This window comes from Magnolia sinica, chromosome 6 (genome assembly GCF_029962835.1).
Source record: "Magnolia sinica isolate HGM2019 chromosome 6, MsV1, whole genome shotgun sequence".
NCBI classification, from domain to species: domain Eukaryota; kingdom Viridiplantae; phylum Streptophyta; class Magnoliopsida; order Magnoliales; family Magnoliaceae; genus Magnolia; species Magnolia sinica.
This window is the reverse complement of record NC_080578.1, coordinates 2,422,631-2,494,719: the sequence shown is the minus strand read 5'-3', so window position 1 is coordinate 2,494,719 and position 72,089 is coordinate 2,422,631. Positions and strand designations below refer to the sequence as shown.

General features: G+C 40.6%; 4 protein-coding genes across 6 annotated transcripts; 3 read left to right on the top strand and 1 right to left on the bottom strand.

The window, feature by feature from the left end:
- Positions 1 to 3,285: 3,285 nt before the first annotated feature.
- LOC131247934 (urea-proton symporter DUR3) lies at positions 3,286 to 11,078 on the top strand. Of its 2 annotated transcripts, XM_058247904.1 has the most exons (9): positions 3,286 to 3,515; positions 5,648 to 5,755; positions 5,851 to 5,946; positions 6,036 to 6,118; positions 6,786 to 7,006; positions 7,438 to 7,700; positions 7,994 to 8,232; positions 8,726 to 9,375; positions 10,617 to 11,078. In XM_058247904.1, exons 1-9 carry the CDS (start codon positions 3,330 to 3,332, stop codon positions 10,910 to 10,912), a joined length of 2,142 nt encoding a protein of 713 aa, XP_058103887.1. In that variant the 5' UTR covers positions 3,286 to 3,329; the 3' UTR covers positions 10,913 to 11,078. The 2 variants fall into 2 exon arrangements, with proteins under 2 accessions (XP_058103887.1, XP_058103888.1); XM_058247905.1 differs by lacking the exon at positions 3,286 to 3,515 and having other exon boundaries at positions 5,706 to 5,755; positions 5,851 to 5,921.
- A 1,798-nt stretch (positions 11,079 to 12,876) lies between these two features.
- LOC131249825 (3-ketoacyl-CoA synthase 7-like) lies at positions 12,877 to 14,330 on the top strand. The gene has a single exon (XM_058250577.1). It carries the CDS (start codon positions 12,960 to 12,962, stop codon positions 14,328 to 14,330), a length of 1,371 nt encoding a protein of 456 aa, XP_058106560.1. The 5' UTR covers positions 12,877 to 12,959.
- A 24,520-nt stretch (positions 14,331 to 38,850) lies between these two features.
- Positions 38,851 to 43,185, top strand: LOC131247932 (uncharacterized). Of its 2 annotated transcripts, none has more exons than XM_058247903.1 (4): positions 38,851 to 39,672; positions 40,312 to 40,367; positions 40,453 to 40,642; positions 42,796 to 43,185. In XM_058247903.1, the coding sequence occupies exons 1-4, from the start codon at positions 38,869 to 38,871 to the stop codon at positions 43,147 to 43,149; spliced, it is 1,404 nt and encodes a 467-aa protein (XP_058103886.1). In that variant the 5' UTR covers positions 38,851 to 38,868; the 3' UTR covers positions 43,150 to 43,185. The 2 variants fall into 2 exon arrangements, with proteins under 2 accessions (XP_058103886.1, XP_058103885.1); XM_058247902.1 differs by having other exon boundaries at positions 40,450 to 40,642.
- Positions 43,186 to 50,242: 7,057 nt separating this feature from the next.
- On the bottom strand, positions 50,243 to 55,851 carry LOC131247931 (acyl-CoA-binding protein). The gene is made up of 4 exons (XM_058247901.1): positions 55,765 to 55,851; positions 51,407 to 51,524; positions 50,718 to 50,780; positions 50,243 to 50,451 (listed from the first exon to the last, which is right to left on the bottom strand). The coding sequence occupies exons 1-4, from the start codon at positions 55,774 to 55,776 to the stop codon at positions 50,375 to 50,377; spliced, it is 270 nt and encodes an 89-aa protein (XP_058103884.1). The 5' UTR covers positions 55,777 to 55,851; the 3' UTR covers positions 50,243 to 50,374.
- Positions 55,852 to 72,089: the final 16,238 nt, after the last annotated feature.

Genomic DNA, 72,089 nt, shown 5'->3' with positions numbered 1-72,089 from the left:
TGCTGACCGAACCGAGCTGAGCTGGCCAGTTAGGCTTGAGGACAGAGCCGAGCTAAGTTTGAGCTGGGATCAGCTAGTGGCCGAGCCAAGTCGAGCGGAGGCCAACTCGACTCAGTTTGACTCAGTGTACACTCCTAGTGGAGATGTATTAAAGGTCTCTAGCAAAGTATGCTTGAAAGTCATTTACTATGGTAACATGGCCCAATCCAATCCCACCACGATGGGTCACCAAGGGATATCCCTAATAACCTCATATTGCAGTTAGAGATGAGGGCCATGCAAAACATATTTGAAAATTGTTCAATTAAGTCCAAAATCAATCGGCCCATCTATAATAAATTTAGTTGTGTGAGGTCACCATGACTAACTTGCTAGGTGATCAGCATCGGTTAGATCATGTAAATCCCCCACCCCATAAAGACAACCTAGGTTCGGCTCACCATGATGTTTATGAGAAATATGCTCAGTCCACCTATTTACCATTACATGTAAGGATACTAGCTAAAAATAAGGGAAATCTAAAACTCAAGTGGATTAACAAAATTAGAAAAAGCAAGGAGGATATGTATGTTGTTGAAATCTTCCCTTGGTCTACTAGTGATGCTTATATGCCATCCAAACTGCTCATTAGGTCATTGACACTAGTATGAATTGAAGGAAAAATACAAAACCTAATCTAAAACTTTAGTAGCACCATTAATGTTTGAGCCGTGGGCATCCTTACCATTCTATATTGTGTGATCCACTTAAGCTTTGGATCTACCTCATTTTTAAGCTCATGTTAGGGCAAAATAGTTGGATAGGGTGGATTTCTCACAAACATTGTAGTGAGCCCCACCTAGCTTTTGATTGCAGGAACAGAAATCCATGTACGAGTTAACTAAGACATGGATTGACTACAACCCCATGTTGCAGGAAGTTCCTTACATTTAAAAGCTAGGTGGGGCCCACCATGATATTTGTGAAAAATTCACTCCTATATCCATTTTATTGTGAGGCACATCTAAAACTCAAGTAGGCTGCACAACATGAGAAAGTGGGTAGAGAAATGCCTACATAGAAAGCTCCTTGGACTTCACCATTGAACCATACATAAGGCCATCCCTGCGAGGATAAATTGATCACACCAAAATACAAGCTTGATCCAAAACTTCTTTTGGCCCATGAATGCTTCAACCATGGGCATTCAATCTTTACTCTTTCTTGCCACGTAGCTTACGTGAGATTTGTATCTACCTTAATTTTAGGTTCATGTCCTTACATTAAAATAATAATAATAATAATAATAAATAAAAATAAAAATGAATGGATAGTAAGTTTCATATAGACATGATAATGGGTCCCACCTAGCTTCTAACCACGTAAACTTTCTTGTACACGGTGTTGTACACACTCCACGTCCCGTTAACTAGAATGCACTAGTTATCATTGCCACTAAAAGCTCCTATGCTCCGGTAGAATTTGATATTTTATTCACATGCATTAAAAAATCATAACTAAATAATATAGTGAAATTTGATTGGGCCACTTGCCACCATCAAGGATGACGCTGCTGAAAAATATTAAGTTGAATAGATACTCAACTGAACCCTATCTTTGACACTGGCACAAGGCCCCATGCAATCCTGGGCCACATAGGTAAGCAAGCAACCTACCCACTGAATGTCCCTAGTGAGCTGATCTGGTTGTATTAACCAGGGCATCCAGCCTACTTAAAACCTAAAGCATGTTTGAAAAATATTAGGTGGAGAATGTACAATAATGGCCCACAGATTGAACTCTGCCCTATTTGGTTAGTTGGGCCGAGTCACCTGATAATTCAGGTTTAGTGACATGATTGGAAGGTAGGTGGGGCAGACTGTGATGTTTGTGAGAATTCGATTCCACATGTTGCAATCTCATGTTAGGACACGATCTAAAAAATGAAGCCGGTTCAAAATTCGTATGGGTCACACCAAAGGAAAGTGTGGGGACGGAAATACCAACCATTGAAACCTTTTTGGGGTCTAACGTAATTGTTTATATGCCATCTAAACTGCTCGTAATGTCATTCTCAAGAAAAACTTTTTAAAAAAAACAAAAACAAAAACAAAAACAAAAATCTGATCCAAAACTTGTGGCCCTGCAAATGTTTAAAGAGTAAGCATTCAATCCCAATATTTGCTGTTGTGTGGTCTACTTGAGTTTTGGATCTGCCTCATTTTTTAACACATCTACTAATATGATCAGGAAAAATAAATGGACAGCGTTGATTTCTAACAAACCTCACGGTGGCCCCACCCAGCTTCCGACCGTCGGGGATCTCAGACAATCCGCGTCCGTCCGGGTTAAGCAGAAATCAGTGACGCACGTGAATATTCTTCCTCGACCAAGACTTTGGGAGCTATTATTTCCACTTAAAGTTTTGATACTCTGTCAGATGCTGGCGTTTTATACACATGCATCGAAAATTGTTAACTACCGTAGATATAAAATTCAAACCTTCGATTTCATACGCCACGACTTAATGCTTCTAAAACGATAATGCACTGAAAAAATGTCCTAAATGGCAGATTCGTTGAGATCTGATGGACGATTAATAATCAGCTTAAATTGAACAAACAAATGTCCATTAATCAGTGTCTAGGATAGAAAAATCAATCTTATTTAAGATTTGCCATCTATATGGATCATACACCAGGATTTGGGTGGTTTTATTTTAGCTATATAGGTGCCACGTGTATGATTCTGAGTGCGTGTGTATGAACCATCATGCTCTTCTTACGTATATCCAATAACTCTCGCTGATTGCCAGCACAGATACTCTCCGAGATCCCGTCACATAGTTTGACTTGCATTCCATTGACCTACCATCGGAGAGGTTTGCTAATTCCGCGCGTGTGGATGTGAATTGCCGTCATATCCACACGCAGGCGCATGTGTGATTATTTGAAATCTGTGTTAGATCTGAGCTTTCCATCAGGTGAGATACAAACTTAGATCGTCTATGATAGAAATCAGGCAATTTCATAACTCATCATGGCCACAGCACTTCAAAACAAATGAACGGATAAAACAAAGAAATTTCAGACCGTCAATTTCTTTTGTACATTATGACAAAGATAAAGAGTAAAATCGTAGTAATTTTTAGGAATAAGATATAAGAATTATTTCCAGCCTTATGAAAAGCTCAGATTTCAAACACGTGTTTCTTATCTGCAGGCGTGCCAGCGTATGGATGTGAAACAAACCTCAGCTGTCGAACCTGTCGCTTACCTCTCCGCCTCTCATACTGAACTTCTTGGCAGAGAGGATCTATCCAGGAAAAGCGTAGGACATCCCCCTCCACCATGGCATCTTCATCCCCATCGTGTCCGCCGTTTGGATACTCAGGCGAGTATTATTCGATATTAGAGGGAGGAAAGTGCGTGAGACAGAGCAGTTTCTTCCAGGGAAAACCGGTTCTCAATCAGGGAGTCGGGTATTCTGTTATTCTGGGCTTCGGCGCCTTCTTCGCTGTCTTCACCTCCTTTCTGGTCTGTATATTTCCTGCTCTATGCTCCTTCTCGTAGTGAAAAACGTATTGACTTTGTACTAGTGGGCCCCATGTTCGAGTAATCTAGACCGTAGATATGATTCGGCGGCGTTTTTACCAAGAATCTCCTATAGGTTTAAATGCTTTCATGGTCAGATGAATCCAGAGCATGCATATGATGGAAGCCACCTGGGATAGCCCATCCAGGCTGATCTATAAATCCTGACCGTCTGATTTTGGGGCTTCAAATAGACTGAATAAAACACTGGTAATGGTTTATATTCGAGTGGGACAAGTCCGTTAATCAGATGGGCAGGGCTGTTGAGTAGATTGTCTATCTGTTCTTTCGTATCCCTGATAGGGACACAACAGATGGACGGTCCGGATTCACAGATAATGCACTCACTTCTACTCTGGTGACTCGCGATGAACCAATATCAGATAGCATCTCAGTCTGGGTACTTTAATACTCTGTCCGAATGTGATGGATGATATGCATACATATAAAAATTACTTATAAATTGTATAATTGGCATGTTAGTTATTCAAATTAAACCATCTAAATTATGGATCTCATTTTAGATGTATCATGAACCAAAAATTGCACTTAATTAGATAATCTGAATAACAGATTGGGGGAGATGTATTGAATGGTTAAAAATCGAAAAAAAAAAAAATCCAATGGTCTAATTTCAATAAAAAATTGTCCGTGAATTAGAGGAGCATCAGCAATCAGTTATATTGTAGAGTCTGCTTGCTTAGGGGCCCACCGTGACGTGCGTAGACATCTATTCTACGCACTGGCACGCTCTGTCCATGGAATGGGATGCCCCCAAAAATCAGCCCAATCTAGAACTCAGGTGGGCCACATCATCAGGAGGAGTGTAAAATGCCAACTAAATCACCAGGTCTTGCCTAAGTTTAGGAATGGACTAATGTTCGAGCTGCCCCCTTCATTCACATGGGACACACAATGGATGGATTGGAGAGCATATAAAGAATAGGGTGGGCCCCACACAAAACCAACATTGGGTATGCCCTCTCTACTGTCCCCAATGGTATGGCCCACTTGAGTTATGGATTGGGCTGATTTTTGGGTTCTCGGCCTAAAAGGGCGGCCACCTAATGAATGGTTTGGATTTCATAGCACATTATAGTGAGGCCCATAGAGGCCTGTCATCATTGCTGATCATTCTCCCCTCTTAATCTAGGCCACATGGAAGCATTATCAGATCCGATTGTGATTTTAAGGGCCTGTTTGGATACCATCAAATAAGTTACTTTTTCTACTTACAGCATAGATAAGTAACTTATTTGAGATAAGTAAGTTTGTTTTAAGATCAATTATAAGTAACTTTTTTAATTAAAGGTATGGGGCATTACAATCTTAAGTTACTTAAGATAAGTTGCTTATGCCTCAAGTAGCTTATCTTGGTTTTTACTTATTAAGCTGAAGTGATTAAATATCTTTAAGCAAAAAAAGTTACTAATAATTGATCTTAAACCAAACCTACTAATCTCAAATGAGTTACTTATATACTGTTGTAAGTAGAAAAAGTAACTTATTTGGTAGTATCCAAACATGCCCTTAATCACTTCAGCTTAATAAGTAGTAACCAAGATAAGCTACTTAAGGCATAAGTAGCTTAGATAACTTACAATCCAAATGCCCCTTAAACAACCCAATTGGAATTTCCTTAGCATTCATATGGAGAGTCCAGGCCCCAAAATGTAATCACAGTAGTTGAAATAGAGTTGAAAGGGATGTAACTGAGAGATTTGAGGGCCATTTTCTTGTATAAAATCTATGGTAATGATGATGGTTGTTTCATACTATCTTCACAAGCATGGTCGAAGCACTTCTGGAAGTAGGAGCTCGATTCTTTTCCCGGATAGAAAATGGTTGAGCTGCCTGGTTACCACCACAAGAATTCCAACTGCTAAACATCATTCACATTTGCCATTTCATCTTTGATTAAACTGAATATTTGCAATTCAATTCACTTGTGCATCCAAACACTTCCTAATTATGGAACTTAACATGGGTTTTATGTTCTTAGACTAATCTTCATTGTGTTTTCTTACTGATATATAATTCCCCATCTCCTTACTGAATATTTAATCTGACATTAGGTATGGTTAGAGAAGCGGTACGTCGGATCTCGTCACACATCCGAGTGGTTCAACACTGCAGGCAGAAATGTCAAAACAGGACTCATTGCTAGTGTCATTGTATCCCAGGTAATGAATTCCTGCTGCTCGATTTCCCAAACCCGTTTTTTGTAAAAATTTATATTGGAATCTGCTAAATTACTTTTCGGTGTCCGGCATTGAAGTGGACTTGGGCTGCAACAATCTTGCAAAGCTCCAATGTTGCATGGGAGTATGGCATTAGTGGTCCTTTCTGGTACGCAAGTGGCGCTACAATCCAGGTTTCTTGATTTCTCTACATAGAGTTGCATTTTCTTTGGGTGTATTGCTTTGAAACATGCTTCTCAGAAATGACAATGTTAACTTACAGGTGCTTCTGTTTGGCGTTATGGCAATTGAAATCAAAAGGAAAGCTCCCCATGCTCATACCGTTTGCGAAATTGTCAAAGCTCGGTATGTTACATTTGCACACGTTGTTCTAAACTCACTGGATCGACTCACTCAGCGAGACTTCTAGCTGAGTTGCTGGGAAACTCAGTCCTGGGTTTGACTTGAATCGAATCACTTAGTGAGTTATAGTGTGAATATTAATAAAATGTAAATGGGAAGAGAGGGAATAGAACCCACAACCTCTACCTGAAAGATGAACTTTTAAGTCAAGTCCAGCGAAGCCTTCAAGTCAATCCAACCTGGCTGAACATTGAGTCAAATTTTCAGGTTTTCGAACTATGCTTGCCTGTTCTTTTAAGAATTCTTTAAAGCCTATGTTTGGATGCTCATGAGAACAGAATCATGATAACCAATTTCATTCAAGAAGAATAAGAAGAAGAAAACTTGAAAGAATTTGTATTTGCATTTCAAAAAATTCATAATCTGTAGGTAGCTCTTTAATGGCAGTTTCATTCATTTCAATTCCAGCTTGTAAGTAGTGTTGTCGGGTCTTCCAACTTGTAAGTAGTGTGATTGCAATCCGAAGCCTACTCCCCTGATGAGAATACTAACAAGCGTACCTACAAATGTCCATTTCCACTTCACTGAACTAATTACTGCAATCCGGTTTGGCGGTGCATCCAAACATGGCCTTACTTGACCAATGGAATTGTCATCTGATTTCCCACAGATGGGGGACTGTTGCACACATCGTCTTCCTTGGATTCTGCTTCTTGACAAATATTATTGTAACTGCCATGCTACTCCTTGGTGGTTCTGCTGTTGTAAATGCACTCACTGGAGTGAATATCTACGCTGCAAGCTTTCTAATACCCCTCGGCGTGATAGTCTATACTTTAGCTGGGGGACTGAAAGCCACCTTCTTGGCAAGCTACATACATTCAGTAATTGGTATGCAATCTGAACTCTGTTTAAGCTCTTTTAGTCCCTGAAATAGGCCGAATTTCATGCACCAAACGCCATTTGGTGTTACTGAAAATCCAGTCAGACACCCAAAATAAGATTGTGATGATAATAATCTCATTTGAACTAATTTTTGTCCACAGGAGCATTTAATACATCCTACCATCCATATTTTGTAGGATGTGCTAAATGGCCCCACCTCAGCCAAACTAGCCCTTAGGGTCCGTTTGCTTGCACCAAAAATCATGAAATTTCAGGTTTAATCAGTCACTTTGGTGCAAAATTTCATGATATTTCATGAAACTTGGTGCAACCAAACACACCCTTAATCATGATAACTTGCTTATAACGTTTTGCGCGGATTTGATTCTATCCTTTTGGTGCTTCCTAACCTTTAGTCCTGATTTATGCAAGTGCAGTGCATGTGGTTTTGGTCATTTTCATCTATCTAGTTTATACCGGAAGTAGTGAACTTGGTAGTCCAAGAGTCGTGTATAATCGTCTTTTGGGTGTCGCAAGCAAATCAAGAATATGCCATGAACCGTTATCACACAATGACCAAGCCTGCGGTCCTGTAAGCGGCAACTTCAAAGGCTCCTACTTAACAATGCTGAGTTCCGGTGGCCTTGTTTTTGGAATCATCAACATCATCGGCAATTTCGGGACCGTCTTTGTGGACAATGTAAGATTTAGTGTTGTGACAACTTGTTTTTGCGGCTGCATTTGGATGCTCAGTTGAATTGGATTGCAATTGCAAGAATTCGATTCAATTCAATAAAGTGGAAGCTAACTCCATTCCACTCCTAATGAGATAATAGCGCCTCCAAATATCAATTAAAATAATTTCGGATCAAACTTGATTTCACAATTCGGTCCAACTGAACATCCAAACATGCCATTTCTGGTTCAGCAATTAACATCCCAGACTCTTTAGCAAACATTAAAAATCCTCCATGCTCATTGGTCATGATGCAGGGGTATTGGGTCAGTGCCATAGCCGCACGGCCTTCATCGACTCACAAGGGCTACTTGCTGGGTGGGCTTGTTTGGTTTGCGGTGCCGTTCTCACTGGCAACATCATTAGGTCTAGGCGCACTCGCTCTTGATCTTCCAATAACAGCAAGTGAAGCTAGCCATGGACTAGTTCCACCTGCTACAGCTATAGCTTTGATGGGAAAAGGCGGGTCTATTCTCCTTCTCACCATGCTGTTCATGTGAGTCCCATTTCCTCCCTTCATGTTGTGTCTTTTTGCCAGCATGTTGTCAATGATTTTCATATTGGTTTAGATTGATAAGTTCCAACAAGTTGCAAATGCTCAGATAGTTGTTTGGGCTGTGTGTGGATGTTTCAATTGAACTGTCCATAATGGACTAGTTCTGAATTGAAATTGCTATCGTGCAGTGTGAAATTTATGGAATTGCAATACGGATTTAATTAGGATTAAGATAGTTGTGCCACCACCCTGGTCATTTCATTCATAGCAGATTGAGATGAATTATAATGAGATTCAATTGAGCATCCAAACACACACTATGTTCGATTTTCATACTTACAAATCAAGCTAATGTGCACATTGGGTGAGGTTTCACTTATTATGGAAAGAAGCAGATATCTCACAAACAAAATCTGTTCATCTGAATTTGCGAAAATCCGAGTTCGAAAGATTTCAAATTTCCTCTTTCATGCTAGTCTTTTTGCTGTTGCAGGGCGGTGACATCCGCTGGCTCCTCAGAGCTAATAGCAGTTTCCTCCTTGTGCACATATGACATCTACCGGACATACATCAATCCAGACGCGACTGGGAAGCAGATTCTCAAAGTCTCAAGAGCGGTCGTCCTAGGCTTCGGATGCTTCATGGGCGTGCTTGCAGTGATACTGAACAAGGCCGGAGTTTCATTGGGTTGGATGTATCTAGCCACGGGAGTTCTCATTGGTTCCGCTGTTATTCCCATTGCTTTCATGCTTCTGTGGCGGAAGGCGAATTCAATCGGCGCGATTCTTGGGATGATTATCGGATGTGTTTTTGGGATAATCACGTGGCTATCCGTGACGAAAGTAGAATATGGAAGGATCAATCTCGATACAACGGGACGGAATGCACCAATGCTCGCTGGCAATCTAGTATCCACATTGACTGGTGGGCTTGTTCATGCCATCTGCAGCTTTCTGTGGCCCCAGAATTACGATTGGGTGACAACCAAACAGTTAACGATGGTTGAGAAGGAGAAGACAGAGCTACCTGCTGAAGAATTCAAAGAGGAGAAGCTGATGAGAGCTAAAGCTTGGATAGTGAAATGGGGTGTTGGGTTTACTGCAGTTATTGTGATTTTATGGCCACTCCTCTCTTTACCAGCAGGTAAATTCGGTCACACTATTTTATAATTTCTTCCCACAGTACATGAATGCTCCACGAGTCTGATACAACTCAACCGAGTCGACTCGAACTTGGTTGGATCCAATCCAATATACACTGATGCTGCTTCTTAAAACCCTTTGTAGACTCGGTCGATACGCTGAGTCGACTCGGGTGACTCGTCCGGCCCATAATTTATAGCGGCAAGTGGGGCTCATGGCAATCCAAACTGTTGGTATGTAATGGATGGTGGTGGATGGTCCCTGTTTCAAACAATTTATAGATTTGAATATCCTAGCCACTGATATTGAGAATTATATGATATGTGGCCCACATCTGGGAAATTTTTGGGGCCTGCTACATCCTAGATGCGAATCATCCCAACAATGGTTTGGATTACCAAACCATGAACCCCATCTGGCAAAATTGAAATTTGGAGGCGACTCAGCCCAATTTGGCCTAAGTCTCTTAAAAACATATCATAATGGCCCTACCGGGTTTTTGCATTCATTTTCTAAAGACAGGATTTATGAGCTCCTAGTCCTTGCGAGTGGGGCCCATGGTTTGGTGATCCAGACCGTTTATCTGATGGGAATGGGATGGCCCTAAATTCCCAGATTGGAATTTCCTCAACTTACCGTCACGGTGGTTACTCCAGACTATCACAGTACATTTAAATCAACCGTCTTATCTTTTGGCCGCTTCTTGAACAGTTAGGACATTTCACTCTGGGAGATTTTTGGGCCATCCTCATCATCAGTGTGGCACATCAGATGCTGATCTGTAAAGCTGATCCATGAGTCCAACTTGAATGGTCAAGATGCATTGGTTGCTTAAGTTCAGTTAGACTGTCCTATCTATCGATCTGAACTGTCCATTAGGTCCGGGCTAACAAATGGATAGTTTAAATTGTAGATTGGACCTATTTTATGTAAATGATCTTGACCATCCTAATTAATGACCATTGCTCAAATGATTTATATTGTCATATTGGTGTTATGCTTGCGTGGTGGACCACGAAATGTCGCTGAACCTAATGAATGGTCTAGATCAATGGAGTGGAAGTCCAAGGCCCCAGTGCAACCAAATGCAACAAGGAGCACTATAACTTCTAAGTGCTCTGAGTTCACCGAAGCATTTCTCGTTTTGAAATTCCATGCACTTTGGGCCTTGTAAATTGCTAATACATGGGATTATCATAAATCTCCTGTGTTGATTGCTTCTTTTTGTATTCCCTTGTGTAGGCGAATTCAGTATCGGATACTTCACATTTTGGACCGTCATTGCTATATCATGGGGCACGGTTGGATCGGCTGTGATCATCGCTTTACCATTAATAGAAAGCTGGGAAACCATCCAAAGCATCTTTCTCGGCATGTTTACGAATGACAGACTTATGCAGAAGATAGATGAAATGAATTCAAGGTTAGGTGCAATCATGTCGGCAATGCCAGAGGCAGAGCGGATATACTTGTTAGAGAAAGAGAAGGCCAAGAAACAAGATTTGCTAGAACGAAAAAGTACCAGCATTTCGGTGTAAATATAATCAGCTTCTGAGTTCAAAGTCTTCTTCTTCTTTTTTTTCCAGCTTTTATCTTTGCAAATTAGGGTCATTTTCAAGTGTATGATTTAAATCTGATTAAGGGTCATGAGCTAATGTATAGGATCTTAAACCCGTTTCTAGTAGCTAGTCATCTTTCATCGGTGTGTGTCTTGATGGCTTCTGATCCTTGCCTTGGTCTACATTGTAGACGTGTGTTTAAATCCTTTCATGTTTCTCTGAAACTATGCATGGAAACTTTTTTTTTCCTTTTTTTTTTAAAAAAGAAGAAGAAGAAGAAAAGAGTAGAGACTCATCACTTGATTGGGTCAACTCAGATCGAGTCAACTTGACAAAACTCAATAAAACTAGACAAGAATTGACTCGGCAAAATTCGAATTGACTCACCAAGAATACGGTATTTATAGATTTGAAATATTAGTTGTTAATGCTAAAATCTAGTTATCCTCGTTAGCTCACATTCCACTTGCAAATTTAATGGAGAACAAGAGAAATACCGTCTCCTCTGCTGTGAGCCGCTGAGTATATACAATTTAATTGAGGTACAAGAAAATACAATGGGGGCATCGGTTAAGGCTGAGAGCTCTCTGATGCTTAATTCAAGCGTATGTACTCACGATAATCGTAATAGAATCAGAGTATTTGTGTGTACCTTTTACCCATAGCAGGGATGTATTTATAGGCTTTATAGACTGTATGCGTATCTGAGTTGATTTACCAGAGGGATCCATCTTGGAGTCGGACTCTAATTCAACGTGATTTTCGGCGGAGATCTCGGGAGGTAATCCCACGCACTTATCTACCTCATACATTTGTTTAGTTCCATTTTACCTATAACATTAGTTATTACCTAATCTCAATATTCAAGACTTAGAAAAGAAAAGGAAAAAGTAAAAAAACTCATCCAAGTTTGTTGTTTTCAAGTTTTAAAACAATACCCTCTAAATGGGAAGAGATACTGCTCTAAATCAAATTACAGAAAGGCTACATTTCACAAGTTTTTCAGTTTATGATAAAATTCGAATTTAGTCATCCAATCATCTTGGGTGGTTGGAAGATTTCAACATGCATTCTCCAACATGCACCTTGTTGGTTTGTTCATCCATCTTCACCGTCCAATATATAGTACCTCTCTTGGGTAAGGCCATTTCCAATATTTATACACATTGGATGCCCCTAAACTTCTGATCCATGGACTTTTTGTGGGCGGCCATTTATCAAACAGTATAATAACCAGCTGGTGTGAGTTTCCAGTAGTGAGCCATTCAAGAGATGCCCCACCAGTGCAATGGTCCAGATTTGATATACATTTGACCCTTTGAGGCATGTGATCATCTACCCAGACAATTAAACCATTGTTCTCTATCAGTCATGTTGTTCAGAAGCCAAGGACCATTCGACGGGTCACATTTAGGAATCATCCTCTCAACATGACTGTTAGAGAACCAGCATTTCAAAATAGCACCTAGAGGATGAACGGTTCCGATGGTCCAACCATCTCCACATATGGGCCCCATGGACCGACATCCTTAGTCACGTGGTAGGCAAGGTACCTTGAGAGAACTCATTTATACCGTAATCGTCAACAACGCTACGTAAAACACCTGACCTCTATGTGGTCCACCGTACTTCATATGTAAATCCGCTCCGTCCATCAGGTGATAAACTTTATTTGAACCGTACAAACAAAATATCATTCACATATAAAACTCATATCAGCGACGATTATGGAAACAATGTAAAATTCCTCCTAATCTCTAACCTCAGGTGTGGATCGCTTGAGTTTGGAATCATACTAGTTTTTGGATATTTTCACATCATACTCTGCCAGACTATAAAAATTTCTCTCGCAGACCATCTCCAATCTCTCTCAACTGTAATTGAATTCCAAAAACTTTTCTTTCTTCTCATGCATTTCCCATGATTTCAACACTAGCAAATAAAAACACCCAACCTTAATTCAAAACCACCAACCTCTCATACTATCAATTCATAACCAATCTTCTTATTCTTCCTCCTCTTAATCATGGCCCACTTCCTTCTACAACATCTGAGTAATCTCACACCGTTAATTCAATCCACCACCCACTCCCATTTCTTAATCTTAATTATCGTAATCATAACCGTTTTGCACATCATATCAAGAAGAAGCTGTCCCATCTACCTATTGGATTTCGCCTGCTACCGTCCGCCCAACTACTACAGGCTGCCCATATCCATGTTCTTGGAACACACCACAATCTCCGGCGAATTCGACTCCAAGAGCCTACACTTCCTGAAGAAAATACTCGAGAAGTCCGGCTTCGGCCATGACACATGCATCCCTCCACCTATGAATCAACTTCCAATAAACAAGTCCTTAGCATCCGCTCTCGAGGAGGCAGAAATCATCATATTCTCCGTCGTCGGAGACCTCTTAAAGAAAACTCAAGTAATTCCAAAGGAAATAGACATTCTAGTCTTGAATAGTAGCTTATTCTCCTCCACCCCTTCTCTCAGTGCTATGGTTATCAACAGGTTCCGCTTACGGAGCAATATCATGAGCTTCAATCTCTCCGGCATGGGGTGTAGCGCTGGGATAGCATCTGTCTGTTTGGCTAGAGACTTACTGAGGGTGCACCGAAATACGGTAGCCCTCGTCGTGAGTATCGAGATACTAACACCCAACTGGTATACTGGGAAAAACCGTTCGATGCTGGTAACGAACTGCATGTTTCGCATGGGTGGTGTGGCCATCTTGATTTCCAGCAAGAACCAAGATAAGAACAAGAGTAAGTATATGCTACAACATCTCAACCGTACAAACAATGCAAGCGACGATCGATCTTATGGCTGTGTGTTTCAAGACGTGGATTTGGAAGATAAGGTCGGAGTTTCTTTGTCGAAGGAGATATTGCATGTTGCTGGAGATGCGCTTAGATTGAATATAGCTTCATTGGGTCCTACGGTGCTGCCGTTATCCGAGCAAATTCGATATGGGTGGTCGGTAATTCGACAGAAAGTTGGGTTTTCCAACAGAAGATCGACTGTCTACATGCCGAATTTTAAGCGGGCTTTCGAGCACTTGTGTATACATGCAGGAGGGAAAGCTGTGATTGAAGCAGTTGAAAAGAAGCTTGGGTTGAGCGAGGAGGACGTGGAGGCATCGAAGATGACATTGTATCGGTTCGGGAATACGTCGTCTTCTTCGATATGGTATGAGCTTTGTTATATGGAAGCTAAGAGGAAGGTGAAGAAAGGAGATCGGGTGTGGCAAATTTCATTCGGGAGTGGTTTTAAATGTAATAGTGCAGTTTGGATATGCATTTCGGATGGTCAATCAAGTGTTGAAAATGCATGGACGGATAGGATACATTTGTATCCGGTGCACATACCCGACATGATCGAGATAGACTGATATGATTATATGGAGGGGATACAAATGTATCCTATCAGTCCATGCATTTTCATTTTTCAACCTTACGTTCTCCTGCTGTCTTTCATGTAAATAAGATAATGATGTGATCAGGAACGAATCTTTCTTGGACTTTCATGGAATGAAGGATCGCACGTGACAGGTGGTGCTTTCTGGCAATGTCAAGACTCGCAGATGAGATGCATGAAATGGAAGAGGGTTTTGATATAGTCAAAATATGTGGGTCCCACAGTGATTATATTTGTGATCCACACCGTCCATCTATTTTACCGTCTCATTATAAGGAATGAGATTGGAAGCTAAAGTAGACCACACAATAGGAAACAGGGAGGTAAAGCTGTCCACCGTTCAAAATTGAAACCTTTGTAGGGACCATAGGGATGTATATCTGTCATACAACTTATTCATAAGATTACACTAGAATGTATGAAAGGTATGCACAAATATCAGCTTGATCCCAAACTTCCATGGCCCCCAAAAGTTTTCAATTCCCACCATAGGAATTTCCTATGGTTTGGTCCGCTTGAGCTTAGATTTGCATCATTTTTTATCTCACACCCTAAAACAAGCTAGCAAAATGAAAGGACAGTGACAGTGGGCCACACAATTTCTACATGTGGAAATATATGAATTCAATCCTCTTATTTATATATATATAAAGCTTCTTAAATAAGCTCACTGTTAACATCAATCTCGAGACTGATGCTGTAATTACATGGGGAAAACTCATTCACGCTGCCCACCAAAGACTTAAGGAAACAATCGACGGACGTGGTGGGCAGGCATCACTGATCTCCAAAAACTCTTACATTTGAAAGATTTCACCTATATCGACCATCCATTAAATGTCCACAATCATCCCTTAGGCGGACCAAATTGGCTAAAATTTTGTCCCTTAGATTACCCATACGCCACTAGTTTTATTTCTCAGAGTGTGAGTATCAACCATCACACTCTTCCAGAGCATCAAAGTTTTTCTCGGCCGCAGAGTGGGCTCCCTTCAAGTGGGACACATCTTAAAGATTCTGGCTATTTTTTAGACATTGACCCGACCCTCAATCATCCCTCGCACAAAAATCCTGACTCTAGAGGTGGACCCATGGTAATGGAAGAAATAGACGGCTAAAAAACTACTTGCCTACGTCCATATTCAACATACATATGCTGCCTACTCTATGAGCAGGACCATCTACTTATTCTAATATTAGGCGTGTGGCCCACAACATTAACTGTCACAGTCACTCGACACGTGGGCTGACTTTATTGTGGAAGGTTCGTTCACAAAAGTTCTATGTTTCTCACCATTCATTGCATAATCTCTCTAGCCGTAACTGTCTGGCAACGGGAGAAGTTGTAGTTGGCTCTTGCTTTTGATTTGCCTGTTCAAAGCCTGGCCCATTGCCAGCCCTGATGATGGAAAATATAGCGTATTCAATGAGTATTGTGATAGAAGGTTACCCATCCATTTTGGACCTGTTAAGAAATTGCTAGGTCTAAATCAGGTCCAAATGGTTTTGAACTTCAATAGTATTGTTGTATAATGTCGGCATTGTGTAATGAATACTATGAGAACGAATGATTTTAAATAAGGAGATTAAAAAAATGCTGGTTCTAATAAAGAAATATAGAGAAAATAAAAATATAACTAGCAAGAAATAATAAAAGTATTATCTGTGGGATCTTGATGCGGAATTGCAAAAGGTCCTTGTTGTACATCAGATGTGGAAATCAAAATGACTTACCTGGTTGGGACGCCATTATAGTAGATAGGGATAATGAGGTCTTCCTTTTCTAATACCCTTTAAAGAAAATATGATGGAGCTCAAGCTTTTGTCGGTGGTGTTGGATTGAGACCCAACCCTATTAATATAAGTTAGAGGGGTGAAGAGTTTGAAACCCATCAAAACTCCTCTCCCCAAAGCTTCACACGAATTGATAATCTTCCTCTAAAACACTATGTGCGTATCACATTTGTAGCACTTTACCTCTTACACGAATTTCTAGATGTATCATAACTTATTGGGGCTCGCTGGTGCACCTAACCACATTATCCAACCCTTAAGACAATCTAGACCATTGATCAATAAGGCCCACCTTATAGAGTTCTTACATTATCTAGAGAGTTGAAGCATGTTATTGAAACCCTCTTAAAAATATATTTACTCCTGGAAGGAAGATCATCGATGCACTAGGTCTCGGCAGCTCTACCTCCTCTCAAATATAATAACTCTCCTTCATAATGGATGGCTTGGATCAAGTGTACCCTCGATCTTAACAGTACGAAACCAAGCTTGCTCTTTTTTAGTTTTTATAAGAGGAGTATGGAAAAAACTTCATGAACAAAGAGAAAATGACAAATTTCCATACGTCTAGAATGCAATGATGAGAAGCATTTATAAATAAATAAAGATAATCGAGAGGCGGATTATTAATGGCACATTGATGCATGATGGATCATTTATTGTTATGTTAGTGTATGGTGACTCTCTAACCATGATGCATGAATATGACGCCATTTATTCAGAAAAAAATAAAAGTAAAAACAAAAATAAAAGAGGCTTGTCTCGCCTCACTATGACCACAGCCCATGCACATAACAAGGTCACTCCCTTAACATAGTTTTGCTTTCTAATAGAAGCAACATGCCAAAATAAATAATATAAAAACGTTTTCATTACACTACTATCTAATATATATATATATATATATATATATATATATATATATATATATATATATATATATATATATATATAGGAAGTTGATCGCTTTGACCTCAACGTTTGGGAAATTTACCTAGAAAGCTACGATCATCCATATATCCTAAGAGTGGCCTTCCGACAAGCTTCCGAAAATTACTTGGACCAAAATGCCCTTGTACGTGTTTCAGTAGTTTTACGGTTTTACATCGTATTTAATGCCAAGAAAGTGTCATGTACGGAACCCTTTTTTCTACGTGGCTAAGGACCAAACTCGTGGGGCCCACATTGATGTATGTATATAATCCATGCCGCCCATCCTTATTACCGTGTCATTTTAGGAGCCCAAATATCGGCCTGATTCAGAGCTCGTGTGGGTCACATAATAGAAAATAATGGTGACAATGGAATCCACTGTTGAAACTTTGTAGGCTTACTGTGATGTTTGTTAGAAGTGGACATTACCCAAGTCAGGACTTTTTTTGGTTCACGGCGAGCCAACCAACAAGGTGGACGGAACGGATCTCCCCATCGTAGACCTTAGGTTATTGTACCAATTGCTATCCTATCATTTAGTAGTGAAGGAAGTGAACATGTAACAACCGCGACTTATATAACATGAGAACCACGATCTATATGGGTCCACATTGAAGTATGTGTATAATCTATGCCGCCCATCCTTTTGCCGTGTCATTTTAGGGCTATGACCCATATACATTGACAACCACGACCCATTTCACATACGAACCACGACCTATGTTAATAACTACGATCCATGACAACCATGACCTATTTAATATGACAACCACGATCCACATTACATTACAACCATGACCCATATTACATGATAACCACGACCATAATTAAAATGCAATATAAATAACAGTTCTCTTCAATGGGTACCGAGCAAGCTGAAAAACTCTATTGAGAATGTCTTATTTTAGCCTGACCAAAAACTCTGTTGAGAAGGTCAGGCTTAAACAAGACATTCTCAACATATTTTTTCAGCTTGCTGGGTGCCCGTTGAAGAGAATTGTTATTCATATTGTATTGTAATTATGGTCGTAGTTGTCATATTATATGAGTCGTGGTTATTACGTTATATGGGTCGTAGTACTTGTCATGGGTCGTGGTGAATATACAACAACTGCGACCCATATAACATAACAACCACGACTCATGCAATATGACAACTACGACCTATGTAAATCACGACCCATATAACATAAAAATCATGACCCTTACAACATGACAATCACGATCCATGATAATTATAAGTCAAAAGAGAAGTGCAAGTTGCACTCTCAAGATATCCAAAAGATGTTAGAAGGCTATTCTTAGGATATATGGAATACCATAACTTTCTAGGTAATTTGCCCAAACTTCAAAATCAATACAGCCAATTTTCCTTTTCTAATAATTAGAAAGAACAAAAATATGAAAGTATACTACTGCAAGGCACGCAAAGAAAGAAAATGAAATGTCTACCAACAGTCGACGGCTTATTCCACGTTTTCTAGTTTTCTGGCTCACTCATCCACAAAAGACTGTGGATGAATGTCTCCACACGGCTTTAGTTCGATGGCTCCTTGATATGATCATCACGCGGGCTCTCATAATGGCCAGCTACTCTATCAGATCCCGTTTATAAACCATGCATGTGTTAAAGTAGTGATTTCTCTAACCCAGCCATGTAAATGTTGTTATTTGACTTAAACCCAACTTATTAGGTTTATTAGTCAGTATGGGAAAGGATATTAACAAGGCAAGACCCAAACTCGACCCATTTACAAGATAAATCACCATGTGGGTGCGGCCGGTTTCTAACCTTTCAAAGGATGATTTTTGGTATTCGATTTCTATCCATTGACAAGATAAATCACCACCTGGATGTGGGCCCCACCCATCACAAGCAAGAGCTAGTTCTCGTAGACGAGATACAAGTGAAATCTCAGCTTTCCATAAGTGGGATATGCTAGATCTCCTGGCCTAAAAATCAGGTTGTTTCGCTTCTTTGTTGGGCCAACATGTATAAAACAAACAGATGGCAAGGACGGTTTGCTTCAGCCCTCTATTTGTTTTGTACGCTAGTGCCGCAGTGAAACGTCACGATTTTTAGGCTAGAAGATGCGAACCGCGTAGCCCACACGTGTGGGGTGTATCACATGAACGGTCCAGATCACCTAGTGTTGGTACAGAATCACTTATGCCGAGACAAATCGAGGAGATGAGACAGGAAACCTCTTCATCCTGCTTTATCGAGCGCGTAGAAAACCGAAACTTGTGGGACCACCATGCTGTGTACGTAAAATCCAGCCGTCCATCAGAGTCTACCCTCGATTTCAGGACCTAGGCAGGAGTTAAAAACAAGCCAGATCGATAACTCGTGTGGGCTATACTGCAGAGAACAACGGGGAAGGGACGCGTGTTCTTTCATCTAAACCGTTAATCAGTCTAACTAATCTTGTAGGTTTACATACGTGTAGGGTCTCCATCGTGTGCATCTTTCATCTATAATCAGTCTAACTAATCTTGTTTAGGGTTATGGACACGTGTTACGTAAAGGAGAAAGGAACCAACTTCGCATGTGCGCGTGCGTGAGATCATGGCCGCTGGCCCAAGGTGATGAATGGAAGAAATATCTTGCTCTCTCACTCTTCGGCACGTGTGAGTACAGGCGGCTCTGCTTCCGACTAATGACAATCCCGTTCGCGCTCCTCTCCTATCCCCGCAGCACACGATAAATCCTATGATAGCTCACCACATTTTAAAAATATAGGTAACTTTTAATTAATGAATCTGGCTTAGTTATAAGGCGTTGTAAACCATCAAAATCACTGACCCAAGTGTGGATTAAACACTATAAGTCAAAATTACACTTCTTTATTTATCCTCTGAAACTTTTCAATTTGTATTTGACATCCATCAATTGGACGGTTAGATTTTATTTTAATAGAGTGATTTCATACATATACACCATTCACGATGCGCCCCACAATCTGGATGGTCTGGATACCAGTATATTGAGTGAAACATGTGAGAAGGACGAATCATCACTGTCTTCAAATGATGACGAACCATCACACAGGTCCTGCTTTCAATAACTCAGCCACCTAAAATGGGGAGCGGCTCTTACTGTGGGCCCACGTTCATTTATTTATTCTGTATCCACTCCGTCCATCCGTTTTTCCCACGTGATTTCAGGGCATATACCAAAAATAAAGCAGATGCAATTATCAGGGGAACCATACCATAGGAAACAGTGGTGAATGAGCGTCCTACCAATAAAAATTTCTTAGGGTGAACTTTAATATTTTATTAATGTTTATTTTCTATCCAATCTGTTGGTAAGGTCACATGAGGCAGGATTAAAGGAAAAAAACAAATATCAGGCTGATCCAGAACTTTTGCAGTCCAGTAATGATCATTCACCACTGTTCATAAGGTATGGTACATTTGATTAATGAATCTGCATCATTTATTGGATAATGCTCTAAAATTTATCTGAAAAAAATGGGAGAACGCCGTGTATACAGACTTCTTGTGTGGGTCCGGGGTCTGTCTTAATCCGCTCCGAAAAGCATTCAATTTCCCATCGATCGAGAAAAGTTGAAGAGTCCCAATGTAATACCCACTATATTGATAGATTCGTCCATTCTTTCCATTCATGGTAATAAAATACTACAGAGATGTACAGCTTTCTAGCTAAAAGTACAGAATAATGAGCTATTTAACAAACAGGGTGGATGTCGATATCGCGTTCCTTGAGCTGTTCAGCTATAATTTAAAGGTGATGTATGGTGCAGTTAAGGCTACCGAACCAACTAAATGCCCATATTTTAAACTAAAATTACAATAAAAGCCATCTGTCTTTTGGGATGCTCTACGTACATGCCAAAATATCTGCAAAAAGTAGCTCTTTCACCTTTTCATGGCTCCAGCAGTTGGACGCGGATTTCCTGCGAAAGGCTTTCGCCAAAACACCCTCTAGATTTCTGTGGACTGAGCTCGCCTGACTACGCTTTCTCGAACGGAGGGCGTGGCCACAGCTAACTTGAGTGACACTGGGGCATGAGATCCACACCGTCCATCAAGTATGCTGCCGAAATCTGGCTGTAGGATTATAACTTTCAGTCAAACCAACACTTAAGTGGACCACACCATAGCTAAGATGAAACGTTAAATTCACGTGTTGTGGCCCACGTGAATTTGGAATGTCCTGATTACTTCGGCCTGTGTGAACTCAACATGGCCGACTGAAAAAGTCCACATACGCATGTAATACGTAAGGCACGTACTAGAAAGCCAAGATTTTCTAATAAATTCACAGTTTTGCCCTTTCTACTGTGAGCCCCATGGTACTCGACATGACACGGATTGCCAGCGGGCCACAGCTATCAGGATTCCGCAGCCGTAAGCTCCGTGGGTCTGCCTTGCCTTGATGCATTTGTCATATCCACTCCGTTCATTCACTTAACCGGCTCATATTAGGTACGAGCACAAACACGATAATGTCAAAAGCTCAAGTGGACCACACCAGTAGAAATAGTAGGGATTAAACGCCCGCCAGTTCGTGAGGGCCACAGAAATTTTCGATGGAGCTTATATTTGTGTTTTTACCTCCATCTGGGTCAGAGCCACTTTATGAATGGGTGAGATGGCAAATAATATTACAGTGGTCCTTTAAAAAGTTCCAACAGTATTCTTTAGGAATCCGAATCCTATGCTAGCCACAAGCGAGAAATGTGATTGGTCCACGTCATCCTTACTATTTTACTGTATGTAGCTTACAATCCGGCTCATGTTTGGGCTAATGCATTAAAATGTGCCTGGATATGCATGAATTGTCCATGGCAAGACAATGCAGGCATCCCGTGTGCGAACGTATGATGCTTTTTGGTTAGAAGCGTCCATATTTTCCCATAAATCATTTACTATGGTGTTGGGGAGTGGATTGGAGGGAGGGTACCCACCACGGTAGATAATTTTAACGGTGGGACTTTCCATTCAACGGTTCTCCCGGTGCAGCTTACCTGAGCAGTGAGCAGGCCTAATTTTTTTTTTTGTTTTATCCTGGTGAACGGTGCGCCTAACGGTATAAGATGCGAGTGTGTGTGTGTCAATATATATATATATATATATATATATATATATATATATATATATATATATATATATATATGAGGCATGCTCACCTACGCACCTATGCACGTGTGTCATAGGTGTCGAATCCGAACGGCCCATAAGATGCGAAATCCCATGAAACCTTAGGGGGTGAATTTTCACCCTGATCTAAGATTCTGGTGGGCCATAACAATTGTTTGGCATTTTTCATGGCCCACCGAAGTTTTGGATCAAAGTAAAAATTCATACTAGGAAGTTTCATGAGATTCTGCTTCATGTGGACTGTTCAGATTTGTGAGACTCATCAAATATGATGAGTTCTCAAAAAAGTTCGTATGTAGTACCTAGGAACTGGTTCACAGGTGAGCGTTTCTGTGTGTGTATGTGTGTGTGTGTATATAGATATATATGGGAAAAGGCACCATGCGCTCGACCTCACGAGTCCGTCCCATGAGGTCGAGCTGTGTGGGCCCCACCGTGATGTGTTTCGAACATCTACCCCATCAGTCAGATGCACCATTCCATCGTGGGCCTAGGTCTCAAAAATCAAGTCAATTCGTGACTTGTGTGGGCCACACCACATACAGAAGTGGGAAGGGGTTGTGCACCATTAAAACATTCATAATCATTTTATGGGCCCACCGAGATGTGGTTTGTAAATCCAACCCATCCATTATGTGTGTCCCACTTGAATGAGGGTTCAGACCAAGTTTCAGCAGCATTTAAAACTCAGGTGGCCCCACCAAGTGCTTTTATATGTTTTAACAGTGTCTTCACATGATTTTAGATGGTATGGCCCACCTAAGTTTCGTATACGGCTGATTTTTGGAATATCCCATAATTTAGAGGGGACACAGTGTTGATGGTCGACACGCATCACGGTGGGGAGATCGAGCGCATAGTACCTTTTCCCTATATATATATATATATATATATATATATATATATATATTGACGTGTGTTTTTTTTCCAATTCCAAGTCTCCCGTTTATCGGATGCAGGACTTTCTTTTGCTTAAACAAGCAACCACAGCATGACGCAGCATAACAAAAATCAAAACAATAACTAAAATCTATTCCTTTTTCTTCTCTTATTATTATTTTAAATATATATATATTTCAACAGTTTTAAAGCAACTAACTTGATGACTTGATGGCTAGGTTCATCCAATAAATTCCAGCCACACCATTTAATGCATCTCTCGTATGAAAATTTCATAGTGGAGATATGGTTATACATTGTTGATGCAAAAATCTAGTTAGCCCTCCTTGGGCTCACGAACTTGCATAAAGAACAGATAAGAAAGACCCTAATCCATGTCAGGGACCCTCCAATACTTAAGTCAAGAATTTGAGTTCAATTGAGTTTTGAAGGTTTAGGGCTAGAGATTGTGTATACCTTTTATCATTGGGGGTGCTCATATTTATGGATGAGGAGATGCGATGGCTTAGGAGAGATTTCCCTATTTGGCAGGGATGAGTTGTAGTAGGATTTGAATTCCATATACATCATGAGGATCTTCCCAGATTCCCGACCGAGATCTCGGGCGGATTCATATCCTGGTTGAACTCCTGATCCTTTAGCTATAAGCGGTTGGGATTAGATTGGAATTGACAGAAGGTGGGTCATGCCGCCCTGGAGTTGTGCCGACCTGATTGTACCGACCTAACTATCTTAGTGAGCGATTGAGCCCTTTTCGGCGTTGGGCAGGCTGGTGGATGTTCCAACCTACTGATGGGAGGCCGAGCTCAACCTTACTTCTTGATCGGCTTTGAAGCAAGAGGTTTGAGTCTACAGTCGCGTCTGACTTGGAGAAGTGCATAAGGTACCAACCTAACCCTTTCTCATTGGTCGTCCTATTTCCCCTACAACATACACTATCTTGACTCTGCCGACTCTACCATATCATACAATCCTCAGGCTAACAAACTATCATCGGAGTTTAGACTAGCACAAGAGGCCCTATCGTACCCAAAGAATACATTAACTTAAATTAGAGGTATTAAATGGTGGAAATTAATGTATAGGCAAATAATAATTTTTTTTAAGTGCATAATTTTAACTTCTAATTGGTGGTCACTTGTTCGTGGAAATAGGGCAACTGAGTGTTTTTATTTAGTTGTACAATAAATGCCTGTAACAGGTGTTGGTAATGCCTCAAATCTCTCAATAACAAGGTTTGTTGATATTATGATTAACAGACCATTCGATGCCACCGAAAAAATTTAAAAATTTCATGTTAGTTGTTGGGTACTTTGTAGTACCCTACTGGATGTCATCAAAGTCTCATCAAAGATGCTATTGAAAAAATTCAAAAAATTCATAATTAGTGCTAGAATGTTTTGTTGTTCTACTTAATTACATCGAGGATGTTTGATGCAATCAAAGTGTTATCGAGCACAAGCATAATTGCATAAGTGTGAGTTTTGTTTTCGATTTCGATTGTGATATATATATATATATATATATATATATATATAGGTGTAATCGGAATTTAGGGTATGGAAAAGCTTTTCAATTCATTCTAAGGTTTCAAGGGCCTAGCTTGGGGTGTTTCAAGGCTTGTTCAAATCAAATAATCTTTATTTTTGTAATTTTATTTTCACGGTGCATTATTATTACTTTATGCTGTAGTTTTTTTTTTTCACGTTAAATTCAGAATATTTATATTTTAACTTGATTGTGCAATTAAAATACTTTGCTTAATATATCTACGTGCTTTCGTGATTCCCCAAACAGCTGAACATATAAATCGAATATTTTAATTAGACTTTTTTTTTTAATTATTTCACGCGTGACTTTGCAAGCGCACGTACATGTCATCCATCACACTCTGCCCAGGTACAAAAGTTTTCAGTGTGAAAACAAAAAAATGCCTAGGTAACTAGCTTGGGTGCTGACCGGGGACGCTAGTTTTCGGCACCCCTTCCTGTGGATGCCATGTAGAAGGGTCTTTACTCCTACCCTGACTGTAAACTCACTAGAGTTTCAACACGAAGTTATGGGTTAAAGCTACGGTGAAATCCTATTTTGGTGTCAGTATGTGGTGCGTGAGGTGAGAGTGTGTTGGGAAAAAAAAAAAACAAAAAAACAAACACGAAGGGTTCATAGATGAGAAATCCACTCTCTCTACCAGTTTCACAAGCTTACCATATAATAGGTTTGGAGTCCAAAAATCAAGCTGACTGGACCAAACCACACAAAGCAGCATTGAACCCCATCATTGGAAGCTTTTGTAGGGGCCATGGAAGTCTTGGATGAGGATGATATTTGTAATATAGTTATTATCCTATTAGTTATAGCCTTATGAACGGTTTTGTTGGAATATTAACATCATGTTGGACGTGAGCTTTGGACTTGCTTGATTGTTGGACTCATATCTTATCGCGGTCTTAAAGAACAAATGGATGATGTACGGAGTGTATTTCTCACGGGAGTCTCTGTGGGCGCGTACATAGCTTCCAAACCTCCTGCTGGGCGGGGGACCATGCCAGTTCATGTCCAACCTACAAGGGACGCGGTTTGGCTAGTGACGCTGCCACCAGCAGGTGGCTAGTGGTCAGTGCTATGTGGACCCCACCTTGATGTATGTGTTTTATCCACGCCATCCATCCATTTTGAAAGATAATTTTTAGGCTTGATCTCAAAAATGAGATAGATCTAAGTCTAGGTAGACTAAACCATGGGAATAGTGATTGAATGTCTACCATTAAAAACTTCATAGGGCCCACTGTAATGGTTATTTAACATCTAACCTGTTGATTAGGTCATACAGACTTGGATGAAGGGAAAAATATATATATATATATATCAGCTTGATACGAAACTTTTGTAGCCTCAAAAAGTTTTAAATGGTAGGCGTTCAATCAACACTGCGGTCCACTTGAGATTTGGATCAACCTCATTTTATGGGCTAATAGCATAAAATGATATGGAACAATGGGTGGACGGCATGGATGAAACACATACCTGTAGCCAATTCGTTTCCCCTGCAATGACATCTGCATGGTGGATATATAAAGTCTACACATCTGAACATTTTTTGTCCCTGATTTTCAAAAGTTTAAATGCGACCTCTTGATTTCCGAATATCCATTTGGGTGAAATTGAAAGCGGATGGGCTGGTCTACCCCACACCAGCTGTATTGTTGGTGTATTGATGTCACCGAGTTTTGTGGGTCTCAACACGAGGTATGTGTTATATACAAACTGTCCATACATTTTTTGGAGCTAGTCTTAATGTTGGAGAGGAAAAGTAAAACAGATCTATCAATCAAGTGGACCACACTGCAAAAAAGATGTTGGGGATTGAACGTCTGCCATTGAAACCCTTTTAGGGTTTACGGAAGTTTTGGATCAATATGACATTTTTTTTTTCTACTTCATTCAGGTCTTTGTGACGTAATGAACAAATTGGATGTAAAATAAGCATTATGGTGGGCCCTATGAAATTTTTAACGGTGAAAATCATTATCTCGACTTCTATTTGTGGTGTGGTTTAGTTGATCTTTAGATATGATTCATTTTTTGGATATTACTCTAAAATGCTCTCGAAAAATGGATGAATGGTGTGGATATAATAAATACATCATTGTGGAGCCCGTGTAACTTTGATATCCTTTGAACCGTCCGTGCAACTCGAAGCTTGAGGAGCGTAAGTAGGGTTGTACATGAATCGGGCTAGCCCGGTTAACTCGCTCGACTTGGCCCGACCCGGAACTGAGTTAGGATCAGGACGGATCATTTTCTTCACCTGAAACTGAGTTCGGGCCAAGTTCGGATAGGTCCCAGTTCGGCTCGACCTAGCCCGACTCAGTCAAGTGATGTGTGTGTGTGTGTGTACAAAACCCTACTCGTCACTTTCTCATTTATTCTTCTGAGATAGTTTACCGTCCATCTTTGAAGTGATAGTGACTCATATACCTCACAGACGTATAACTTGAACGGCCTATATTCATCCAAATACAAAAAGGAATAGTCGAGGGCCTTCTAATAAGACGCGGATTACCTACTAAAGCCCTTACCATGAATTTTCTGTAAGGTTCGAAAGTGGCCCGAACTCGTCCAATTGTTGACCGGGCCGGGTTCGGAATGGATATATTGGCCCGGTGACTGGGCTAGGCCGAGTTGAGCCTAGTTCGACTTAGATCGACTCGTGTACACCCCCTAAGTGTAAGCGCTCGTCTTCCCATGATGGAAACGAATCGGCTGCTCCCTGCCACCAGCCAATCCAGGTTGGCAAGGGGAGTAGCCAATCCATTTCCTCACACGACACGTACGTACATGAACCAGCCAATCCGCTTCCGGTGCAATTCCACTGTTGTGCGTGCGTGGATTTGTGCATAGTGAGTAAAAAGAACGTTGAAAATGAAAAAGTAAAGTGGCATGGCCCATCTAAGCTATGAAATTCCGTAAATTTTTAGTAATCCATTTATTCTGCGAGGGAAATCAAGTGATGGATTGAATGTCATGTAAACAACACTATAACTTACACAAGACTAACATGTGGCGTTCTAACCCAAAAGCTTCCTATGGTGGGGCTACTCAGTTTTGGATGATCATGATTTTTCAATGGTTAACGGGCTCAATCTCGTTTGAGTTTCATCCACGTGGTTCTTCGTCTGCCAAATTAACCGAGTAGTACCCTCACGTGGTTCATACGGCACCGTCGACGAGAAGGATAGTTCGGTAATTTTAGAACATACGCAGCAGCTCTCACTTATTTCCAACTTTTTACGGGCAAATGGACAATATTGTAAATTGTCTGCAAATGATCTCTCTGGGAATTTGAAAAAGTAAAATGCAGAACACTGAGGCGTTGGTGCGCAGTCATATCATCATGGATTTTGGAAGAGTTATTTGATACTCTGACTGACTATGAGCATTGATACGCAGGCACTTAAAAATAATACAGATAACATGTATTAACTCAAAATAAAACCGATTAAACTCTGGAATCGACTGATACTAGATAAAATCAGAGAAATGAAACTGGTTGGATAATCCTATCTCTGATTCATGAACATCGTTCGGCATTCTCATTTATGGCGGTCTAATAAATATCCACAAATCTATTTATCAAATCATCAAATAAGGGCAATTTTCAGTTCAAGATAAATCTAAGCTGGGGCATATAGTTTAGACGATTTAATTGAATTAATTGTACACGTAACATATGTTAGTTTTAATAATTTATGAGGGTTGTGTATCATCCCTTGCACTCTGCCAGAGTATCAAGTTTTTGCCGGAGACGAGGACAGAGAGAAAGATAGAAGAGAGGGCAAAAAATACAAATATTAAAGACGCTACAACAGATCTAATCATTTCGCTGTAAAGAGTGCCGGAAAGGTTATACATTTCTTTATTTTATTTTATTTTTCTTCGCCGCTGGCGGTTGTCTTGGCGTTCTGTCGAGGAGAGGAAGATCTCTACGTCATGCACTAGGGAAGCTCGTACGGTTACTTTTTAAGTAGAAGGAATTTGATGCTCTGGCGGAGACTGATGGTCCATGCACTGCATATTGACTATCTACACGTGACGAAGTTGTTCAAAGAATCGAATCGTACCAATCATCGGCCCACTTTGGGGACACGGATGGACGTTGATTCCCTGCCAACGACTGGGTAAGTATCGCAAGAGATTCATGCAGCCTCGTGTAGGAAGGAACGCACGTGTGCCTGCTAATGCTCTATTCTATTCTTTCATTAACGACTCTCGTATCTCCTAACCGGAAGATGAAGATGTTTGCAGACCGGACGCGGATTCCCTGTAAAAGCCTTTAGCTGGAAGTTACTGGGCTGGGATGCTAGGTGGGGCCCACCGTGATGTCTTCATCCATTTTTGCGGATTATTTTAGGACAAGTGACCAAAAACCAGGTAGATACAAAACTCAAGGCTGGTATACGAGAGGAAACAGTGGGGATTCAGTGATGACCGTTGAAACATTTATACGTCTATTTAAGTATCGTATCAGGCTAAGATTTTTGTGTTTTCACTTCATCCTAGTGAGAATGACCGTATAAACGGTTTGGATCGCATATAAACATCAAGGTGTAGCTCGGAAAAGTTTCAACGGTATGCAACCTTTCTCAACCTTTTCCATAAATTGGTATGATGTCCTGAAATAATCTGGAAAGAAATGAACGGACCGAATTTTTCGCAAACACAATGACCCCACCTAACATCTCGGCGTAATAACTTCCTGCCAAGCTTTCGCGGGAAATCCGTGCTGCGTGCCATTTTAATGGGTGGTCCTGTTTGTGTTCGAGGGAAGAATTGCTGCCTCGTAAGCTGTAGAAATCACCTCGCAGTGAATTTTATTTTAATGGGCCTGTTTGGTGGGGACCGTGACACCCACGGTTGAAACCTTTCCAAGGCCACCATGGATCAAACTTGTCTATATTGATAAAAGGAAAAGCATAAATACCAGCTTAATCAAAAAATTTTATAGCTCCCAAGAAGTCGTTAATTGAAGGTGTTCATTTCTCACTATTTTCTTTGGTGGGTGCTTACTTAAGCTTTGGATCTACCTTATTCTTTGGCTCATGCCCTAAAATGATCTTTCCTAATGAATGTACGGTGTGGATACAACACCAACATTATAGTGGGCCTCAATTAATTTGGTAACCTCACTTCAGAATCTAAATAGCTATTCAAGCTATCAGCTAATCCGCACATCGACACTACGTGGAATAGTTAATTGAAATTAACCAACTAAATTGTGAAATTATTATTGCCAAGTTACAGTATGAAAATTATATTATTTGGATGAACCTAAGCTTTAAAATAAGGTTATTGGATTTTATTTTTTTATAAATGTCCAATAAATATCTAACAATCAAACAAATTAATAACAAAACAAAAGTAATTTTTAGTTCAGACATACATCTGAAGTAGCACCTGTAGTTTAGACAATTTATTTTAAATTACTGGTGTTGTATGCAAATATTCAGTAATTTCTAACTATTTGGATATCATCCATCATGCCATGCCATCGCAGGTACATCCAGCGGGTTATCATTGGCCACGTGGGAGGTACGCGAATCTCGTGTGACCTCAGCTACAGGCAATCCACTTTTATAAGTCATGATATCTTAGATTGTTTCCAAACAGCTGGAAAGCTCGGCAGTGACTGCATGGTGATGGGTACCAAACGAATAATCCGCTCCAATGCAGACAGAATGGTACACGCCACGATGTGCTGCAGTCCATAGCATTAGGTCCGTGCAGAAGGGTTATCACCCAAAATCCTCTTCTGACCAATGTCATATCTGCCGTAGAATTGGTGGACATGCAATGGATGGTGCAAACGATCATCGTATTTGGGTCCTCGTCCCAAGCAAAGCGGTCCTCCTGTTTGGAGAATAAATTGTAGAAGTGGAGTGCGTCCGGTCCATGCCTGGATAGAATCGGTCTTTAGGGCCCACTGTCATGTGTGGGCTTTGTACCTATTGATTCATCCATTTTTCCATGTAGATCCAAGGCTCAAGTGGACCACATGATAAAAATTGAAAAACTACCATTAACAACTTAGGGTTACAAAAGTTTTGGATCAATCTATATTTACATTTTCCCTTCATTCAGGTCTATATGCCCTCGTGAATAGATTAAATGGCAAATAAGTATCATGGTGGGCCTTAGGAATGTTTCAATGGTTGGCATCATTATCACCTTATCACCTTGCTTGCTGTGGTATGGTCCACTTGAGCCTTAGATCTACTTTATTTTTGAGCTTATATTATGATTATGATGACATGATAAAATGGATGAACACTGTGGATAAAACCCATACATTATGGTGGGCTCCACATAGCCCTATTTTATACAGATTTCAGTCCAGGTAGGGCAAAGATGCAATCAGCTTTCAAATTACGTGTGAATGTACCCTTGACAAAGAAGTGACAAGGAAGCAGGTTGCGTTCGAGAGCGGATCAGGTGAGACCCAGGTCGGTAGGTGGGACTCCTGGCTGTGGGGCCCACCATGATGTATATGACTACATCCACACCATCCATCCATATTGAAAGCTCATTTTCCAGTATAATCCAAAAATTGTAGTTCTAATTTCCAGATGGACCATAGTACAGGAAAATGTGGTAACTGACCATTAAAAACTTCATGTGAGCCACAAAAGCTTTGGATCGAGATGATATTTGTGTGGTATTTTCATCTAGGTGTTTGTGACCTTATCAACGGGTTGAATGGCAAATAAACATTCCGCTTGAATCTATAAAGTTTTTAATAGTGGGGATTCAACCACGACTATTTCATGTCGTGTGGCCACCTAAGATTTGAGCCAGCTTCATTTTTTAAATCGTGCATTAAAATGAACTTTCAAAATGGTTGGATGGTGTGGATTTAAGGCACATACATCACTGTGAGTCCCACAGTCAGGGATCCCACCCGCCTTGGTGGATCTAGGTCTCTAGTCGGCTCTTGTCCTGCTCTGGCTTGTAGATTATTTGTCAGGGCTCTGTGGGGCCCACTATAATGAATGGGTTTTATTCATGCTGCTCATCCATTTTGTGGAGTCATTATAAGTCAAGAATTTAAAATTGAGACAAATCCAAGGCTCAAGTAGACTACATAATGGAGATTGAATGCCCACTTAGGAGCAATATGAGTTTTGAGTTAAGTTGATCTTTACATTTTCCCTTGGTCAATATCTGTATAACATTATGAATAGGTTGTCATAACTTAGGAACAACTTGGATGGCAAATAAAAATTGGTGCAAGAAAGTTTCAGGGCCTGTTTGGTTTTTCCATTTACTTGCATTCGGTGGTAAAGATGTAATTATTACTTTTGACGATTGTTTGTTTTTAGCTGGATTCGGATGCATTACTGATGCGTCTGAATCACTATAAAGGAGCCGCCTATTTTTACATATCTCTCTGTAGGGATTCAGAGACGGCAGTTCGATGTAACTCGAAACTAACATCGTCAGTTCTGTGGTCCACAGGAGCACATCCACTTCCAATACACCATCTATTTCAAGGTTAAAATTCAAACCCACTTCATTTTCCTCGTCCTCACCTCGGGATCGAACCAGTCACAGTGAGTGTCTTCAGGCCCTAAGGTAGACGACGACTGGCGAGATGAGATTTCATTTTTCGCTTGCTCGCTGAACGTTATCTTCTGTTCATTTGTTTTTTCCTTCTCATTCCTCTTCTCTATTTCCATGCTCGAATGGTCAGGAGTTCGCAGCTTCTCTATTTAGTGCTCCGAACGTAGATTCCGCGTCAGATATGTTTTGGTGGCCCAAAGACGGTGAGATCTCAAACTCACCCAATCTGTTGGGGCCAACCTTTCTATCTTTATTTTGCATCCAGGCCACTTTTCTATATTTATTCTGCATCTAGACCGTTGAAACATTTTTCCATATCATTATCCCAGATGTGAGGTAGATTCTATTATCAGGTGTATCATATAGTAGGAAGTTCTGGTGTTTGACCAATAATGAGTCAAAAGATATGTATTACGTGCTGATGGAGATGCAGTAAAATTGATCTCCATAGCGTGGCATGTCCGACTCTTCCAAGCTCGTTGGTCCCGCAGGTCACGGTGACTGCAGTCCACCGCATAGATAGTGGGTCCCACATGTCATGGTGACCGCAGTCCACCACATAGATAGTGGGTCCCACCGGTCACGGTGACCACCGTCCACCGCTCTAGCAAGTGGGGGCAGAAAACATAACCACCCTCTGGTTACTACTGTTGAAGAAATCAAATAGTGGTATGTAGTCATTGTACAGGCGAGGTGCTGGACACCATACCAATAAAAATCAGTTTGATAGGATTATAACATTTCACGCCCAAACACTGGATTATACCTACACTATTACATTTTTGGAAAACAATCGTGGGAAAATGGTTTTCCGGTATTTAACCAATCATTGCTACTACAAGTAAATTGTAATTAATGCCCTCTTTACCGCCAACTATTGAGGTAATTCGAAAACCAAACAGGCCCTCAACAAATAGGTGTTATTGTAACTGCTCCTTTCTGTGATGTGGTCCACTAAAGCTTTCGATTTGCCTCATTTACAAGCCATGCTCTAAAATGATCTAGCAAAATAGAACGACAGCATGAATAAAGCTCATACATTCATGGTGGGTCCCATAGAGCTCTGGCTGGACAAATTATCATCCATGGTGCTTCCAACATGGATAGCATTAATAAAGCTCATACATCACGGTGCTTCCAAGATGTACTGTGATGGATGAGGAGTCTGCCGTGACCAATTAACTTAGAATAAACCGTACTGAGTTTAAGTAAATCATGAACAAAAACTATACTAAATTGTTTATTTATTTCTCCGTGGATGAACATTTATTTGACGGTTGAAATGAAAAACAACGACAACAAAAATCAAGGACTTGTTTTAACAGACAAGCGTTCACGAATCATCAGGTTGGGACTGTACAACCGATGGTGAATTTCCACAATTTAGTCGGTTCCATTGTCACGTAAAATTTCTAAGTGCGTGTACACCAAGTACCATTATCTGCCAGAGTATCATAGACATTGCTGAAACAGCAGTGCTAGTAGACCCACGTGCACCTGCACGCAGTGCCCGTGAAAACTGAGCAACTCATAAAGTGGACCCAGCTCGAAGACGGACCAGACGGGCTGCTGCTAATGATCGCGAGTGACGCCACCACATGCATCGCTCTTTCTCACACGCACATTCCATGTTTGGCAAGCTCGCTGTTGGTGGGGACTCAAAATTGCTGTAGTGTAAAAAACAGCTTTGAGGTTGGTACTGAGTTGACGTGGCAAAGCTCTAACGGCCTCGTCTTGATGCATGCATTCTATCCGCACTCACCTTGATGTATGCATTCTATCCGCATTACTCGTACATTTTTCCAGATCATTCTAGAGCCCTAATCATGAAACAAGGCAGATAGCGGACTAGAATGCAGGAAACATTGGGGATTTAACCGTTATTAAAAACTTTTTGGAGGCCATGGAAGTTTTGAATCAAGCTAAAAAAAATGCGTTTTCCCTTTTATCCTGTTTTTGTGACCCTATGAATAGGTTGGATGGCAAATAAATATCATGACGAGCCTTAGGAAGGTTTCAGTAGTGGGAATTATTGTCCTCATCACATTTTGTGGTGTGGTCCACTTGAGCTGTGGATTAGCACATCAAATATGGCAAAATGACTGTAGGGTGGGGTCATGTACCCTATGGTGGGGCCATAAAACTTTGCTACATCAACACATTACAAACTTGGGTGGTGTTCTGTGCTATCAAATGGAGTTTGTGTTTGAGATACATTCAGACATAAATGAAGCTAACAACTTTTGCAAATAATGGATGCTTGGATTTTAGTCAATTTAAGTGCATTCAGAAGCGCCTTGAATTCAAAGGTGTTCAAAATGGAAGGAAATTACAGAATTTAATGCTGTTTTGGCTCTCCTTTAAAACAGGAGAGTAACACATGTGGCTAGGCTATTAATCCATTTTGCATGCAGCCTGCTGAAGATTCCCTAAGACAAGTTTCCAAATTAATGAGCTGACCCAACTCAACAAACCTAACTTAGCTTAGTTTTAAGCTTGGGCCTCACATACATACATGATCAATTTTTGGGTTAGACTCTGGCACAAGTCATTTTATCACGATCCAACCCCAAATTAGCTGACCCGACCTCATAAGCACACATGTTATATTTTACAAATATGCTATTTTACTAAAAGTAATGGAAACGATAGAAAATAAATATCGCGGTTTGGATGCTCAAGTAAACAAGTGGAGATGTACCAATGCATCTAGGGTTAGTATAGGTGGGGGTGTGTTTCAGTGATCCAAACCATTGATATGAGATTGTGCTGTGGATGGCTAGCCCCTGTATAGGTGTCCCAACAGATAGATGGCCAGTAACGGTTAGAAATGGTTCACGTTCAAACGAGGAAGGCCAGCTATCCTCTACCTACAAAAGATTTGTGGAGGCAATAGAAAGCTATATATGTGCCCATCAAATCAAAGGCTTGGGTTACTTAACGATGAGCTCGTATCAAGACCAAAACGCATGAACCAAGTGAGTTGGAACACAGTCCAATACCTCAAATCAACAATACTGGACAGCTTTTACGTAGCTGAGATTGTTCAGCTGTGGCAGTTTTTCCCAATTACCCGTCTGGATAAAAAAGTCAAGGATCTCATTTGGTTGGTGTGAACTCTCCAAATGATCGTGGGGCCCACAATTAACCTGTTTAAACATTTGATACTATAGCCCCATGGTGGATGGCCCATGTCACAAAATTCCCCAGCTGCGCCACTGGTTCGCGTCTGAACATGAGAAGGCCAGAATACCATGCAATGCAGTTAGGATGTTCTAATATATTAAGGGATGTTTGGTGGATGCACCCTGAGGATAATTGACACAGGGATGAACGTGATGAGGATAACTACTCTGAATCCACGGAGCTTCTCTGGACTCCTCACAGAGACTTCTCGAATTCACGAGGAAAGAAAGCAGAAAATAGAAATAAATTTCAAGAAATTCAAAATTAATTAATTGATCAATAAAAACGAGTTCACAACCCTTTATAGAAGGTCGTGATGTCTACTAGTGTGCAAGGTTTTCGGCCAAAAATAGTAAGTGTCCTATTTGGCTTCACCAAACCGTTCTCCTAATTATTCTAAACTCTTCTCACGTTGGGCGTAACTCCTAAAGCCCGACAGATGAAGAGTTATAATCAAACTAAAACTTACTATTTATAGTAAAAACGAAATTAAAACAGGGAAACGATCGTCAATTCAGGAGTTTTTCACAATTTCGGGCTGCGCAACCCGGCGTAGCGGGGTTGGTTGGCTTCAGTAGATCGTTCTACCCCAAAATCATATATTTTACATCAGATAACTCATTCTGGATTGCAAGATACGCCCTATTTAAGGTTCGATGGTCTGGATCACTTCTGTCGTCAACCGGACCTTTTCTGATCCATCTTGGCCATGTAACTGTCCGCGACCCGCTCTACATCAATAATCAAATCAATGTTCGGATTATTTAAACTGGCTACTCTTGTAAATGTTGGAGATCCAAGCCATTCATGGAGGGGTGTAAGCTGCCAACGTGCATGTCACAGGTCAAAAATAGGGTAGTACACTCATCATTTGAAGGTGGACCCTAGGTTTTTTTAATAACTGTCCATTTTTTTCATGCAGGTTTGACCTGCCCAATCCACTGAAGTTATTTAATTACGGTTGCACAAAATAAAAACAGCACACTCATCAAGTGAGCCATGCATGTCTTTTGAAGATGGACGTATGAACTTTTTCTTAGCATCCTATTATTTCCATGCTATGCCTGACCTGTGGAATCAACCAAACATTAGGTGGTGAAATCCTTGGGTTGGAGTCCTTGCTTTGGTGGTTGACTTCTAAGAGTTTTAACGTTAGGTTTTGGGTGTGAGTACCATAGGTGGTGAATCCACTACGGCGTGGGTGCATAGGCCAATGTGTGGGGTGGGTGTAACACCAAAAAATAAAAATAAAATAAATAAATAAATAATCACCCAAACAATATTATTTTAGGCCTATATTATTCTCAAGGCAGCAGGATTAGGTTAGGCACTATTTATGATGATAGCACATGATCTAATCAAATACACTACATGTAGTCGTAGTGATGCTTGGCAATCTGCCTGCTTTTAATGTGAGATGCAGATTGCCTATAATCTCTTAATCAGAAACTAAGTGAGCCCACTATAATGTATATACACAAGAAGTCCATACCACATGAGCTTAGCTCCTTCGGTCTTGCTGAACATGAGCCGAAAACTGAGGCAAATCAAAACTCAAGTGAGCCACCTCACAGGAAAAAAGTAGTGAGAGAAATGCCTACCATTATAACCTAGATGTCATTCAAATTCTTATTATTAAAGAAAAACCAACTAACATTAGCCCAATTTAAAACTTCAAGAGCCAGCCTTCAAGCTCCACTGTTTCCTATCTCGTACCTCACTTACTGTTGGGTCCGTCTCATTTTTAGGGAGGTAGATTAGGTTCATTTTTCTATGTCATTTTAGGGTATAAGCAAAAATACGAAGTAAATCTAAAGCTTAAATGAACCACATGAAGGGGATGAAAAGCCTACATCGGTAACTTTTTAAAACCAAAGAAGCTTTTGATCATGTTAATAATTATGTTTTTTTTCCTCCGTGGATGGCAAATAAATATCATTATGGGCCTTAGCAAGGTTTCAACAGTAGATATCAATATCACTGTTGCTTCCTATGGTGTGGTCCACTTAAGCATTGTATATGCCTCATTTTTAACCTTTTTTCCTATAGTGTCCTAACAAAATGGATGGGCGGTGTGGATAAAACCCATACATCTCAGTGGGCCCCTTGAAGCCCCGCCGTTGGACAGTCCATTTTTGGTGATATCCTGGCATGAGCTGGTAAAATGGATGGACGGTGTTGATTTCTCACAAACATCACAGTGGCCCCAACTCCTGCCGGTCAGGCTGCAGTTGAAACCTGGTCGGATCCTTACCTCAGTGAATAGCCCGGTAGCTGACACGTCTTCCGGCCCGTCATCTGAGCGGCCTGCACTGAATTACCCCACCTAACCAAACCCACCTCCAAAACGGTTTGTTGCCAGCATACGGCCAACCATCCTTTTTCCAGAGCATTGATGATGTCTCCTTAGCCGGACTAGCTCGTCTTTACAAACAAACCGGAGGGTATTACAAAAGACAAAAGAACGTCGGAAAACACCTGGGTACTTCGCCCACGTACCCAACCGGAGATACATCCTCTAACATTGGGCAGAAGGATTAAAGTGAATAAAATCCACCCCGTTCATCGGTGTAAAACTTCTTATTGTTCATGTTTAGAAAAATCAGTCTGGTCCAATTTTCACGTGGCCCACCTTATAAAATAAACCTCTAAATTCAAGTGTTATGGTCCACTTGAGTTTCGGAATATTTTTATTTCTAGTTTATTCTTTCATCCAAATGAGGCACGTAAAATTCATGGACTGAATTACGTATTATCACAGAGTTGGGCCCCACAAAAAATAAGTATTAATGTCCCATCCAAAATCTTTCCTATGTTGTGGGTCACTATACTGTTAGATCATTAATATTTTCATATTCGACAGTGAAAGTGAAGCAATGGACCCGATGGACGGGGTGGATCATATGAAAGTTCTACCGACGTGGCTCTAGCTCAGTGAAATTAACCTTACGAATGTACCGTAGCGCGGTTCTGAAAAGACGTGGGAAAGTAGGCCAACAGAGAAAAACAACGCCAGTGACAAATCTCGTTCAGGCAATTTCTTGGCAGGAGATTTCTCGTGATATTTTAATTTTTCAGAGTTTTCTCGGATATTACTCGGAAATTATTGCCCGAAAAAAATAAAATATTTTTTGTAAACTATTAAATAAATTTAATGTATTAACTATTTTCGGAATAATAACGCGATAAAAAAGCGACGCTATAAAATTTGCTGATATTTTCAAAATATCTCGGTAATAATAGATTATCGTTTAGTTTACTTATCACGTCATTTTCAAGATCTCGGTTCCATTTGTCACTCCGCAAACAGCCACCCAAACGAAGCTCGGTAAAGTAATTTTCCACTTTTCCAAGGGTATTTCTGTAATACGCTCTTCCGGTGTCGCTATAAGACGCGAAAAAACGCTATCCCATTTCCCGAACATACAGTCTCTCTCTCAGCAACAGTAATGGCGGCGGAGAGAGCAGCAGCTGCGGTTGCAGGAGAAGAAGAAGAAGAAGAACTGTCGAACGGAGGAAATCCCATCTCTTCTCCTTCTCTCTCTTCTTATCTCGGCCTCAGCTTCTACGTATTCCTAGGGTTTCTCCCCAAATCATACCTCTCGTTCATCTCCTCTCTCCAATCACGCAACAGAACCCTCTCTCTCAAGCTCCTCCAAGCCGAGGAACAGCTCAAGCAGATGAGATCCCACCGGAAAGAGGACTCGAAAGCAAACGCCAAGGTCGTCGAGATCTTCGCTAGCCATCGGAATTCGTGGCAGCAAGAAGAGAAGCGCCTGCTCCAGCAGATCGACGCATCGACGGAGGAGATCGCTTGCCTCAAGGCAAAGATAGAGGATATGGAGAAATCGGAGGCCGAATTGCGTATCTGTGTCGAGAAGCTGCGGCAGAACGTTGAGGAGCGGGATGAGATGATCGGGTTCATGTCGAGGAAGGCGGATGATGAGGAGGATGTGAAGGAAGCAGAGATCCGTGGGCACGGATCGAAGAGCAGGGCCACGTTTGGTAGGAATGGAGAGGAAGGCGGCGATTTAGGGGAGTATTGCACGGATTTTTCGAGGATTGGGAGAATCAGGGTTTCGCAAGGGTTGGATCCGGTCCCTGAGGCTTGTTTCATGGAGAGGATTATGGAAAGGAATGCTGCTGAAGCGGACGGGATGGCAGTTCTTTACGGGCAGAGGAATGGCTTTGGGAGGGATTTCTTGCCATCAGCTTCTGTTGCTTGGATGGAACGATCGAGTGAATGGCAGCAGGTTTGTGCTTCTTCTTCTTTCTTCTCTTTGTGAGTTTCTGGAGCGTGTATAACACACACACACACACACACACACACACACACACACACACACACAGAGGGATTTCAAACTGAAATCAGAGAAGGGAAATCCTGTTGTAGAAACCCTCTTGGAAGTCCAGATGATCTTCTGCTCATTACAGAGCTAAAATCTTTCTTTGCAGATTATCTAACTGCTCTTTCTTTCCAAGTATCTAGTAGTTGCTTTTCTTTCTTTCTTCCCCTTTATTTTTTTATTTTTTTATTTTTATTTTTTTGAGGATATATAGATTGTAGAGTTCCTTAAAGATAAGTAGAAATACTTTTGCCTCTGCTTCTTTTTTTCTTTTCTTTTCTTTTTTGAATTTCTGCAAAATCTTCGTCCTGTTTATTCCACAACCTCCAAGCCTACTTTCAGCATGGAAAAACAATAGAGGAGAAGAAAACAGATTTGAGTGATCAGTTGAAGTGGCTCAGGATTCCAGATTTTGTTCCTGTAATTTAATAAATCGGCTAGAATCCTGAACGTTATGGAAGACCAGTGTCTAAGTCATCCTCCGAAAAGTGCAAAGCAAATGCAGTCGTTTCTAATGCATATTTTTCCATCCTTTTTTTCTTATAGGATTTACAGTATGACACCCAGGAACCGCTGTATCATACCAAGCATTTTGTAGCGAGGTAAATCAATGCCTGTTGACAGAAAGCATTTGGCTATTATCTTCAAGTTTCTGCAATTTACCATAGAACTGTTGTTGTTCAGAAGGGAGTCTCCTTGGAAAGTAGATGGTGAATCAACAGGAGTTTCCTCTAAGCTGAAATTGCTGGAGCAGGAATTGCTGAACTTGGAGAGAGTGGGGAATGGGGAGCTTTCAAAGGTTCCCTCATTGATGAGGAAGCAAGCAAAGAGATATCAAGCTCTTGCAGGGAAGATTGATGATCTATGCAGGAGAATGGTAAGAGAACCTTTCAACCCTTTTTATATCTGCTCTAGGTTATTACCGGAATTGTCGTTTCTCTTGAGGCTCCTAATTATTTATTTTCTGTTTAAAAAACTTTGATACTCTGGGAGTGTGATGGATGATATGCAGGTGCATACAAAATACTTCAATTTGCATGTGGCATTCAAGTAATTCAAATTCAACTGTCCAAATAATGGGTCCCAGTTGGGATGTATCATTAACTAAAAATGAAGGTTTTTTGCTCATTTGATTATCTGGTTGGGGGACAGTTAAAAAATGGTCCTGTTTCAACAAACTAATGTCCACGAGAGCAGTTAAGTTTCAATCTGATTTTGAGACCTTGACTTAGCAACTGTGGGCTCCACAATTTAGTTGGTTTAATTTGGAGTTGATGTATGCTGTTTGTAATTCCTGGTGGCCTGGGTATCAAGCATAACTCCCTTGTTTTATCTTACTGTTTTCTTGGTAAATTAGTACCAACCACCATTAATCCTATCAATGATACAAAAGGCTGTTGGACAGTGCTATGATTTGAATTGTCATTTGACTCATTTCCTTATTCTACCTTTGAGTGGTCCACATCCGCCCTTTAAAGCTCCCCTGTTTCTTCAGTATGTAATTTATGGGGGGGGAGTAAGGTAGCCTTTATGATGTAGGCGTGATGTCCTCCCATTACTGTATGAAACGTCTGATATCTTAAATGAGCAGTGCAGATTTGATTTATGGGAATCTGTGCGAGTACACGGGCATGCATATTTCAAATCGATGACAAAACAGAATGGTCTATGTTAATCTGTAGACCATGACTTCAGTTCAGTATGCCCTGGGACCATTGAAGAGTTGGGTGCGCACGTTATCTGCCTCCATTTGACGACAGCTGGCAGCAGGATTCTTTTAGCATTTGAATATACATGTCCATTTTTGAAGTGCTGTTAGGATCTCAGCTAAAGATTGTTGGATGGTGGGAAATATGTGCACAAGTAGGAATATGAATAGTTAAGTCATATGTGTAGTTTTTGTTTTGAATTGTTTGATTTGGTGGTACTTGAATTTTGCATGATACAAACTGTATAAAATCTTGTACCACTCATCACTGCGCCGATTGGTATTGCCCAACTAAATATTCGGCATTTGATAGATGTAGGGAAAAGCAGCTTTCGACTTAAACCACAAAATGCTTTCTGTAGTTGATGTCCCTATCAAATGCTATTTTATCTCCTCACCTGTTCATGGCAGTGGAATGCTAAATGTGAAACAGATCCTGGTCTTCCTACCTTGCTTGCCAAGATGACTCGTGCATGTGAGATCTGGGCCATTCCATCATGAAGGGGACTGAACAAGTGAGCATGCTCTGTCAAGTGTAGCCAACCTGATGAGGGGCATGCTCAACTGCACTCTGCTAGATGAACGGCCAGGATCTCAAAACCCATGCTTATGTTTGCATATGTGCCACAAACCCCATGCTTCCTTATACAGCTCTACTCAGGATTCATTTAGTTTTCTCTTATGAAGGTGTCATGATCTACTCGTTTTCCTTCATTTAAGGAGAGCAGGTCATGATCATGAATTCATCTGAAAGGACCTTTGATGCTGAATGATTCCGGAGGACGGTATGCCAGTCCATGTTAGATTTCAAATATCTTTTCCTTCATCAAGTTCTTAAATTCTATATTGATAATGCAATAATCTGGTTACATTATATATATATATATGGAGTGCACATTGGTAAAGCAAAAACGAAGCTCTGGAGGATGGCAGTCCTTGCGGTATGGTGGTCAGTCTGGGAAGAACGGAATAACAGATGCTTTAGGGACACTGTTAATTCCGCAGATTTTGTTTCATCGAAGGCTAAGAGAGCTTTGATCAAATAGGCCACTCATGTTGACGCCCTGAAGGACAGCGAGTTTATTTTCCTAGGAGTTTAATTCGATCTGCTACCTCAGTGGATCTCTTTTAGTTGTAGCTGTAATCTGTTTCTTCTTTAATATAATCGTTATCTTTCACCAAAAAAAAAATGTTATACAAAAAAAAATGTATGTGTGATATTATTACTGTTCGTTGTTGTTCAGCACCATGGAGTCATTGAAACATGTTTTGAAGACACGGTGCTGGAGAAAATACTATTAATGCGTTCCTCCTTTTTTCAGCAAGCAAGCGACCCCTGTGAGCCAACCCTCAGCTCAGAGTTCCGAACCCAGCGGCAGACAGAATTCTTGATTGAAACCTTCCGCCTTCAACAACGCGCTATCGAGACCGGTCAGAAGTTGACAGTTTTGCAAGCAGAAACAGTTAAGAGCTTTTTGGGCGACGATCTGGGGGGCCAAGCAAAGGTGACCACAAGACGATCTTTGGATTCCATTAGGAACAACTTCAAGGAAATCCAAAGGAATTTGGAGATTTGGTTGGCTAGAATTATGGGTGACCTGGAAGGGATTCTGGCAAGAGATGGTGCATCACGTGTAAGGGAATATTATATGTCTAGATATCCTTTTATACGGTAATTTTCATAATATCCTCAATCTGTCTTCTAGTTTTCATATTATTTTGAAGCCTTTCTTTTGTTAGGGCTTCTCATCTTTTACCCGACAGCATTTGGGGAATGTCCATACCTGGAGACTGGACCCATCATCTTCAGGTAAGCGGCATGCGCCCCACCGTGAATGTGGCATATCCAAAAATCTTCCCAGTTTTACAATCCAAAACATTAGGTTTAAGGATACATGGTAGCACTGACCACCTTCTGCCCCCAAAAAAATCATTATGTTTTAGGGAGGAGAGGTTTGGAGAAGTCCGCCAATGGTGTACATTCAATTGTGATGATATTCAGTGGCCAGGATTACCTGCCCCATTGGTGCACATCCTGCAAGGCCTGCGTGAGTGGCTCGGATCATGCACAGACACAGTAAGAAATGTTCAGACGTTCTTCTTCTGTGCCATTTTAACCGTAGCTTGATTTGGGCCATGCTGGTCCTATTCAAACTCTATGGTGCTCAAAATGTAATGTGCACACCCTGTGGTTGTGTTTGGCTGTAGATGTGCTAGTTTTCTTTAGATCGCTGTTTAAAGTGCTTTTAAACATGTGGAATGTATGATGCAGCTTTTCCACATGCGCATGCATTTCTACTATATATAAAGAAAGTAGCTTTGGACAATTTTACCCATCCAATTAGTGTTAGGGAAGTTGTGAACTCTAAGATTTAAAGGGGCAGTGAAGGGGATTTGCAAAATAGGAGAGGGTATTTAGTTCATTACCGGCTTCTGTCACTAGCCGTGTGGGATTCTTCTCAATTTTTAGTGCAAGTAGCCTTCACCGAACCACTCCCACCTTCCTGTGTAGCCTGCATCCGCCTACTCCATTCATGTACTTTGCAACCTCTCTCCTCTCTTTGCATGTATCTCGTGCTCGCTTTATCTCTCTGCATGGACCATGCACCCTTCCATCCATCTCTCCTGATCTCAATCTCTCTCATGTCCTCTCACCTCATGCGTTGCATGTACCATACCCTTAGTATGCATATATCTTCCAGGCTTTCCACTGCAGACACCAAGACACATGCCATGCCCCTAGCACGCGCATCATCCAGAATACCCCCTTCCAATGATGATAAATGCGGCCTGGCTCAGTGAACTTCTATTCCATGGTGGATGGATCATGCACCTAAAGTATCTGACGTTGGACAACCCTAGCCAGCCCAATGTTGGACTATTTTCTGTTGAACTAGATCTGTACAGTATCTTCTTCTTAAATTTTTATTTAGACTCCCAGAACTGAATGTTAATGATTATATTTTGGGGCTTTGTTTCTGATTTTTTGAACAGTTATCTAGGGGCATGTTCCCTTACCAATTAGGTGAAATGGACCAGTTGACTAATTTACATGTCCATAGTTGAGAAACTTTTTGTGGTTGGTCTAATGTATGTTACATTAGAGAGGAGGAAATGGGAATAGATAGAAAAGTCAAGGGAGCAAGCCCCTGTTCCTATGAGTTTGATAATGGCATCCAAAAGTTTTTCATACATACTGTAAGCCCCTGTTCCTTTAGGTTTGGTACTGGCATCCAAAAGTTTTTCATACTGTAAGCCCCTGTTCCTTCTTGCACCATAACTATATGGCTTGAGGGGCATCAAGGATCCCATACAGTTTTTCATTTGACTGTGCTACCACATGAACATGTACTATTTTCCAACTGACTGTGCTACCACATGAACATATACTGTTTTCCAACTGACTGTGCTACCACATGGGCATTTTATGGTCTCATGCTACAACAGTCTCCCACTGATCAGAAGGTCTTGGATATATTTAAGTTAAGACCCTGGCTGTGCTTTTTTGTATTCTCTCCTTTTCTGTTTAATTTTACCATTAAATTTAATAGCTTTCTATTTTATAAAATGCTCATCAGGGAGTGGGTTCCTTGATTTGGCCGCTGTCTTGTTAGGCTTGTTCCCGCTCTGCTTTCTTTTGTATCTTTGCTGTTTGGCTTTCTCATTAAAATCATTATCTTTCAAAAAAATATCTACTATTATAATGTTAGCGCTCTCACACACTTCCATTGTCGGAAAATTTTGCTAGTCAAGTAGGAACTCTCTTGAATAGGTAAAAGTAGGGGCTCATTCCCAAGACCTCAATACTGAAATGCATTCTGTCTAACACTGAGGGACATACTCAAACCAAGGGACATGACCAAGTTGACTCGGATTGGCTGACAAATATGCCAACAATTTAATGGAGTTGACCATTGAATTGGCCTTGATCAATACCATGTGAAAATAGTGTTAAAATCAGGAGCATCTTTGTTGTAGGTCAACTTCTCAATATCATATTTGTAATATTTCCTCTTTATTTAGAATTTTTTTATCTATCAATTTTAAGCCTATTTATTTTCAAATTATAATATTCTATCTTTTCATATCATAATCTTCTTCTACTTTACAAGCCCCGCAACTTTTTCTCACAACATTCCACATGAATATACATCACAAGGATATTTGTTAACGCCCGAAAGTATTCATGCAAAATGTACACCTAGGGATTGTGGACTTCTGTTGTTAGATGTGTAAAACAATAATTCCCTTTTATTATTGCATTGTTGATTTTCATGTTCTTGCACCTGTGCGTTCAACATGAATATGCATTCTCAGGATTTTTGTTGAAACCCTATACTAGATGGTCCCGGTCTTCCCATATTTCTCTGCTGAAGATGTATCGTTTTGATCCTTTCAATAGTCTCAGTCTGTAGACCTCTCAACTGAATAGGAGACTAGCTCGGGTTACTGGGTTAACTAATCGTACTATTGACTTGTTCAGCCGAGCAGAGTCTGGGTACCTGGTTTTCAAACAATGTTCTTTCTATTTGTTCTCCGTCTGTGTCAGATTACCTATCCTTCATAAACGGTCGCTAGTAATCTCCTTGAACTGTGATGGGTGGGCTAAAAGACATTTTTGGATCTTTGATAGAGGTTGAGGTCATGTTCACAGGGTTCACATTTTATTTTGAGGTGTTATTTGATAGTCTGCAGAGTATGTCTCTTGATACACAGTAAGATAGAAATTGTACATGTGCCATAGGATCACTCAAAAGTGGCTAACTCACGGTTCCAGAATAGTGTCTAGTTGAACAATGCTTTCTGATTCATGGGCGCTTGTGGGTTGAATTGGGATCCTTGGATAATTTTATTCTTTTCTAACCGACGAGCGCAACTTGGGTAGTTAGACCCCAGAACCAGCGATGTAGGTGAGACCCTGACTTTAGGCCCCGCCTTGATATATGCATTGTATATCAATGCTGTTCATCTGTTTTTAGATATTACTGTAGGCCATGGAACCAAAAATGAAGCAGATACAAATTTTCAGGTGGACTACACCACAGGAAATGGTGGTTAATGACCATTGAAAACCTTTTATGGGCAACAAAAGTTTTATATCAAGGTGATGTTTGTTTGTTTTTTTAAAAATAAAAATAAAAATAAAAAATCCAGATCTGTATGACCTTATCCGTTAGTTGGATGGTCAATTAACATTGCAGTGGACGCTAGCAAGCTTTTAACGGTGGGAATTCAATGCACACTTTCTTGTGGTGTGGTCTACCTGAAACTTGAACCGTCTTCATTTTTTGGCATCATATCCTTAAAATAAGCTGCAAAAAACAGATGAACGGGCGTTGCATACATCGAGGTGGGGCCTACGGTGAGGGTCTCACCCAAGTTGCACTCGGATGAACCATGGTAAGTATCTTTCCTCTACCCTCATTGGAAGGGAGGCGGATTCAGTGGATACGTGGAACCACTGTTCTGTGATGTGGTGAGATTTGATTAGGTCACATGCCTCTAAGAGATGGGGCTCAAGGTCGAGTACGTACTAAACCTACCATCTGTGGCCGCAGCACACGTACCAATCAAATCACTCCACGTCAGGGGACCACGGTGCTCGGTGGTTCGTGGATCCACCGAATCCTTGTTTGGTTGGAAGATCAACACGTGATACCTTCTCACCTACAGGTTCTGCCATTCAGCCAAACAGCAAGGCCATGACATGCCTATTCTAGCATCTGTAGGCTTTTTGAAGTGGATTTTGTGCACCAATGAGCTGGACAGCATGTTTTTGGCCCACTAGTCGACCTGGGAAGCTGAATTGTGTCTGGTTGCCTTAGTGAAGAGGTTGGGTTTACCCTCATCATGGGCCAGAAAGATGGCTAAATAAGCCATAGGGTTGTGAAAATGTCAGAGAATTTTCGTTACTGCATTCGTGGGTTTAGTAGGGGTGCAAGTTTAGCACGTTGGGTCGGTTGAGGGTCAACCCAAGACCATTGAAACCTCGCGTAAGTTGGCCCGAGGTGCAACCCAACCCAAGCTAAGGTGTTAAACTCCACCCTACCAAAATTCGGGTTGGATTGCGTCAAGGTTGGCTGACTCAGAGAGTTGGTTCAAGTCTCGCCTGCGGCAACTCAGTTTAATGCTCTGTCGAGTCAAAATTGATGCGACTTCTTTGGGGTGAAAATGGAACAGGACATGGGCGAGTTTTTCTGAGTTTTTCTTTGATTTGTTGTCTCGGAGCATGTACATACAATACAAACGATCGAATTTTTTCATCTTTTAACCATTCAACAAGTCCCTCTAGATCTGATAGAAAGGTATTCATTTTTTCCCTAATGAATTAGGCAGGGTGTGTTTGTGTAGAATAACAAACAGGGGTTATTCTACACAAACACACCCTTTATTAACATAGATAATTGTAACCATATACATATGAAATGACAGCAATGGAATACCAATCCTCGGGCTTTATTTGTAAAGTCTCTATTCCTTGGTAATCGAAGCCCAAAGATCTATGAACTAGCTCATGCTTGACTAGCCAAGCAGATGAACGACCCTGCATCTTCTTGATCTCTCCCACATTTTTATGAGTATTTCACATTTACGATGAAATTTATGAAGATTGAACCCCTGTTTGTTATTCTACACAAACACACCCTGCCTAATTCACTAATTCGTGGGAAGATACTGGACTTTTGTATTTGAAAAATGTTTCAGAAGATATCTCTAAAGTAGAGGGGGATTGATAGAGTAATCCTTGATCGTAATTTCCAGTATGACTAAATAAAGGGTAATAAAGGGTGCTGCTGCACATGGTCCACAAATCAACCATGACTACTGTTAGACTGATCTGATGAACCATATTTTGGACAGTCTAACTTAATATATGTAATTTTGAAGTGCTTGTATATCATCCATTACACAGCCAGAATATCAAACCCAAAAAATTTACAATTTTTTTTTTAAAAGGAAAAAGAAAAAAAAGAAAAAGGAACAGGAGGAGAGACTTTCATTTGGCACACAACGGTGGTTCTTTTTCTTTCTTTTAACAAACGCAAACACACCACAATGGGTACTCAGAACCCATGACCTCATGTTGAAACTATTGGTTTTAAGGTTCTGCTTGGATAGAGAAATTCTACGTGAGGTACAAGTAACTCTCAAGTAAACCATATAAATTGTGGGCCACAATTTTAATTTATTAAGCTCATACGAATTCACGCAGTTAAATTTCTAGCTGATAGGTTAATGGATGTTTGATGAATTTTCCGGAAAACAAATTAGATCACAGTTTTAATTAGGTGTTGAATAATCTCTCAATCTGATTTTGATATGATGAATTGTGTTGTGGTTCACACAGCTTAGACTAGTGACGAGTGCGTATGCATCACACATCATCATATGCCCAGGGTAGACTCCCGTGATAATTTACCACTGTTTTGAAATACCTTGCTGTTGGGGATAAAGCACGTCTCGACATGCATAGTCTCCTACGCTGGTGGTATGGATGATAAATGGATCCTGGTCCCCAGTTCTTACAAAACATGACTCGCCCGAGTCAAAATTCGTAGGCAAACTGAGTTGAATGAAACATGTAATTATCAAATACATCATTAAAGAAATACTTTTAACTATATCAATAACACTAGCAAAATAGATTATGCAGTTGCCACTTATAAACAAACAAAATTGAAGAAGTAGATTGAGGGGCAGTGGCAGATAATATGGCGGGGCCCATAGAGCTGGAGCGTGGTGTGGGCTGTAAAATAAGTTATGTTGGACGATTCTGGCCTTTTCAAGCATAATATACTTTGTGAGTCGAGATAATCTTCAATGGATATACAGGCAAGGGTAAGGGTTCGGTTGTCCAATCCAACATGACCTGAAGTTTGGGTTGGGCCAATTGGCCGGTGTTGATCCAACCCAACTTGCACCACCACTGTTGGGCCACCCACGCTGGCACTACTATCAAATGATCAGTGGTTTTTGCAATGGCCACCGTGATAGGCAGCAGTGGGTGGAGAAACCAGATTTTGCCACTCTCCTGTTACCCATGCATGTGGTAGTTGTCAGGGTGGGAGAGAGCTCACTTGTACCATAACACTGTTACTCCCTAGATGCAACCAACCAAAGGTTGCCTTACATCCACGATACGAAGACTCTGTGAGCCTGATTTAACTCATCCGAGTCAAATCGGACTCAGTTGGACCAGTTGCAGTTTGACCCTACCTATAAGTCACCCCTGCCTCGAGTGAGTTGGGTCAGTTCAGTCCCAACCCCTCTCAGGTCCCGACAAGTTCTTCCAACCCAGTCTTTTAACCATGCATCTCAAGTAGACAAGTGAATGATAAAGCATTAAGAATCAAGCCACGACGAAGCATTGCAAGGAATGGTGCAGTGATGGGTATGGCAGCCTAGGCAAGACGCAATAAGTTCCCCAAGCCAGGGAAACTTGAATTTTATAACTTGATACTGGCCATAAGGTAATCCCCTCCCGAAAAGATCAGGAGGCACAAGGAAAATATACCAGCGATTTCTGCCCATACCAGACACGGGTGGATCTGTGCCCGTGTGCAACTTGTGATGTAAGACTCACCCATGATTGGAGTGGACTCGCCCCATTACTTGGTGATCCGGCCCACCATTATCATTTAGTCAGAGAGACAAATCTATGCTATCAGGCAGGACCTAAAGGTGGACTCCAACCAAGGTGTGGGCCGGTTGGTCATTGGGTCTGAAATGGGGCCAAAAGCCAACTCAAGTCCTGCTGCTAGTTCGGCCTTCCAGAATGATGATGAGGCGGTTGGTGCCTTTTACTAAAGATTAAAATGCTAGACGAATGTTTAATTTAAGTGCCGAGTATTTTGTTCTATAGAACATATAAGCAGCGAGCGTTCATTTACTATATTATGATCAAGCAGCAGCAGCCTCCTCCTGCAACTGCTTCACCTTGGTGATGTAGTCACTCATAGCCTCCTCCTTCGATTTTGCTGTAATTACGAGCAAAATGCAATTGATTAAATGATGCCGACACATTGAATCTAGATACTGCCATATGCGTTGTTTTTTTTCGTTTTTTTTTTTTAAAGGATAATTTCTGTAAGAATGGGTCACCTACAGGCACCTACCTACCACCATGCGGTGCCAGGGCTTTTTCAGCCACAAGATACAGCAAGGGAGAGGATTATTTGAAAAGGTGTGCACCGCAAAGGACAGGGGAGGCACCTGTAGGTGATCGGTTGTCAATTTCAATTACCTTCAACAGCCTTCCATGCATCCCACTTAGCTCTTTCCTTGAGACTGAACATCCCAGGCCTGCCTGCAGAGAAGAAACAAGAAAACTCATGAAAAAGCAGAGCAAAAATCATGGAAAATAACTTGACTGTTGATCTAATGATATTCTGAACCTCAAAAGCTGACGGTGGAGAGGAACAAATGATGCAGGGAAGAGCGAATACACAACTCAGGAAATAGGAGACTTAATCAGTCATGTTTTTTCTCTCTTTGATAATAAATCAAAGAGCTGTTAATTCTAAAATAAACAATGGAATGACATAACTCACGTTTCCTAGTGCTACAATATCCAAATACAAAACTGAGGCTCTGTTTTTTGCCTGCTTCATTTTTTCAAGAGGCTGAGAGGAGTGAAATGATTAATTGAGAAAGAATCCAACACATTTCTGGTCATTTCATAATAGCTGGGATGAGGGGCGCTACCACAATATTTTACTCTGTTAAAATGAAGTGCCTGGCACATAACAATATGGTGGAAAAATAAATGGCGGGCACTCGATGTTAGGTTTTAGTTGATGTGCAGACTTAGGTATTCTCTACAAACTTTGAAGAAGAAAATATCAAAATAAACATTATTATATGTACAAGGGCATAGAAAAATCAGCAGGCAATTTTTAAATATACAAAGTTCATATTGCACCAAATACATACTGGTGTTGACAGCTCCAACAGTTGCTTGCTTGTAAAGCCCATAGAGAATGAGTTTGTTCTCATTGGTAGTAGTTTCGGGCAGAGTCTTAGCTTTCTCAGCATACTCTTCGAATTCTTCCTGCAAAAGAAGCACCAATCCAACACATTCAAAAGGGCAATGACCTGTTAGCTGACTGATCGAAAGAAGCCTGTAAAAGCACAGCATGGTAGTATAAAGATATTTTATCTGATGCTCCGTGGACATCTCCGTGAAAGAATTCTTTGGGAGCAGGTAATAATCTTCATAGAGATGGGAAGGGAACCCCAAAAACAAGAGAGAAAATTAAGTGGTTCCAAATAATGAAAATCGCTACTAGAGTTAAATTACTGAGGGATTTTTCTTCTTCTTTTGAATAGCAACGAATATTATTAGAGGAAAGCTTGAAAGGAAAACAAAGGCAAAGATGAAGGAGAGTCATCTAACAGAATCCTTGATAGAATCGATTATTCTTTAGTTAAATGGAAATCATCATTGGATAATTATTGTTTTTTCCCCTTCCTTTGCGTGGGATTCCATGTATCCAAACATGCCCTAAAATTCAACCCCCAGTCAATGACCCTGTTTGATAAACTTTCCCATGCACATTCTCAAACACTTGAGCTATGTTACTGTTTGATAAACTTTCCCATGCACGTTCTCAAACACTTGAGCTATGTTACAAAAAGCTATATTATTTAGCTCAATTAATGAGCAATAATTTCTCTGCAATCCACTAAACTCTCCTGTAATAAACAAAATTTCTCCACTTAAGGTCCAGGTTATACACATACTACAGGCATGCAATCTTGTGCCATTTTAACTTTCACAGCCTTTAAACCACTGATTTCAGAGTCAACTTTTTTTTTTTTTTAACACATGCTCACACACCCCACACACTCACACCATAGTGGGATTTCACCACCTATGGGCACTCGAACCCTTGACCAGGTGTTGAAACTCTTGAGAGTCTACCACCAGAGCAAGAGTAAGGACCCAGTTTCAAAGTCAACTTGGATAAGTCACAAAATAGGCCATTAATGAAACCCGAGGGGCAACATGGGTTAAAGACTGAAGAAATAAAGATTGTGGGAAAACCCCAACGATTCAGTACCCAAGAGCTACTGGATAGAACCAAAAAATATACAAGAAAAAAACTCCAAAACTGATTTGTTTTCTAAATTCCAAATATTCATAATGGGCTATTTCAAGGACGGTCACTCTTATATAGATTTTTTTTTTTTTCTCCCTGAAAGATTTATATAGACTTTTGACAATAAAGAAAAACCTAGTATAAGAGAAAACGACCAAAATATACTCAAATCCGTCACAACCATATGGGGCTCCTGTGAATTGGCCCGCACAATTGGCATTGGAATTGCATGATGTCAGCTAATTCGAACAACAGGTCACTGAGACAAGGGCACTGCAACTTGGTCTTTGACAATCCAGTTGACATGTTTGAGTTGATCTAATTTCTGACCGTTCGTACCTTCAGTTTTGCATGCACATAATACTTTTAAAAAAAGCTTTCAAAAGACTCAATATGGGCTTTGCTGCTCCTCTACTGATCAACCCTTAAGAATGTGATCAGTTCTACCAGTTGCTTCAATTTGATCAGTCACCTTTTGCTTTGGCAGATGCAGCATTGCCTTCTTCACTCTCATCTCATTACTCAGTGCAGGTCACCCTTCCTACAATACCCCTTTCACATTCCCCCTTTCTTCCATAATAAATGATTTAGGATAAAGACCTATTTCCAAACTTTTTTCAAACACGTCCACTATTTGAAAGAGTACCTACCTTATGAATCACCTAAATTCCTACATCAGATTTATTGGAGAGCTCTCTCCTGCAAATTTCAGTTCAAGACCATACCAAGATATTGACCGCACAGCTTTAAATATACAATATGAATGCAAGTATTAATGTATATTACAACACTCTAGAACCAACATCAACATAATGGGCACCTAAATCACGATAAACACCAATATACTTACACTTCAGTATCTATAAACCACATGTTCTCATATTACCAATTTCATTTCTCTTCTGCATTTCAACTAATTTGAATATAAAACGTTGGAGTTCATTGGGGAAAGAGTCAACGGGCTAAGTCTAAATTTTAGCTAGACTAAATTTTGTTTGACAAACAGATTATTGTTGGCCATGCTCAGAGGACAAATAAGAATGCATTCGTGTCTATTGGCAATCACTACATGCTCTGACACTGTATTGTCTCCCATGTACTGCATGTCATCCAATTGCCTACTGGTGCTTCTGATTGCATTAAACACTGGACCACATTACAAACCATACTCCATGCAGCACTACTCGATCTCATACAAAAACTTGTAACTCTGCCTCATGAAGAGAAGAATTATATGATTCACATCCAGAGAACACTCACTTGCACAGTATACCACAGCTCTCACTTTGTTAAAGTGGCATGAAGTGCATTGTTCAGCAATCCAAACCATTGGCTTGTCGAGCCTCAGGTTGGATTGAAAATGTCATTTGATTGCACGATCCTAAGTCCTGACCCTTCAATGGTCCACACAAAACCAAAAAAGGCCCAGGACTGGTGGGTATGATCTTCCAATCCAGATATTGCAGGGGCATGGTCCATCCACAGTGAGGCCTGAATGAAAAATGGTCTGGATCGCTGAAACTTGGGCCCCACTCATAGGAAAACAAAAGTATACTACATGCATTTGTGGGTCAAGGATCACACGATTTCTTAATGTGAGGATAAAAGAGTTTCAACCATCTCTGCATGTCTTCCTCCCCTTGTGCATGTGCATGCGCATGTGACGCATGGTCTGAAGCACCACACGGAACTCCACTTACAGATGTGTCACTTAAATAGAGAGTAAATGATATTGCCGCGATTTTGAAATTGTTGCGATAATATTACGAAAAAACAGCAAACTATATTATACCGAGATTTTCAAAATTTTGGTAGATTTTCAAATATCTTGTTTTTATCACGAAATAAATGCAAAAAGTGGTAAAAACTTTAGGTAACCTGTTATCTAAATGTATGTCTAAATTTTAAATTTATTTAATAATTTACAATATATATATATATATAACATGAGTGTAATTCTACCTCAACTCCTCGAAAGTGGTTGCTAACTTTGTTGGAGCACAGGCCTGTTCCTGATCCTTTGCCTAGGTGGTATACTCCGAATGCCCATTGTGCATATTATCAAGGTCAAAAGCATGCTACTGACAGATGTTTGCCTTTGAGGCACAAGATCCAGGACCTTATTGAATCAGGGTCGATCGTCTTTCCTGCAGCCTAATTCCCATCTCCGTTCTATCAAAGGCATGAAGGAGGTTACGGCGGTTATTCCGCCAAAAGCTAGGCCAACAAGCCCAAGGTGAGACAGCCCTGCTAACTCGCACTCTTCTTTTAAAGCCCTAGGATCGGATTCAATAGTAGCTGAGTCAATAGCTGGGGATTCCTTCTCCCTCAAAGCCTATTCTGATTTACTTTTGTCCTCGGGATTCTTTTTGGCATAAAGCCTACCACCCTCACATGCAGGGGATTCGATAACCCGGTATATATATATATATAGTGTGTGGCTAGATTTTCCCGACAAAATCCCGAGAAAAACCTCAAATTTCAAAATCCGCCGAGAAATTGCCAAGAACGAGATTTGTCACATTGATCCTAGATCTATGATGCATCCTTGCGTTTGCATGCATTTCTACCGGACAGATCATGGCCATTTACTTCAGATTGGACAATTCCAATGCTTTCTGCTCTGAACAACAATTTCCAAACGATGACAAGATCCAAACATTCGTACAAAACAAATCAAAGAAAAGAGAACTTGGCCTAAGATCTTACCAGAAATCGGCAGGATTTCAACACTTTCACATCAGATCTAACTTCGGTCCGCAGTCTAACGAAGTTAAAATTTCCCCTAAAGAGATTCCAAAGAAGAATATGCCTGATTCATGATAAGATCTAGAACAATATCCCCCTTCTAAGCTATGCATGTCTGGAATTACTTTAGATCTGAAGGAATTTCACTAAAATCGACGCAACAATGGTTCCATCTCTTCGAGATCCAAAAAAAAAAAAACTAACCGATCGAGAATTTCTTCATCTAAAAAAATAACTGATCTGAATTTCTTCTCCACGTTTTCTACATGGAGTAGGGCGAGGTTCGCAGAGTAAGTAATCAAACGGAGAGAATCAAAACCGGAAAGAGAAAAGAGAAATCAAGAAAGATCTCTGCAGAAGAAACTGAAATCCTAAGCTAGAAATTCCATCGTTGGAGGTAATTGAAGGAATTTACAAAGGAAAATTAGAAATTCCACATACCTTCAACGCCATTTCTCTCCTTTCTTCTCTTCCGCTCCACGAAGTTGAAACTCTAGTAGCGGAAATGACACGTAAGTGTCTGTTGGTATATATAGGTTGATAGTTTGCAAACACACCCCTCCTTTTCTCTTATTTACTGAATTACCACCGATCCGCGCCTCTCGTGAGTACAACGTTTTATGCGCACTCGCTCCATGAGCGGACTAGAGGAGCACGTATGAACGATCTGAGCCGTTCACAATCGATGAGAAATGGGTTGATTCCATTTGATAATAAATGGTCCACTCTTGTACAAAAATCATGAATGATTGAGAGAAACTGATCAATACAGCAAGTTCTATATACAAATTTGGCCGTTTGATCATCCCATTGACATGATTTTTCGCATGTAGCGCCCACAAAGTGGAGATCTCCTGATGAACGGTCTGATCTATCGCACGTGTTCCTAGTTCCCCAGGCAAGTGTACTTTCAAATAGCGGTACAAAAGTTTGGAAGGGATACAAATACGAGAAAAACTTTGAGAAATTTGCGACTGTACGACCCATTTATGGCCCATTTAGGAATCTACGCACACCTCATTTTCCTCCTTTGCGAGAATACGCCCGAGCTGTACGGAAGGCTTGCCAAAGGTCGAAAATGCCGCTGCTCGTTCCTTCAAGCGGATATGTGGCGCTCGAAGACCAGCGCTGACACTCTCGAACTCCGAGTTGTACGAACGGTTCAAAAGATATCAGAGTTACATGGGCCCCACAGTTACGTATTTATTATATCCACAACGTTCATCCATAGTTCGAGATCATTTGGGAGCATTATCAAAAAAAAAAATCCTATCCAAAGATCAACTGGACCACACCACAAAGAGCAACGGGAAAATTGATTTTAACCGTTAAAAATTTTGTAGGGCCCACCATAACATTTATTTTCCATCCAATATATTCATAATGTCACAAAGACCTGGATGAAGAGGAAAAACAAATTTTGTAATGATCCAAAACTTCTGGGACCCTAAAAGGGTTTCAATGGTAGACGTTCAATCTTCCACTGCCTTTTCCAGTCTGGTCCACTTGATAGCTAAATCTGTCTTATTTTTCTTCCCAAGCATTAGTACGAGTTCGCAAAATAGATGGACGGTTTGGATATAACACATACCTCATAAAAGGACCCACAAAGGCGGTGGGGATTACAACAGGGAAAAAAAAGAGCTGGTATCTTTGGCTACGGATTATAACCGTAGCGATAACCGCAGCCAATGCTTTTTCAATATGTCCTCTACGATACATCGAAGGTCTTTCGATATATACTTCGATATATCGAATGTCTTTCGATTAATCGGAAAAGGTCCAAAACTGTCCAGCAACTTTGCATAAAAAATCCTGCAATTTTCGATTAATCGAAGTGTATTCGATATGTATCGAAGATATAGCTACAAATTATAGCTGTAGCCATAACTGTAGTCCGTAAAAGTCTATGCAAATTTTTTTATTTTTTTATTTTTTAGTTTTTATTTTTTACATGGAGAACTTTATTCTACCTACAATTTTCTCTAATACATATTTATATAAATATGTATATATAAGCATATAAAAAAAAATTCTCTCTTTTTTTTCATTTATTTCTCTATTCATTCAACAAGAATATCTTATAAACCAAAATTAGTTACTTGATGTACCCTATATGATTTTGGGGTAGGAGAAGATACTTTAGCCAACTAACCTAGTTATTTTCTAAGATTCCATCAGGTCGATGGGTGAAAATCCATTTCATTCACTTCTCGATCAATTTCCTTCACTTCTTGGTCATTTTCATGCATTTCACCATCAATTCCCTCCACTTCATCGGACAATTCCATGCATTTCACGGTCATCCCAAATATTTCGTGTTGATTCACGGTCGTTTGAGGCATTTCACGATGATTCCCTTCACTTCACGATCATTTGCATGCATTTCGCTCAAATCGCTGAATCATGATCATTTGGCCCATGCAATCGGTCATCCAAATAATCGTGTTGAATTGCAAGGTCGTTGAAATGCTTTGAAACGGTGAATCACACATTCATTGGAGCGATGAATGCATGGAATGATCATGAATTGATGATTTGAGAGCGAAATGCATGCAAATGACCGTGAAGTGAAGGAATTGGCCGTGAAATGCCTCAAACGGCAGTGAATCAACACGGAATTGTTTGGAATGACCGTGAAATGCATGGGAATGATCATGGTTTGAAGCGAATTGAGCGAGAAAATTGGCAGAATGGACCGTGAAGTGAAGCGAATTGACGCGAAATGCCTCAAAACAGTGAATCAACACGGAATTATTTGGGACGAGTGAAGTGCATGGGAATGATCATGGTTTGAAGCGAATTGACGCGAAATGCATGCAATGGCCGTGAAGTGAAGGCGAATTGGACCGTGAAATGCCTCGAAAGGAAAGTGAATCAACACGGAATTGTTTGGGAATGAGCGAAATGCATGTGAATGATCATGGTTTGAAGCGAATTGGTCCCGAAGTGCGTCTAAATGGCCGTGGAGTGAAGCGAATTGACCCCGAAATGCCTCGAAACGACCGTGAATCGACACGGGAGTGTTTGGGAGAGCGAAATGCATGAGAATGATCATGGTTTGAAGTGAATTGACCGCGAACTGCATGCAAATGACCGTGTAGTGAAGGGAATTTACCGCGAATTGCCTCGTTACGACCGTGAATAAACTCGACATTGTTTGGGATGACCGCGAAATGCATGGGAATGATCATGGTTTGAAGCGATTTGCCGAAATGCATGCAAATGGCCGTGAGTGAAGGAAATTGACCGCGAAATGCCTCAAAGAGAGTGAATCAACACGGAATTGTTTGGGATGATGCGAAATGCATGGGAATGATCATGGTTTGAAGCGATTTGTGCGAAATGCATGCAAATGGCCGTGAAGTGAAGGAATTGACCGCGAAATCCTCGAAACGATAGTGAATCAACACGGAATTGTTTGGGATGACGCGAAATGCATAGGAATGATCATGGTTTGAAGCGATTTGACCACGAAATGCATGCAAATGGCCAGTGGAGTAAAGGAATTGACGCTGAAATGCCTCAAAGCATAGTGAATCAACACGGAATTGTTTGGGATGAGCGAAATGCATGGGAATGATCATGGTTTGAAGTGAATTGACCGCGAAATGCATGTAAATGATCGTGGAGTGAAGCGAATTGACCGCGAAATGCCTCAAAACGACCGTGAATCAACACGGAATTGTTTGGGACGACCGTGAAGTGCATGGGAATGATCATGATTTGAAGCGAATTGATCGCGAAATGCATGCAACTGACCGTGGAGTGAAGGGAATTGATCGTGAAATGCCTCGAAACGACTGTGAATCAACACGGAATTGTTTGGGATGACCGCGAAATGCATGGGAATGATCATGGTTTGAAGCGATTTGACCGCGAAATGCATGCAAATGACCGTGAAGGGAATTGACCGCGAAATGCCTCGAAACGACCGTGAATCAACACGGAATTGTTTGGGATGACCGCGAAATGCATGGGAATGATCATGGTTTGAAGCGATTTGACCGCGAAATGCCTCGAAACGACCGTGAATCAACACGGAATTGTTTGGGATGACTGTGAAATGCATGGGAATGATCATGGTTTAAAGCGATTTGACCGCAAAATGCATGCAAATGACCATGCAACTTAAGAGATTAGAAGAAGCACACTATGAACACAACTTGAAAAACATGGAGTGTGTACCGACATGGGTGTGTACTAACAAGCTAACCTAAAAAAGTAAAACAAAAAATATATATAAAAAAATAAAAAAAAAAACACATTAGAAAAAAAACAGAAAAATTGCACTAAAAAAGCAGTTTGACGCTTGACATTTTCTGACAATTTTCGATATATCGAAATCTAGTCGATATATCGATACCTCGATATATTGACATCTACTCGATTATATCGATAATACAATTTAAAAAGTATTTTGTCGCTGGACAGTGTATGACTATTTTCGATCAATCGAATAATAGTCGATATATCGGTCGGTTGTAAGGATGACTTACTAATATTATATCGACTAGATTTCGATATAATCGACAACATACTTTATCATTAATCGATTAGGTTTCGATTATATCGAAGAGTTTCGATATATCGTGTTCTATTCGATATATCGAAGTATAATTTTTCTGTTTTTTTTCTAATGTGTTTTTTTTATTTTTTTTATATATTTTTTTGTTTTACTTTTTTAGGTTAGCTTGTTAGTACACACCCATGTCGATACACACTCCATGTTTTCCAAGTTGTGTTCATAGTATGCTTCTTCTAGTCTCTTAAGTTGCATGGTCATTTGCATGCATTTTGCGGTCAAATCGCTTTAAACCATGATCATTCCCATACATTTCACAGTCATCCCAAACAATTCCGTGTTCATTCACGGTCGTTTCGAGGCATTTCGCGGTCAATACCCTTCACTTCACGGTCATTTACATGCATTTCGCGGTCAATTCGCTTCAAACCATGATCATTCCCATGCATTTCACGGTCATTCCAAACAATTCCGTGTTGATTCACGGTCGTTTTGAGGCATTTCGCAGTCAATTCCCTTTACTCCACGGTCATTTGTATGCGCGGTCAAATCGCTTCAAACCATGATCATTCCCATGCATTTCGCGGTCATCCCAAACAATTCCGTGTTGATTCACAGTCGTTTCGAGGCATTTCGCGGTCAATTCCCTTTACTTCACGGTCATTTGCATGCATTTCGCGGTCAAATCGCTTCAAACCATGATCATTCCCATGCATTTCGCGGTCATCCCAAACAATTCGGTGTTGATTCACGGTCATTTTGAGGCATTTCGCGGTCAATACCCTTCACTTCACGGTCATTTGCATGCATTTCGCGATCAATTCGCTTCAAACCATGATCATTCCCATGCACTTCACGGTCGTCCCAAACAATTCCGTGTTGATTCACGGTCGTTTCGAGGCATTTCGCGGTCAATTCCCTTTACTCCACGGTCATTTGCATGCATTTCGCGGTCAAATCGCTTCAAACCATGATCATTCCCATGCATTTCACGGTCATTCCAAACAATTCCGTGTTGATTCACGGTCGTTTCGAGGCATTTCGCGGTCAATTTCCTTCACTTCACGGTCATTTGCATGCATTTCGCGGTCAAATCGCTTCAAACCATGATCATTCCCATGCAATTCGCGGTCATCCCAAACAATTCCGTGTTGATTCACGGTCGTTTCGAGGCATTTCGCGGTCAATTCCCTTCACTCCACGGTCATTTGCATGCATTTCGCGGTCAAATCGCTTCAAACCATGATCATTCCTATGCATTTCGCGGTCATCCCAAACAATCCCGTGTTGATTCACGGTCGTTTCGAGGCATTTCACGGTCAATTCACCTCACTTCACGGTCAGTTGCATGCATTTCGCAGTCAATTCGCTTCAAACCATGATCATTCCCATGTACTTCACGGTCGTCCCAAATAATTCCGTGTTGATTCACGGTCGTTTCGAGGCATTTCGCGGTCAATTCGCTTCACTTCACGGTCATTTGCATGCATTTCGCGGTCAATTCGCTTCAAACCATGATCATTCATGCATTTCACGTCATTCCAAACAATTCCGTGTTGATACGGTCGTTTTGAGGCATTTCGTGGTCAATTCCCTTCACTACATTGTCATTTGCATGCATTTCGCGACTCAAATCGCATCAATTCATGATCAGCGGTCGGTTGCAATTGGCCGTGAAGTGAAGGAATTGACTGTTGCCTCGAAACAACCGTGAATCAACACGGAATTGTTTGGGATGACCGTGAAGTGCATGGGAATGATCATGGTTTGAAGCGATTTGAGCGCGAAATGCATGCAAATGATCGTGAAGTGAAGGGAATTGACCGCGAAATGCCTCGAAACGACCGTGAATCAACACGAAATAGTTTGGGATGACCGTGAAATGCATGGAATTGTCCGTGAAGTGGAGGGAATTGACGGTGAAATGCATGGAAATGACCACGAACTGTTTGAAATTGACCGCAAAGTGAATGAAATGGATTTTCGACCATCGACGTGATGGAATCTTAGAAAATAACTAGGTTAGTTGGCTAAAGTATCTTCTCCTACCCCAAAATCATATAGGGTACATCAAGTAACTAATTTTGGTTTATAAGATATTCTTGTTGAATGAATAGACAAATAAATGAAAAAAAAAAGAGAATTTTTTTTTATATGCTTATATATACATATTTATATAAATATGTATTAGAGAAAATTGTAGGTAGAATAAAGTTCTCCATGTAAAAAATAAAAACTAAAAAATAAAAAATAAAAAAATTTGCATAGACTTTTACGGACTACAGTTATGGCTACAGCTATAATCTGTAGCTATATCTTCGATACATATCGAATACACTTCGATTAATCGAAAATTGCAGGATTTTTTATGCAAAGTTGCTGGACAGTTTTGGACCTTTTCCGATTAATCGAAAGACATTCGATATATCGAAGTATATATCGAAAGACCTTCGATGTATCGTAGAGGACATATTGAAAAAGCATTGGCTGCGGTTATCGCTACGGTTATAATCCGTAGCCAAAGATACCAGCTCTTTTTTTTCCCTGTTGTAATCCCCATCGTCTTTGTGGGTCCTTTTATGAGGTATGTGTTATATCCAAACTGTCCATCTATTTTGCGAACTCGTACTAATGCTTGGGAAGAAAAATAAGACAGATTTAGCTATCAAGTGGACCACACTGTAAAAGGCAGTGGAAGATTGAACGTCTACCATTGAAACCCTTTTAGGGGTCCCAGAAGTTTTGGATCATTACAAAATTTGTTTTTCCTCTTCATCCAGGTCTTTGTGACATTATGAATATATTGGATGGAAAATAAATGTTATAGTGGGCCCTACAAAATTTTTAACGGTTAAAATCAATTTTCCCGTTGCTCTTTGTGGTGTGGTCCAGTTGATCTTTGGATAGGATTTTTTTTTTTTGATAATGCTCCGAAATGATCTCGAACTATGGATGAACATTGTGGATATAATAAATACGTAACTGTGGGGCCCATGTAACTCCGATATCTTTTGAACCGTTCGTACAATTCGGAGTTCGAGAGTGTCAGCGCTGGTCTTCGAGCGCCACATCCGCTTGAAGGAACAAGCAGGGGGCATTTTCGACCTTTGGCAAGCCTTCCGTACAGCTCGGGCGTATTCTCGCAAAGGAAAATGAGGTGGGCGTAGTTTCCTAAATGGGCCATAAATGGGTCGTACAGTCGCAAATTTCTCGAAAAACTTTGTACTCTGGTAGAGTGTGATGCATGATACGCAGGTACTTAAAAATTACTTAGGAATTGCATTCGATCGCTTACTATTAATTCGAAGTAAACCGTCTAAATTAACGGCCTCAGTATAAGTGTATCATGAACCAAAATGGAAATTGTTTTGATCATTTGACTATCGGATTTGTGGACATTTGGTTGATGATCAAGGATGAAAAGCATCCAATGGTCCTATTTCTACAAACAATTGTCAAATAATCAGAGGTTTAACAAAACTGGTTTTGGGTCTGTAACAAATGGCAATTTAGTCCGTTTGATTTGAGTTATTCGATGCAACGTTTACAATTTCCGAATGCCTGTGTATCAAGCGTCATACTCTGCCAGTGTATCAAATAACTCTTCGGAAAGGGGCTGCCGTGTGCAGTAGAACGGCTACGAGACCCTGAAAGTTCCATAAAATGCGGGCCCATCAACTGAGCCAGCTATTGTAAGCGCGGATTAAGCGAGGCCGGGGAGCACCGGCTTCGGTGATGCCGACTTGATGTATTTTTTGTATATCCCTGCCGTCCATCTGTTTTCCCAGCTTATTTTAGAGCATAAGCCCAGAAATGAATCAGATTCAAGTCTTAGGTGGACCACGCCGCAGGAAACATTGATGATTGAAGGCCTGCCATTAAAAACTCTGTGGGCTACAAAAGTTTTTACTTCATCCAGATTTGTGTGACTGATGTAGAGGGGTCTGGACACTTTTATTTCCAGGAAGGATCAGAAAAGGACTGATTGAAGGCAGAGGTGATTCGGACCATCAAATCCTTATAACATGCGTATCTCACAAATTGAAATGAATTACTGGTTGTAAGTATATAATTTTGGAGTAAGAGAAGCTAATTTAGCCGACCAACCAGGCCATGTTAGGTTACCCCCACCAAATTTGTGAGATACTATCTAATCAATGCCAATGGTTGAAAATCCATTTTATTTTCATTTTTACTATTTATAATAAGTTTTAATTTGATTATAACTCTACATCTATCGAATTTTAGGGAGTTTGAGTTAGAGTTTGATTCTTAAACTTATTTTAAACTTTTGTATCATTTTAAATAGTTGTAAATTTATTTTTATTATCTTTTTTTTTTAATACACATACGCACACACACCCCACACACTCGAACCCTTACCGGGAGTTGAAACTCCTGGGAGCCTACCACCCGAGCAAGAGTAAGAACCCTATTTATATCATCTATCAATGAGATATCTCTATTAGGAGCCCTGGGAATAGAGACTAGTTATCCCTGGAGAAAGACGTGATTGACTTCAACACGCCTATCCCCTGCGTCAGTGACCCGTATGGCAAATAAGAAGTATGGTGGGTGGGTCTTACTAATTTTTAATCGCAGGCGTTCAACCACCCCCGCCTCTGTGGTGTGGTGGGCTAACGGTCATGGCCTTACTAAAGTTGGTGTTTCCCAGGCCTCACCGAATCCGGCTTCGGTTATTGTCTTAGGCGCAGAGTCTTAAGTACTGTAAAGTACATCCAGTGCTCTGCAGTGTACCGCGCTTTACTGCCTTTGGCAGAACCCTTGCAGAGTGTGACGGAAGAGGCACACGCACACGGATATCGCACGCGCGGCATGTGCGTAAGTCAATTAAACCGTCTAGAAGGTGGGCCTCACTCTACTTGGCTTATAAGAAAATAATCACACTGTATTGATGCCTTAACTTACAGATTAGTTGATATTCTATGGACGGTTAGCACGAAAATTAATAAACAAATTCTCTCAAATCAGAAATTAGAGTACCCTCATCCTATATTGATGGTGTGTTTCGATGACTGGGCTAGTAGTAGGTGCTCTGTGGGCCCACCATGATGTACATGTTTTGTCCACCCAGTTCATCCATTTTTCCAGATATTTTAAGGCTTATTCCAAAAAATGAGAAAGATCTAAATATAAGGTGGACCACACCCCAGGAAACAATAGTAATTGAATGCCTATCATTAAAAACCTCCTAGTACTATTTTTACACTGCCATAATAATAATAATAATAATTTTATTATTATTATTATTATTTTAGGTTAGCTTGTTAGTACAAGCCATTACATACTCCACTATTAGCCACCCCCACCAGGGAACCGACACCAAGACCATGCAAGACGTGGATTTCCTGCCTTCGGAGAGGTTGGGCGGGAAACCATTACCTGCTAGAGCTGGCCCGCAGGACGCGGATTTCCTGCTTTCAGAGAGGTGGGGCAGAACATAAATTCATCCTGTACATCTGTTTTGCTATTTATTTTAAGACATGACACTAAAAATAAGTGGGATTCGAGTCTCAAGTGAGCCACTAGAGGCAAGACGGGAGAAAGAAATGCATATGGTTGAAACATTTATAGTTCCACTTTAATGCTTACATGCCATCCAAACTGTTTATAAGTTCATTATCACTTGGATGAACCTAAAACACAAAAAACTTAGCCTTGCATAAAAATTTTGTGACCATACAAATATTTCATAGGTGGTTGTTCAATCCCCATTGCTTCCTCTTATGTAGCTAATTTGTCTCAAATTTGGGTCATTTTTATTCACGTACCTTAGAAGACGAAGGGGTTAGACACCCTCTTTTGCCCACACACTGCAGGATCTCTATTTTACGGCATATGCAACTTTTATAGAAATTTAAATTTATAACAACGTGATGTATCTAATTACGCTTTGCATAGTCCTAAAAGATAAACGGTGCAAAAATATATTAAGTCCTAGCCTTGCTATGCAGAATAAAACAACCTTGAGCAGGCGAACAAGATAACTAAAAAGGTGCATAGAAAGAAGGACAAGTAAAATGCATGTGATAATGAATAATATATTAAGAATGTGTGGAACGGATTACATTTTGAGCTTAATTGAGATGTGACTCTACTCTACTCCTAGCGCGACTGACTTTCTTTGAGAGGTTGACTCTTGGAAGTTAATATCATTGGGTTTAGCATAACCTATGCATTAGTGTGGGTGTTTTTCATCCTAGATGGCAGTCCCATTTCTTAGCTTGGTTTTGACCTAAGCTTAGTCTCTTGGGATCTTCTATTGCTGCTTCATTGAGTATTGGGGGTTGAATTTATAGAACAAAACAATTGGCTCGTGATGAGCCGACCGTGGACATTTGTTAGTTTTTATACCATGCAAGATCTACAAGAAAGGATCTATATCTAAGATTGGTGAAAAAATGCATTAGTTTTTCTACCATGCAAGATCTACAAGAAAGGATCTATATCTAAGATTGGTGAAAAAATGCATCAAGTATCTGTCGACTTGTGGTGGGCCGACGGTTTACTAAGCTTATGTTCTGACCTATGTAGACACCTACCTTAGAGGGAATGGGCCTAGCGCTGCAAATCTTTTAGATTTTTGATAGATACTGTATGTAAAAAAATCGCCTAGTGTCCATCAGCCAATAATTTTCAAGCTTAAGAGGGAGAGAGAATCATCTAAAAGTTTGGAGAGATTTCTGTCAATTTCCTTAGTGCCTGCTCCTTAAATGGAGCGGAGATTCTGCCACTTAGGATGTTCTAAAACTTCCATGCTCATGCCTAGGTCCTGCCCCAGGCTGCCACAACAATCCAACTCACTAAAGCCAACCAATTGAGTCAGTAGAAGAGTTAGAGTTAAGGCCGTCCGATTATCTATTTTCTAATTCCAGAAAAGGATGTTTGACTTCCATTGTCTCTTTCTTACATACCAATCAAATCTCAAAACCGTGGTCCATTATGCACGTTCCTTTATGTACACATATCATTTATTTTCTTTACTGCATTAATTGTTACTTATTTTATTTTGCCCACATGCCCAAGGGCTCAACTCTGCAAAGCAAGCCTATGACATTTTATCTTCTTTACTGCATATCTTATTTTGATCGCCTGCCCATTTTCTTTCGACTTTGCAAAATAAGGCTATGACTATTTTACTTTCTTTCTTATATGTTCAGCTCTCATGTACGGATATGTGAAGCATGACTATATGACTAACTTTTCTTGTAAATATATAATTTTTCTGAAAACTGCACATCCCTTAAAAGTATAGAACACATATAAGTGGGAGTAGATGCCTAATCTCTCCTTCTCTTGCAATCGAGGCACATACCGAGGTTATAGATGCATCAGGAGTCATTTAAGTCAGGGAATTTCACGGCTCCCTAACCCAAGGCAAGTACATGAACTCTAGCCAACCATGTGTATAATGCCGCCTAACTGACAAGTGATGACTCCGTTCTTTAAAATGTAGTATTCCATACCACCCTTTGAAAAAGGTACTGTACAAACAAATAAGTCAAGACAAGCCAGACAAATCATTTACATCAAGCCCTAGTCACCCTAATAGAATCAACCACACACAAGAACCAAACGCTCATCCAATACATCAAGCCATCCCATCTCGCAGGTGGGCCACACTGCTTGGAAGTACAGGTTTTAGGTGTGATTTTACGTTACTCCATGTGGTGTGGCCCACCTGAGTTTTGAATCTGCCTTATTCTTATTTGGTCGTGTAGTAGACATGAGGTGGACAAACCAATTCACTGTTTGAATTCTGCACACGTGGCAGTGGGCCCCATAAAAGCTGGACTGTATAGGAACTCACATGAGTTCAAACGTACGTGATCATACCCAATGGGAGGATGGCTACAATAATAAATAAAAGGGAATGAATGATAAATAGAAGGGCAGTATTTGATACTCGGCTGTGCATGACTCTTGATACGCAGGTACCCAGAAATGGTAAATTGTGGACCAATATCCCCAAGTTATGGTCCAAATTTCAGATTGGCTAAATAAACCTGACATTTGATTACTGGACATTTGTTTCCTGGAATAAGGCCATCGGATATTTTCATTTTTAACCGTCCAATGTACGTCCACCAATCTAATAGCTAGATAATCAAATATTCACAATTTTTTGGTAATGGTACATCAAAAGCGTTACATACCTTTTGGACGGTTTAATATGAATCACGTGTGTTTCAAATAGGCAATTTCTGAGTAATTTCTAACTGCAGGCACATCGTCCATCACTCTCTGCCAGAGTATCAAAGATCTCCACCAAATGGAATACCAACATAAATCCAGGGCATATTCTTTCTTCTTCTTTTTTGTAATATATAAATAAGATGAGGCTTGAGAGGCTGTGCTTCGAAGACGAATTTGTGACAACCTGGATGCTCATTGAAACCATCCATTTGGTGGGTCCCACTTTAAATGGGCAATATTCCAAAATCCATGCAGATTGGAGAAGCTGATAGCCTGATTAGTGGCACACAAACAGATGGCTAGAAACGACATGGACCGAAGGTTCACATTCGACCGAGAAAGGTCGCCACGTGGATGGAGGACCGAAGGTTCACACTGGCCGCGCTGATAAGAAGCATGAGAATGCCAATGTCCTATAACATTTGTTGCAGATTATCCGTGCGTGGGAAAAAACTCCTGGGGCGCAATGTTACGTGCGTGTGGCATCCATTCCGCCGATCGTTTGCACCAGCTCATGTTATGATTGGGGTAAAATCAGGCGGACCCAAAACTCAAGTGGGCCACACCACAGGGAGCAGGAGGGATGTAGACGCCACCATTGAAACCTTCCTTGGCCCGCTGTGGTGTTTTTATGCCTTCCAATTCGTTCACATAGTGAGTACCACAAAAATGAGGTAAAAAATTAGATATTAGCCTGATCCAAAACTTGGATGTGCCCATAGTTGTATCTTATTTTTTACTGTTCTAGATTAGTCGACCAAGAATGAACATGTGTTATAGCAAGAGAAAAATATATTATGTTAAAGATATTCAAAGATATTTAAAATGTTTTTTACCAAATCATAGTGGGTAGAATGATAAGACAAGGAATAGCCGAGAAGTATTTAAAAGCAAACCAAGTGCCCGAGAGGCATCCAACAAGGTGTGGCCGAGAGGACAGATGCAGTCAAAAGGTGTCCAGAGAAGCGGACCAAGCGGTTGATAGGTGAGTGGCCGATAGGCGCCCGGAAATGAAATGCAGTTAAGCGAAAGAGGAATGGTTAGAGGGACATGTATCAAGAAAGGAAGGAAGGAAGGATCTGTAAGGCTGACATGAAAACTCTTCAGTTATCATATTCGTTGCATTGAATGAGAGAAACGTGTAAAGGAGAGTTGCAGGAAAAATTTATAAGTAGCGGGGGGAATTTATAGATTAGGACATCGAACACACAATCAAATCAAATCAAAATCTATCTTTTATCTTAGTTTTATCTTTGGTGTAGTGATAATCCAGTAGTGCAGTAATACTTACCTATAATTCTTAGTTGTAATTTAAATTTACGCTCATACGTTGGACTTATCTTTTATCCAATATCAGGTAGTTCTTCCAATAGACACATTTTTGCAATTGCTCCCAGTAATCGATTGTGAGTTTTTCCTTTTGTTTAATTGCACCTGTATACTAAAAAGTTATTTCCTGTGAAAGGCAAAGTGCAACACACTTTCAGAGAAAGAACTCCACCATTCAATTATTGCTTTATCATTACAAAATCAAGTGGTTGAGTAGGCAACTAATTTTTTCAAATTTGGGTCATATACGTTCATATTAGATGTATCTATTTATTTCGGTACTTCATGTCTAAGTTGATCAGTTTGAATCGAATCGCTATATCAATTACGTACACCTGCACACACCACATGTGACAGAAAACGAGTGCCAACACCCCCAACAAGGTTTCAATGGCAGGCATTCCCATCCCCACTTTTCGCTGTGGTATGGCCACTTGAATTTAAGATTGCTTGTTTTTTGAGCTTCGTTCTAACTAGAGTTGTACGCGAGTTGAACCAAGTTGAGCTTAGCACAGCTCGACTCGACTCGAAATTTTTTCAAGCTCCAGAAATCAGCTTGACTCGGCTCGAACTCAGTTTCAAACAGAGTCAAATCAAACTTTTTCGAGTCGAGTCGAGCGAGTTAACCGAGCTAACTCGGTTCATGTACAGCACTAGTCCTAACATGGTCGACGAAGTGGATGTCACACATACATCATGGTGGCCTTGTCGTATGGAACTCCTGTCCAAAATATGATAATGGTGAATTATTCATTAATCATGGTTGCTGATGCAAAAATCTGGTTGTCCCTCTTTTTGGCCGTCGAGTACCTGCACAGGAAGAAGACAAAGAAGACCCTTGCTAGAGCAGGGGACCCTCCGATGCCAAAGTCAGGTCAGTAATCTGGGTCTTATTGTATTGAGGGAGTTCGGGAGAGAGTTTTTGCGTACCTTTCATCCTTAGAGTCTCTCATATTTATAGGAGAAGAGGGATCCCGCCGTATGGGAATTCTTTCTCGATATGTTGGAGATTTGATTTAGATGGTGTTTTGTTTATGGATACTTCCCGATCCCGAGATTTCTGAGACCGGGGATCCTTTTACAAGATTCTCGGGACGGTGTTTAAGATTACACTGTCTCTCATTTGCTTGGCTCGGCCTCAATAGATTCGTAATCTTGACTGGCTTATATAGGAAACTTTTTGCCTACTGTCGGACGAAACTAAGTCGGTTCAGGACCGATGTTTTTCTTCTATCCAATAGCCGATACTACAACCAACCATACATAGGTCGTTTTCATAATTGGTCAGGTGGCTTTCTGACCTTTAATAGGTCTCTTTAGACATTGTTGCCTCGTTAACCGAGTCAACTTGATGTGCTCTATACTTGCCTAAGGCTCTCGACTCTTAACTTCGGTCGGGATTCATTTCCTACAAATCCGAACAAGTCTCTCCTTTGGCTTTATCTTGCTCGATTCGAATTATTGGCTCGGATCCTTCGGTCGGTTTTAATAGAGTTGGTCCATTCCATAACCAAGTCTCCGGACTTCTCATATTTTTTCCCCAACAATGGCCATTTGAATATGTAGTGGCATTTTCAAAACTGTAACACGCAATACTGCAACCGCACACGTTTCCTCGTTGTTAGGTCGACTGCAACCCTTGATCCTGTGGCCATCACAGAGAAAAGAGATAGCCCAGAGATCAATGCAAACTAGGTCTTACTCTTCAAGTGGGACGCAAAAGCTAGCCGTATCAGGGTGCAAAACAGTGCAGCAATGGACAGACAGAACTGAATTCTGTCGACTTGATTTTTGAGATGTGGTCCGATTCAGCAAGAGAACATGGTTTCTAGACTCGGAAGACTCATTCAGATTCGTTCAGTTCCAGTGGAGTCGGGACTCACCCGAGACGGGTTCTTCCTGGCCAGGTCCAACTTGACTTGGGCGAGTCAGGTACCACTTGGCAATCCATAAGAATGGATGCGAGATGGCAAAGGACAAGCCAAGGGCCCGTTTCATGACTATTAAATAAATAAATAAAATTTAAAAAAAAAAACAAAAAAAAAAAACAGTTTCTGATTTCCAGCCATTTTGGTGCACAAGGGCAATTATCGTGTCTGGAATCACCCAACCCAAGTTTGGGTCCGGTTGTCAAGGTCCTCGTTTGGGATCATGTTGGAAAATTCCAACCCAATTTGAAATTCGGGTTTGGTTCAGGTTGAGCGAAAAGTGGGGAAAGATTGGTCAGGTTTGGTAGAATCAGATGTCATTGTGGATTGGATATTGGATTAGGTCGAGTATAGCGGACTTTGGGTTGCATTCAGGTTGGGCACCTCAGATTGGCATTTGAGTCCGATCAGGTTGGTTCCTCGCGTGGTCGGATTGACCCTCGCACGGACCAACCCACCCAAATTGCACCCTATCATTCCAGCTTTGAAGGACTTAATTCCTTTCCCCCCCTTAATTTTGGATATTGCGGTGTTCATTTTGGAATTGATATTTACATCTTAGTTTTGATTGCATCCCCCTTTCTACTTATGCTACCATGTTTAGAAAACAAATGGCTCGGATATCAGTTATTTCCCAGTACAAGTTTTGGTGGGACCCTGACACTGGTTGCAGTAAAAATGAACAACTGGCCCTGGAGCACTGAAAGCTACGACCCCTTCGTTTGCATGCAGGCAAAGTTGCGGTCTTACACAAGCTGTCTAGGTTA

What these genes read in the sequence shown, in the direction of transcription:
- LOC131247934 (XM_058247904.1), top strand. Translation starts at nt 3,330, where the DNA reads ATGGCATCTTCATCCCCATCGTGTCCGCCGTTTGGATACTCAGGCGAG. An exon ending in CTAGTGTCATTGTATCCCAG is followed by an intron (nt 5,756 to 5,850) that starts GTAATGAATTCC and finishes CCGGCATTGAAG; the next exon opens with TGGACTTGGGCTGCAACAAT. An exon ending in TGCGAAATTGTCAAAGCTCG is followed by an intron (nt 6,119 to 6,785) that starts GTATGTTACATT and finishes GATTTCCCACAG; the next exon opens with ATGGGGGACTGTTGCACACA.
- LOC131249825 (XM_058250577.1), top strand. Translation starts at nt 12,960, where the DNA reads ATGGCCCACTTCCTTCTACAACATCTGAGTAATCTCACACCGTTAATT.
- LOC131247932 (XM_058247902.1), top strand. Translation starts at nt 38,869, where the DNA reads ATGGCGGCGGAGAGAGCAGCAGCTGCGGTTGCAGGAGAAGAAGAAGAA. An exon ending in ACCAAGCATTTTGTAGCGAG is followed by an intron (nt 40,368 to 40,449) that starts GTAAATCAATGC and finishes GTTGTTGTTCAG; the next exon opens with AAGGGAGTCTCCTTGGAAAG. An exon ending in ATGATCTATGCAGGAGAATG is followed by an intron (nt 40,643 to 42,795) that starts GTAAGAGAACCT and finishes TCCTTTTTTCAG; the next exon opens with CAAGCAAGCGACCCCTGTGA.
- LOC131247931 (XM_058247901.1), bottom strand. An exon ending in TGTTGGAGCTGTCAACACCA is followed by an intron (nt 50,781 to 51,406) that starts GTATGTATTTGG and finishes TCTTCTCTGCAG; the next exon opens with GCAGGCCTGGGATGTTCAGT. An exon ending in TGCATGGAAGGCTGTTGAAG is followed by an intron (nt 50,452 to 50,717) that starts GTAATTGAAATT and finishes TCGTAATTACAG; the next exon opens with CAAAATCGAAGGAGGAGGCT.